Source organism: Peromyscus maniculatus, chromosome 21, assembly GCF_049852395.1.
Source record: "Peromyscus maniculatus bairdii isolate BWxNUB_F1_BW_parent chromosome 21, HU_Pman_BW_mat_3.1, whole genome shotgun sequence".
In the NCBI taxonomy this organism is placed as follows: Eukaryota; Metazoa; Chordata; class Mammalia; order Rodentia; family Cricetidae; genus Peromyscus; species Peromyscus maniculatus.
The window spans coordinates 54591403-54645266 of NC_134872.1; the positions used below are offsets into that span (position 1 = coordinate 54591403).

General features: G+C 39.4%; 2 protein-coding genes across 2 annotated transcripts in view; both read right to left on the reverse strand.

Annotated features, from left to right (window-relative positions):
- Window positions 1-2075, reverse strand: part of LOC102902827 (cytochrome P450 2K6-like) — an 18235-nt gene extending 16160 nt beyond the window's left edge. The window contains exon 1 of the mRNA XM_042265947.2: window positions 1682-2075. Coding sequence (XP_042121881.2) covers window positions 1682-1867 — 186 coding nt within the window. The 5' untranslated portion in view covers window positions 1868-2075. The remainder of the gene's footprint in view (window positions 1-1681) is intronic.
- Window positions 2076-17673: 15598 nt separating this feature from the next.
- Rhag (Rh associated glycoprotein) lies at window positions 17674-46418 on the reverse strand. Its single transcript, XM_042265859.2, has 10 exons — window positions 42689-46418; window positions 29261-29444; window positions 28903-29053; window positions 26334-26481; window positions 25954-26120; window positions 24085-24222; window positions 23146-23267; window positions 22076-22149; window positions 21661-21734; window positions 17674-18573 (listed from the first exon to the last, which is right to left on the reverse strand). The coding sequence occupies exons 1-10, from the start codon at window positions 42849-42851 to the stop codon at window positions 18499-18501; spliced, it is 1296 nt and encodes a 431-aa protein (XP_042121793.2). The 5' UTR covers window positions 42852-46418; the 3' UTR covers window positions 17674-18498.
- Between the last annotated feature and the right edge of the window lie 7446 nt (window positions 46419-53864).

Below are 53864 nucleotides of genomic sequence, written 5' to 3' on the forward strand. Positions count from 1 at the left end.
TGGTGATGCTCAGCAATGGCACACCAGCTGAGAATCTGTGGTCTTAACCCAACTGAACTTTGGTGAAGACTGAGATGACAATTTGGAATACTCCTTTATATAGGAAACTTGACTTATTTACAATTGCAACAGGGATCGAAGGATGGCTCAATGATTCAGAAAATTAGCACAATTAGAATTATCACTTCAGAAATTGAAATTAAAATGGGAATTTGAGAACAGAGTGTCTTATTTGAGAACTGCTTTACATAGGATAGATTAGCTCATGTCAGAAAAACAATTTAAGGATTAGTTTAATAAAAAAGAGTATAGGGGCCGGGCGGTGGTGGCGCACGCCTTTAATCCCAGCACTCGGGAGGCAGAGGCAGGTGGATCTCTGTGAGTTCGAGGCCAGCCTGGTCTACCAAGTGAGTTCCAGGAAAGGCGCAAAGCTACACAGAGAAACCCTGTCTCGAAAAACCAAAAAAAAAAAAAAAAAAAAGAGTATAGGTTATGGAAGAGCATTGAAATCTCTCTTTTTTTGTAGGTAGAAATCATTCAGAACAACGGCATATCTGTGGAAATGAGAAAGAAAATGAAAGAATATGTTGTAAAGAATTTAGGCTGGTTAATACATAAGCAAAGGACAGGAATCATGTAGAAATAAAGGTGAGGAACACATAATTAGATGAAGGGATTTGTTGAAGAAAGATTACATTCTTATGAGAAACTAACCTGATTTTGGATTGTAGGAGAAGGGGCCACAAAGTTGTTTTAAGTATTGATTTTGTTTCTAGAAAGTGAATTTCTGTGAAGTATATTCGTATGTAAAATGGAGATTTAAAATGCCATTTTATTTCCCCCAGGTTAGTTAGGAGGAGCATGTTAAATCCCCATGTTGATTTATTAAATAAAAAAAGAATACAACAAATTTTAAAGTGTTTTTTACTTTTGTGCTGATTGAGGTAAAATTATAATCTCTTAAGATTTTAAAATTAAAACGTTACAAATTCTATGAGAACTCAACCCAGAAACACTTCAGAATTTAAAGTTTAAACTTTATAGTTGATTTTCCAGCTCCAAGAGTTTACACTAGCTGTCCTTGTAACCAATAACTATAGAATTATGAAGTGAAAAACTGGAGGAATTTAGTCTAGTTCTTGCACCAGCTCTGTAAGCTGGAAGACAGTGACACAAAGGGGGCAGAATCTCAACTCATTCATCAAATTAATAGGAGACCTGGATCTAAACTGTTGGGTCTGTAATACAGATTCCCATCTTATTTATGATAGAGTTTTGAGTAGTTAAAGTTTGCAGAGAAACAAATAATCAAAACTTAGATGTTTTGTAGTAGGTCATGTATGAAAAAAATCTAGATCAAAACATTTGATGTGAAGATAATATGCCATAAATACTTCAGAATAAAATTGCCACTTAACTCTTTGAATCATGTTGGCTCATCTACACACACACACACACACACACACACACACACAATTTCAATGTACATATGCATTTTTAAGCAGCTCTGCTAATTTTGAAATCTGATGACCTCAAAACATATATATGAACTATTGTTAGTACATGTAAGCTATTAAACATCTCAGTTCAAGAATGATGTAGCAACACACACACACACACACACACACACACACACACACACACACATAAGTGAGTGATCATGTATGCCTTTATGTCTTACCTCTAGCATGGTTTGATATGGCCTCTTGAGGTTGAGGATGTGTATATTTCCAATAACTGGCCAAGGTTTGGGTCCTGGAGGAGACTGTAGTTTGGATGATTTAGCCTTAAAGACTTTAATATTTAAAATAAAAATGAGTATGAGTCCCAGAAGTGCAAGTATAGCAGAAGAATCAAGCCCACTCATTATCTTAAGCTGATATAATTACTGAAGAATTAGAGATCTTCCCAATTATAATCAGATAGACTCAACACTTCTGATACTAATCAAAGACTTCAAGGTGTCGCTAAGTTTGCTATGGCCCCCGTCTTTCACCTATTTTATAATTAAGCCGAGATAAACCCTGTTCTGCATCCTTGCCCTGTTTTGATCTTTTACCTTTCCTCTTTAACCTTCCAGTTCAACTTGTTCTGTCCAATAAAACCTGGAAAGATTTTCTTTTCATGTAATACTGGGATTAATCTTATTTTTCCCGATAGATAATACACACTTAATCCCGAACACAAAGTCCACACTTCCACAGTGAGATCAATTGCATTGTTTGGTAAGTAGAGTGCAGCATGATCTCTGAATGGGTGGATAGATGTGAAAGCCACACTGAGAGCTTCAGGTTTCTTAGACTGTTATGTGATCTTATGTGTCCTTCCCTTTAATGCCCTGGACAGGGCACTTATTTGAAGCTTAGTAAGCAACGAGCACAGACTCTCGTTCAGGTCTTCAGTAATCTCTTCTAGAAAATATTTGAGAAGGAAATGGAGGAAAGTAATGGTGTGTGGGTATACTCAATCTATATTATACAATGACACAGAACTTTTAAAGAGTATTGTTAAATATCTTATTAGTGTGTTGTAATTCTAATATTTGGCAATACTTTGATGATACATACATAGAATACAATTTGATCTTATTCTTCCCAATTGCCCCCTCTTTTACTTCTTCCCACCTCCTACTGGTCCCCTCCTCTTTCTAAATAGTCCCCCCTTTACTTCATGTCTTTTAAAAAAATTCTGATTCTGTATACGAAAGAAAGCATGTATGATTTCCTTCAAGTCTTGTTTATTTTGATTAACATTATGACATTTTATTCCATTCACATAATAATTTTATTCTTTGTATCTAAATAATACTTTATGCAGATTGCATTTCTTCCTTCCTTTCTTCCTTCTTTCCTTCCCCCTGCCATCTCTCCTCTCTCTTTTTCCTCTCAATCTCTCTTCTGCTCTTCACCCCCTCTCTGTCTGTTTGCTTTTGCACTTTATTTATCGTGTGTGTGTGTGTGTGTGTGTGTGTACACTGTGTGAAGGTCAGAGTACTGCTAGTGGCAGGTGATTTCCTCCTGTATGTGGATCCTGGGGTCATCAGGTTTGGCAGTAGACCCTTTTACCTCCTGAATCCTCTCAGTGACAGCCATTCCATGTTTTCTTTATCTCTTTACATATTTGTGGTGCCTAGAGTGATTTCACAACTCAGTTATTATGAATAAGGACAACAAACGTGGGATGAATGGTAACTATTACATTCTGACATTGGCTTCTTTAGGTGTGCATCCAGGGGTGGGTAGCTGTATCATATGATCTTGCTATAGAGCCCACACTGGACTTAAGCTGGCAACCTTCCTGTCTCAGCCTCTGGAGTGCGGGGATTACAGGTGTGCACTACTTGTCTGTTTGCATAAACTTTATTGAGCCTTTACTTCTCAGCTGACACAGAAAAACATGATAACAGCGCAGCATATAAGTAATTGAATCACTTGATGGATACTGAGTATGTAGCCCCTGGTGTACATTGAGGTTCCAGTATCCTTTTCCTTTCACTGACCAGTTCTCTGGTTTGTGTCTTCATTCTTTCCTGAAGAGTTCCCTGTCTTGTTGTTACCTCATTTGTCAGCTTTCTTTGCGCTTTTAACCCAAGACAAGCTCTCTCTAGTTCAGTTGCTCAAGAAAGAAATGCACATTTTTTTTCCTTTCTGCATCAGAACTGTGAAAAGGAAATTGGTTAACAGGTTGCAGTGACTAAATTTCTGCACATTGTTTCCTTGATGGCATTTCCCCTCATTTGCTCACTTGACACCGCCATGGTTCATGTTGAGTTTACCATTTTGTCTTTGTATCAAACCAAAATTCTTCAAAGTGAGTATGTTTCCTTTTCTCTTCCTTCCTTCCTTCCTTCCTTCCTTCCTTCCTTCCTTCCTTCCTTCCTTCCTTCCTTCCTTCCTTCCTTCCTTCCTTCCTTCCTTCCTTCCTTCCTTCCTCCCTCCCTCCCTCCCTCCCTCCCTCCCTCCCTCCCTCCCTTCCTTCCTTCCTTTCTTTTGAGACAGAGTTTCTTTGTGTAGTTTTGGTGCCTGTCCTGGATCTTGGATTTTGCTCTGTAGACCAGGTAGGCCTCGAACTCACAGAGATCCGCCTGGCTCTGCCTCCTGAGTGCTGGGATTAAAGGCGTGTGCCGCCGCTGCCGCTGCCGCCGCCGCTGCTGCCGCCGCGGCCACCACCCGATTCCTTTTTACTTTTCATTTTATTTATTTTTTGTTTTTGAGGATTTCACTTTGTGTCCCTCGCTGGCCTGGAACTCTCTGTAGACCAGGTTGGCCTGGAACTCACAGAAATCTTCCTGTCTCTGCCTCTTGAGTTCTAAGCACCGTAACTAAAGACATGTACCACCAACACTTGCTTTCCTTCTGAGAGACTAGGATGTTGGTACATACCAGGCAGAAAATACCTTTGTTACTGGTCTCTGGCAAAATTCTGGAGCACCATAGCCATAACAATTTTGGCGGTAGACTGCATATCACAATGTTACACTTTAGTTGCTATACTAGTTCACAGCTGTGAGTGTGATGACACTAAGTCTTATATATCCTCCTAGCAGATCACTGAACCTGGTTGTGTTCTCAGGAGTACCTGGGAAACAAATGCTGAGGATGTGTGCTGGCAGCCTTAGGGCAGGCGAAGAAGAAAGATGAGGGGGCGGGGGTGGGGGGGAAGGAATGTTGTGATGAAATTTTTGTTTTGATACTTCTCATATGTAGCCAAGGCAGAACTTGAACTTACTATGTAGCCCAGGCTGGTCTCAAACACATGATCCTTCTTGCCTCAGCCTTCCAAGTGCAGGAATCACAGACCATGTGCCATCATATATGGCTAAAGCTTAGAGATTTGTAATGTAAATATTCTATACTTTTACCTACCTAGGGCTATTCATAAAATAGACACTAGTATGCTTAAAGTGGGATAGTAACAACTGCTTTAAGCTGTTCTTGTCTACATTGATACTGTAAGTACTTCTGGCTTATATTTAAACCGGGGTCCATTTTCCTTTAAAAATGTGTGCGTCATTATTTCCATACTGTTACATTCTGTGTCATGGGAGTTTAGCAAACCTTTTGTTCATCACATTCTCAATACAAGACTTCACCTGTTAGATAGTAAAGTAGGTGTTCATAAAACACAGGATCCTTACTCTCCACCCCCCAACCCTATTAAAACAACAGATCATTGTTTTGAAGAAGTCTACAGCTTTTATAAATATGCCATACAAGAGTGGTGTTGAGATTTTGAACATCACCCAGACAACTTGTCAAAATCCTTATTTGTATTTCCTCTCAAATTTCTTTTAACATCTAGTCATTTTCCTTGTATGATTTCTTGTGTATTATGTGTATATATTCATTATCATGTTACCACTATTAATATCCCTGGTAGTTTTGTGTTTTTATTTCCTATTAATGCCTCACGATGTAAAAATAAACTAATTTCAACTAAAACTAAAAAGACATGCACCACTGTGCACAGCTACTTTCCATTTTAATGTTTAATGCCTCCACCCACAGTGCTTAGCACAGGACTCAGCTCTTAATGAATATTTATCGAATTAGTAGTTAGATTAAAATTGAATGAATGATTGATGCATTTCACACTTTTTGAAGAGTCAATCTTAGTAACACTGAATTGAGAGGAATCATGTGACTACATAAAACAAATTCTGCCATTGTATGGGTGAAGACAGTGAGCACAAAGAGATCAAGAGACTTGCTAAAAATATGGTTAGCTATTTATTTTAGCACGGCTGCAAAACCATGGTTTAGTGGTAGGATACTAAATATTTCTAACACATAGCTGCAAGTCCCTCTAATTGGGAAGACTTTGGACTGCTAGATCTCAGTCTCAGATAACCTCATTTGTCAAGCAGTGATGAAAATCTCGACCAAGTCTTGAACATTTGGACAGTTTAAAGGAGGCAGCTATAGCCACAAAACAAAGAATAGCGCTTCTTTGTACAGAATATACTTTGTACAGACAATACTGTTATTTATTGTGGCCATACTATAATTATTCAATGTTACACTTGAGGAAATGGAAGCTTTAAGGAGTTGAGTAATCTGATCAAGGTCAGTGAGAGGATTCAAGTTCACCTGATTTGAATGCTCCAGATATCTATGTCACTTCGCTAGATCCCACTCCTAATGATGAACACATCTGGCTCACATCTGGTCATGATTAATGTAGCACCTGGAGACTGATTGTGACAAATAACAAAGAAACATGGCCATAACTGTTTCTTATTGTTACTCTGAATGCGTAGGCTAATTGCTGTATATTATCGGTATTATTTCCTGGCATATATGTATGTCAGTTAAGGAAGCTAGGTGTTTCGTGTTTTGACTATTATTACCCCTCCAAAAAGAGGAATGAAATCTCTGACCATAACTTTGTATGTATTCCCAAGCCTCCGAGTCAGAGAGGGTAAATGTTATCTGCCAAGAACTGGCATATAAAATGTCAGGGACTGGTAGGAAGAAACATAGGGACATCTTGTCCATGTCTCCATGGATTCTTCCTCCATGTGTGACTGGATCCTAACCTTGTAACTTCAGCCACACTGAAATCCATAAGAGGTAGTCACAAGACGTGGTCAAGCATGGAGTCATGGGAGGTCACAGAACTGCCTGGACATAAACTGGTGGACTGAAAAGTTTCAGGGCTAAATATGGTGACTTAAGTAAAGTTGTCCAATTGTTGTTTTCATATTTTTTTCTTTAAAAAAAGTATGCAAGTGATCCCAAAGTTCTTTTTGCACTTCCCTTTTATGCTTTAAAATGATGTCATACTGCTATGGAGGTCGTTTTGATTATTATTTATGTCTACTCACTGCCACCTCTCAAACTCTATTTGTTTTCTGTATCATGAGGTATGTCCAAAAGTTTTTCTTCCATGAGCTCCAAATATTATACTTTGGTAATGTTTTTTTTTTGGATGTAGAAAAGGTCTGATGCAGCAGAAAGACTAAATTGTGACTTTTGACAGACTTGAATTTGAATTCAAATTCTGCTTTTTCTTAGGTCACTTGTAAGAAAATACTCAACCTGTCTGTGGCTCAATTATATAATATGTTTTGTCCTCAATCATAGTTATCAAAACTGAAATATATAAAAATAATGTCATTTACTGGCCAGTTGTCAGCCTATGTTAAGGTCTGGAAGTGTTCTATAGTTTCAGGGCATTGAGTAAACAAGTTCCCAACTTAAAACATCTTTGACTCTGCATTGATTCTTAAAACAGCATTGAATCTGCATCTTGGTAGGTTGTACATTACATGTTAATTCAAATGTGCTTTAATTATTATTTTTTATTTTTTGCTTTAATTATTATTAATCGCTCTCTTTCACTATATCTAAGACTCTATAAGTCATAGAATTCTTACTTTTTCACTTAATGAACTCCTTCTGTAAATTTCCTATATTATTTGTCTTACTGTGATTTTTTTAGCTAACTTAGAGACATGTACATGGTAGGCAAGCACTTTGAACTGAACTGTATCTGAGGCAGGCTATCTGTAGGGGACTAGGATGTCAAATATTGTTAAGACTGGCAAGTGTAATTAAAGTTTGGGTTTTCCAGTAATTTTTAAATGTGAAGAATATACCCTGTTACTCACAAAGGTCAATTATCAATAAGCTGGACTTCTGTGTATGTTTGTTTAGCCTTGATGAAATACCTACAAGTGTAAACATTTTCTTTCTTGTGAATTTTAACCTAATTTCATTAATATAAGTACACTGCATAGTCTATATAAGCTCGACATTCAACAGCATCTATCAAATTAAAAACAGATTAATATAGTAAAGCGAGATTTTAATTATAGTGATTATTATAAAGAAAAGAGAGGGATTATTGCTGCAACAAGAGGAGGGACAATTGAAATAGGAAGAATGCTTTGACTAATGGTGTACAGATGTTAAGTAACCAGGGCAGAAAGAGTTGGGTGTACAGGATAAACCAGTAGAAAGATTGAAAAGTGGGTCAGAATGTTTGTTTGCTACCATGTGCCAGAATATTCTCTGGAGAGGTTTTATGTTGGAGCCACATGAGGAGGAGCCACAGTTTGGAGGAAGGACAGGGGGATTATTCTGATCAATGACTTAGCAGTTCAGCTATTCATTTGTGTGGAGGGAAATTTGGGGTTATGTGACTGGCCTTGTCATAGGTCAGCAAAGGGCCATCTGTGAGGATTATATAAGTCACAAAGGGAAAGATATAAAACAAAAAGAAGCCATTATCTGGAACACAAAGGGTGAAGTGTTCTCCTTTATCCTCACTGTTCTCATGTGGCAATCTGTAAAATTGAGATTCAAATCCCTGCTATCTAACCTGGGGTATGTGAGAAGCATGTTAAAAAAACAAACAAACAATAAAAAGTAAGTAAGGAATGAAGATCCACGTGTAGGTGGGTGTTTATTTACTAATCTTGTGTACTGACTGGAATAGTCTATCTTCTGTCATCTAAAACTTTATAAAAGAGGCGTTATTTGAAGGCAATGCCTTGTTTCACACCCTTTAAAACCTTTAAAGGTGGTAAAGAAATCTGACTAGAAATCTGAATTAGATGCCTTTTAGGCTTGTGTGATTACTGTCTTAGCGAAGAGTTTCTAATGCTGTGACAAAACATCATGACCAAAAGCAACCTGGGGAGGACAGGGTTTATTTCAGCTTACAACTCTCAGGTCCAGCGCCATCACTGAGGAAAGCGGATCTCCAAGGCAGGAGCTCCAAGCAGGAGCTGGAGCAGAGTCTGTAGTGGAATGCTGCTTACTGGCTCGATATTCCTATAGCTTACTCAGCCTGCTTTCTTAAAAGATCTAGGACCACCTACCACAGTGGGCTGGACTTTTCAACATCAATAATTAATGAAGACAATACTCCACAGACTTGCCTGCAGGCCAAGATTATAGAGTCATTTTCTCAATTAAGATGCCTTCTTTCAAGATATGTGTAGGTTTGTATAATGCCATAAATCATTGATAAGAGTAAGTCCTGTTTGACTGACTCCATGAAGTCCAAATAACTGTGAGCCTGTGCCTGGGTTTCTTTTGGCTTTATCCTGAGAACATACACCCCTGTCCAAGTATTATTTAATTTGTGTCCTTTTGCAGTAACAAAATATGGCTGCCAATACATTATCTTTTCCACACTGTGTGTCTTTCTAACAACTTAATTGAATGTTAGAATGATCTGGACGACCCTTAAACTTAGTATTTTCTGGTTCATGCAACATAGCAGTTCTTATTCTTCTTAACTACACTAATAGAATGTAAGCATTGTATTGAGTTTTGAATTTTGTACAATTCATTTTGATCATACTCACCATCCCCCAACTCTTCTAAGAACTATTCTAAGATCTACTCCCCCATTTCCTTCCCACCCAACTTTGACACAAAAATCTTAAGTAATCATTATTTAAGAATGCATAATGCCAGCAGTCTATTGTGGGGGTATCTTTGTGGATTTCTGTGGGCTTCTCTAGCACTTTGCTTCTTCCTATTCTCATGTGGTCTTCATTTACCATGGTCTCCTATTCCTTGTTCTCCCTCTCTGTTCTTGATCCAGCTGGGATCTCCCGTTCCCCCAAGCTCCTCTGAATGGGTGAGACAGTTGATTGGCTTGGTCTGTTTGGGAGGCATCCAGGCAGTGGGACCGGGTCCTGGGCTCATTGCATGAGTTGGCTGTTTGAAACCTGGGGCTTATGCAGGGTTGTTTGGCTCAGTCTGGGAGGAGGGGACTGGACCTGCCTGGACTGAGTCTACCAGGTTGATCTCAGTTCTTAGGGGAGGCTTTGCCCTGGAGGAGGTGGGAATGGGGGGTGGGCTGTGGGGAAGGGGAGGGGGGAAGGAGGGGGGAGAACAAGGGAATCTGTGGCTGATATGCAGAACTGAATGGTATTATAAAATAAAATAAAAGGAAAAAAACTATAATGTTCAAAGAAAAAAAAAAGAATGCATAATGATGCCTGAAGTTCCCTTCTTTCCTTCCTTCCTTCCTTCCTTCCTTCCTTCCTTCCTTCCTTCCTTCCTTCCTTCCTTCCTTCCTTCCTTCCTTCCTTTCTTCCTTCTTTCCTTTCTTTCTTTCTTGCTCTCTGTATCTCTCTTTCTTTCTCTCCTTCCTTCCTTCTTTCCTCTCTGTACACAGGACCTTTTGAAGACATTGGAGAGTCTGTTTGGAATGTCAAAATCTACAAACTAAAAATTTCTATACCAGCTACTCTAATTCAAGATAGCAATTTTCACATCCACTCTGAAGGGAACAGATATACACAAACTTTTTCCATAATGCGAATGCAAGAGAAAATATCCCATGGTGATGTCACCACCTTCTATTCTTCTGCCCCAAACCGAGGTTGTTTAGCTTTCTTCACCCCTTTTCGTTTCTTCTTCTTCTTCTTTTTTTTTTTTTTTTTTTTGGTGGTGCACAACTTTATTATTTTTTTAAATTTATTTTACAATACTATTCAGTTCTACATAATAGCCACAGATTCCCTTGTTCTCTCCCTTCCTGCCCCCCTCCCCTTCCCCCCAGCCCACCCCCCATTCCCACCTCCTCCAGATCAAGGTCTGCCCCCTGGACTGGGATCGACCTGATAGACTCAGTCCAGGCAGGTCCAGTCCCCTCCTCCCAGATTGAGCCAAGCGTCCCTGCATAAGTCCCAGGTTTCAAACAGCCAACTCACGCAATGAGCCCAGGACCTGGACCACTGCCTAGATGCCTCCCAAACAGATCAAGGCAATCGACTGTCTCACCTATTCAGAGGGCCTGATCCAGTTGGGGGCCCCTCAGCCTTTGGCTCATAGTTCATGTGTTTCCATTCATTTTTTTTTTAAGTTCTTTCTTTCTCTCTCTTTCTTTCTTTCTTTCTTTCTTTCTTTCTTTCTTTCTTTCTTTCTTTCTTTTTTTTTTTTTTTTTGGTTTTTCGAGACAGGGTTTCTCTGTGTAGCTTTGCACCTTTCCTGGAACTAACTTTGGAGACCAGGCTGGCCTCGAACTCACAGAGATCTGCCTGCCTCTGCCTCCCGAGTGCTGGGGTTAAAGGCGTGCGCCACCACCGCCCAGCTCATTTACATATCCAACAATTGGGCAGGGGGGATATAGGCACAAGCCTGGTGTTGTGTGTGTGCCAAAGCCTGCCTAAGTGTAAAGTGGTATTCACACAGGGGAAGCCTGAATGCAGATGGTGAGGATCCATCTTTACTGAGAATGAGGCAGTATTAGTGATGAACGATCTGTCTTGATCAAATAATTATAATCAGAACAGTAGGAGTCATGTTTATATTGAAGATATGAGCTTCATTATAGAAAACACTAGAATGAGTTCTACAGTGCTGGACTTAATTGAGACATATTTTCATGAACTTACAGTTTTTAATAGTATTAGTTCTGTTGTGACATATGCCTTAGTAAAAACCATTGTGTCATGGAAAAAAATCACACAAGACAATGAAGAGTTTATGGAAGAACAAAATTGGAACACAAAACTCAAATATTTCATCAGGGACACACACACACACACACACACACACACACACACACACACTCAAACATCCAAGATAGAGACCTAATAAAGGTGGTCATATAATTTATAAATAATATGAATATCAGATTCAACAATTAGAAAATGTAGACCTTTACCTTACAAAGGGCCTAAAAATTTTTTTTTGCCTAAGTAAGCATCAGAAAGATTGCAACTTTGGAGTCATTTTGAGGTTGATGTCACAAAACACCTGACAAATGCCATTCAAAGAAGGAAGGCCTAATTTGGTTCATGGTTTGGGAGGATATAGCCTGGCATAGAACTGCAAGCTTGGGGGTGGGAATGTGAGGTCATATTGTGCCAGCATTCTGGAAGCAGAGGGATGAATGCTGGTGCTCACTTTGTGTCCTTATTTCCCCTTTGTGTTGTAGGCACTTAGGCCATTGAATGGTGCTGCTCACATTCTGGGTGGGGTTCCTGCAAGCAAATCTTCTCTGAAAGTACCATATCAGATAAGCCTAGAAATGTGTCTCCCAGGCGATTCTAAATCAAGTCAAGCTAACAATGAAGATGAACCATCACAAAGGGTGGCTTGAAGCTAAGAGGTGAGCATCAGATGAGGTACGTGTAGATAGATGCTTCTCTCCCACACACCAGTTCTCAAATAACCACTCAGAGGCTTAATATTACTTATAAATGCTCAGGTTTATTACTAACGAGCTCTTACACTAAAATTAACTCATAATTCTTATCTGTGTTTAGCCACACAGCTTGGAACATTCTCTCAGTACAGCATTCTCATTTTATTTTCTCTGCATCTGGTTAGTGACTTCTGACTCCACTCTTCCTCTTCCCTGCATTCTTAGTTTGGTCGTCAGCCTATACTTCTTGCCTGGCTACTGGCCAATCAGCATTTTATTAAACCAATTCGAGTGACAGATCTTTATAGTGTACAAGAGGATTATTTCACAGCAGGTACATGCAAAATGAATTGAATCAGGGGGTAGAACTTAAGGATGTGTGTGTAAAAATGTATATATACATAATACATGTTTATATTTTATGTGCCATCTTGTTTGGCTAGATGCAGTTTTCTGTGTTCAGCTTCCTTCCTTCCTTCCTTCCTTCCTTCCTTCCTTCCTTCCTTCCTTCCTTCCTTCCTTCCTTCCTTCCTTTCTCTCTCTCTCTTTCTTTCTTTCTTTCTTCCTTTCTGTTTGTGTGTGTGTGTGTGTGTGTGTGTGTGTGTGTGTGTGTGTGTGTTTCAGACATAGTCTCTTTATATATAGCCCTGGCTGTCCTGCAATTCACTATGTAGACAAGGCTGGCCTCAAACTCACAGAGATTTGCCTGCCCCTGTCCCTAGTGCTGGGATTAAAGGTGTACACTACCACAACCAGCTGTTTTTCTTTCTTTTTAAGAAGCTGTCTAACCTGCATTCATGTACATTACATGGTTACATACCACACTGTCACAGAAGATATAAGCAGTGCTAACAGTTGCCATGAGCAAATCAAAAATCTCTCTTCCACAGACCTCTTTTTACAGGAGTCCATTGCCCTTCCAGATGCAACATTTGCCACTCTCTGATTGACTTTCTATGCATTTGCTTATATATAGAAATACATAAATACATTTGTATAGATACATCATTGATTTTAATGTAAATACTATTACGTGATTTAAAAAATTAGTTCTTTGAGAGTTTTGTGCACCACTTTAAAAAAACAAAATCTAATATGTGTAAACACACATTTTGTTATACTTTTCCCCCTTAACTTGTCAATTACACCCGGAGAAATTCACAGTTTTGAAGCAAATGTTGTCATAGCTGCCATTTTCTGTGTGAATATTTAGATAGTCTGAGCTAGTTGTAGCTGAAAACATAGGAATATAGGTTCACATGTCTACATCCTCTATTTCTGACAACAGAATAGGACCAGGAAGAACAAACACCACAATGACAATGAGCACATACACCTTTACATCCCCGGAGGTAAGTGCCACTTGAAGAACTGTTAAAGAAATGGCTGATTCCAGAGCTCACCTGGGCAAAACACGAGACAAGCACATAAAGGAAAGATGTAGAAAGTGTCATGAACAGGTGTATATTGGTCAATCAGGGATAATTTCATCTTCATAACAATTTTTATTATGTTTTGTTAAGAACTGGTAAGAGATGGGAAAAGGTTTGGAAAGATGGCTCAGAGGTTAAGAGCACTGACTGCTGCTCTTCCAGAGGTTCTGAGTTCAATTCCTCATAACCACATGATGGCTCACAACCATATATAATGAGGTCTGGTGCCCTCTTCTGGCATGCAGGCATACATGCAACTAGAATACTGTATACATAATACATAAATCTTAAAAAAAAAAAAAAAGAGCTGGGAATGATTGCACAGGTCTTTAATCTCAGTACTAGGGAGGCAGAGGCAGGTAGATCTCTGTGAGTTTGAGGCCAGCCTAGTCTGTAAAGTGAGTTCATGGTCAGCCAGGGCTGTTACATAGAGAAACCATGCCTTTAAAAACAAACAAACTAAAGCAAGCAAGCAAGCAAGCAAGCAAGCAAGCAAGCAAGCAAGCAGACAAGCAGACAAGCAACAAGCAGACAAGCAAGCAAGTGTAAGTCTGTATGGGTATCCATTAACATGTGACCACACTGAGCGACTTGCAAGAGAAGAGGCAGTGACACAGGGACCGTGAGCATTTCCCATTACCTCCCCACAAAGTAATAATTACAAAGACAAAGCAAGAAACTGTTGACTTACTGTGAATGTATGCATGCATGTTTGTGTAGATGCTAGTGTGGGAATGGGTACATGTGCACAAGTGTGTACACATCTGTTGAGGCCAGAGCTCAAGACTGGGTAACATTCCTCAAGCAGCATCCTCTTTTTTTTTTTTTTTTTTTTTTTTTTTTTTTTAAGATTTATTTATTTATTATGTATACAGTGTTCTGTCTGCATATTTGCCTGCAGGCCAGAAGAGGGCACCAGATCTCATTACAGATGGTTGTGAGCCACCATGTGGTTGCTGGGAATTGAACTCAGGAACCCTGGAAGAGCAGCCAGTGCCCTTAACTGCTGAGTCATCTCTCCAGCCCCTCTTTGTGTTTTTTTTTTTTTTTTTTTATGTGATCTCTCATTAGCCTTGAGCTCAGCAAGCAAGTTAGGCTGGCTGTCCAGTGAGATCTAGGATCTACCCACCTCTGTCTCCCAGCACTGAGATTACAAGAGTGTGCTATTATCACACATGGCTTAGGGGGATAGAACTCATGTCTTTGTGCTTGTGTGACAAGTATTTTACTATGTTACCTGACCAATCTTCTCCAAACAAGAAACTTTAAGGTAGAGAGAGAAAAAAAATCAACTTCATTAGTGTTCAAAGAACAACCATTAATGATGAAACAAGTTCAAAGCCTGTTCCATCCAAGAGGATGCAATTCAGTGCAGAATCTCACCTTTGCAATATTGGCATTAATGTTGCACAGCATGAAGGGAAGTTTTGGGGAAACACCAGATAAATCCAAACTGGAGACACTGTAAGTGGCCTGTAGTTTTCAAAAGTTTCAAGATCACGAAAATCAGAAAAATACGGAAGGAACTGTTAGATGTTGAAGGACTGAAAAACTGGATACCCGGGGGAGGTGAAACAGCTTAGTGAATAAAGCCATTTGTTGGACAAGCCTGGGAACCTCAGTTCAACCCTCGATTTCACATAAAGGTGGAGAGAGACTCCACAAAACTGCCCCCTGCCCTCCATAAGTGTGCTGTGGCACATGTGCACACCCACATCATATACTACATGCACAATAATGATTACTTGGGATCCATCACGGGAGTGAGATGCAGCTCCTCAGTTGCGTTTTTTGGGTGGTAGTGAGAATTTTGATGGTTTGTGAGGCTCGGGAAGGCTAGTCAGGAACATTTATTCAGACTTGCCTTCTATAGGACTCATACAGTCTTTTGCTATTGAAGATCACAGAGATCTTTTTCTTCAGCTGGTAATCCAGAAGACTTGTACCCCGAGACTGGGCAGATGTCTGACTTATTAGGAAGAGAGTTCTTTTGTTCTTCACATTGTTTTGTGGTTGTAGTTGTTTGAGCAAGGGGTTTGCTTTGTAGCTCAAGCTGGCTGAGAACTCATGATCTTCCCACCTTGTCTCTTGAGTGCTGGGATTGTAAGCATGTGCTACCATTTCAGGTTGCCTCCCTAACTGCCATTCAAGGTACCTCAGTAGTGTGAACTTGACCTCCAGGACATAGCTACATCAATAAACTCTGCCTAAAGCAGGTCCCCCACCACACACCAGGGAAGATAATTAAAATAGGCTAATGTTTATTCTGAATAAAACTAATTGGAACAAAGTAGAAGTTTTGAGAAAGCCCCCAACCCCAGCTAATTCAGCAGCTCTTTCTTATCTTCTGCAAAACCCAGCTTAAAGGCTATGGAAACAAGGGCTGGAGAACACTGATGATATCTAAAATTTCACAAATGTGTTTGAAATTGCGTCTAATAATAATGGGTCAGTCCTTCAGATTTAGTCAAGAAGAAAGAATAACATCTTCGATCACTTAAAGATCTATTTAAGTGATCGGTTTCCTGAAACTGATCACTTAAATAGATCTTGAAATTTTATTCAAATCCATGTACTGGCACAATAGATTTGATATATTGAATTTTGTTTTGGAGTTGACATGAAAGTGATGTTACTTAAGTATTAAAAACAAAACAAAACAGGGTTTAGACTTCAAACAAGTTAAAAAACCACTACTACAAATAAACATCATTAAAGTAATTAAATTTTCAGTATACCACATACACACTTGTGCATAACCAGACTACCTTCACATAAAATTTTGTTGGCCCTACAAAAATGGACATACTTGGGGTAGATGAAGTGAATAAATATGATGAAGATGGGGAAGGAAAAGACTGGGAGAGTAGACTTTCTATGTGAATGTCAAGATAAACTCAGAGCAGGGTTACAAAACAGCAAAACTGAATTTACTTGAGTTTTGAGTAGGGAACACACATTTTCAGATTAAAATAATTTCCTAACTTTCAGAGAAAATAGATTTAAAAGACGTGTACCACAACTTTGATCTCATTTATTAATATGGTAAAGGTCCCCCCCCCCCCCCCCCCGACAAGGTGAGAAAACAATCATTTGTTTCCATGTATTACCCATGCAATCCCATCAAAGACTCAGAAAGTGATGGAACTTAGCTTGTACTGTGCTTTTTCTAGGGTCCAGCTTCACCCCCCACCCCCGTAAACTTTATAATGATAAAGAAAAACTAAACAAATACTAATAAAGTAGTAAGTATGAAAGGGATTCACTACAGTAACCTTAAATAAATTTGCTAAAGACTACACTTTGTTATTTGTTCACAATAAAAATACTCTGTCCATCAAAAGAAAGGTAATGAACTACTGTGAATAAGAGAATGTTAACTCAGAGTTTAAACAAAGAAAATTCTAGTGTTCTAAGAGCTGTATTGAAAATAGGTAGGTGAGAGTGTTCACAAGCCAGACATGGATGCTGTCACAACACGCTTTTAGAGAAGTCAAATCAGCTCTTTTATAATTTAGTGTTCCCAGACTCTTCATGACTTTCCTTATGATCTGTAGAGGTTGAAGAAACCTTGAATGCCACGGTAATAAAGATTTTTTTTTGTGAAGGTCATCAGAGTGGGGTACAGTAGATTTTGTTTATATGACACCTTTGAAAAGCCTGTTTGAAAGAAAGCCTGGTGCAAGAAGTCACCTACATAACACACAATGTATTTATGACATAGAATCATTTTCACCTGAAATAAAATATTAACTAATTCACCTTTGTCTGTAGCTTTTAAGAGCTAGCCCTTGATTGTGGCAGGGCTCACAGCCTTTTGGCACCTAGGTGCTTCCTGTTAAGATTTCAAGACTGGGGGATTAAAAAAAAAAGGCAAAAGATCCCAACACGGAAAAAACGTTACTTGATTTTTATAAAAATGGTTTAATGTGACTATGCCAGCCACCATTTCTAAACTCAGTGCTTTAAAAGTTATACTATGCAAAGGTCACTTGATTCTTATAGTGAATATTTAAGTCATATATTTGAATTAGGTATGCATTAAGTATGAGGTGTGTGTATATGTACTCATTATGAAAATGGATTTCAATCATCATATAAAAGCAAGCTAGAGACAAATACCTTATTTAATAACAATATTTAATTATTCAAAATTTTATACAGATAGCTTTTAAGTGCTTACTACAAATAATAACCATAAAAAGGAATTAAGAATAAGAACACACAGCAACAGTGTCATATTACTATGACTGTTTTTAGGATTTAAAAAGGCTCTAACTAGAACATTAGTATTACGCTTTATTTACAAGAACTTCATTTTCCTAGTATCGATTCTTTAATATGTCATTTTATTGACTTCAGCTTTATACTTTTTGGAACTGAAGACATGGTATGTACATTAAGAAGCTAAAGGGATGGTGATGGAACACATGTAATAAAATGAGCCATATCTAACTGGGGGAGGAAAGGGACCCAGCTGGAGCGGGGGAGTAATCATGAGGAGTGCAGCAGGTAATGGAATAAACAAGAGCAAAATAATGACACACGTGCATAAAGATGCAGTGATGAAAACTATTATTGTACGCTAACCTAAAATGTGGATGAAGGCTTACACGATTAAGGAGTGTTAGTTTCTATGTAAATCTATCTCTTTTGCATAATATCAAGAATGCAAATATTTCCTATGCAACTAGCCACGTGCAAAGTCATTCTTAGAGTCCGGGATAGAACCCAATTGATGGTCCGTTTTATGGGCAATTTCCTGTCAATTGAGAAATCATTTGAACATCAAGGAATAATGCCCAATATAAAGGCATGTCTACACTGGCCATTTGGAGCCTGGAATGTATCTATTGCTGGCCCTGTGTCTCTGGATACTACATTTTGTTTGTTTCAGCTTGACTCTTCTTGATAATAATGCAGAGGACGCAGAGTTTCAGAACGGTGTTTAGACTTCATGCTCCAAGTGATTGTGATTCACGTGTTGAAAGAAGAGATGGTCAAGTTCTCTGAACTTGGGAACCTTGAAAAGCAAAATCGATAGTATGACACTTCATGGCTCTTTCACTGACCTGTCTAAAGTTAGTACTAAAGCAAAGGTGTTTTCTGTAATTATTATCTAAACTTAGAATAAAAATTATTTGAATTAAAGAAAAATATACAAGCAAATAATTTATCTCACCAGCTTTGACTGCATTCCCTGTTTCCTGACCCAGTTTCCCTAACAATCTGTTGAAGCACTTATCCCACTCAGAGAGTTCAGGAAATGGTTTGGGAAAAAGCAACCATGGAGTCAAAAGGCAGAATGTGGGGCTGGAAAGAAGTTGGAGTTTGCTACTTATAGGACCTTTGGATGTGTGCTCTCTAAAAGCTGTCAGCCTTACACATTACATTTGCTTTTTCCTACTTGTACATTGAATATAATACGTCATGCTATTGACCAGTCTTTTTAATAAAAAAATCTTTAAAAAAATTGTTATAAAGAACATAAGTGGTATTTGCTGGTTAAACTCTATGCTTGTTTAGTTTCTACTTTGGAAAGTATCTTCCCTTTTGATGTGTATTATTTTTCACCTGCTTACCTTAATTTATGCATATATGTGTGCCCACACACGTTTATGTGTATCGTATACATGCAGGCACCCTGGAGGTCAGAAGAGGGGGATGCCTGGGAACTGGAGGTGGCTGTGAGGCAGCTGACGTGGGCGCTGGAAACTGAACTCAGGTGTTCTGCAAGAGCGTTAGTTAAACTCAATAGCTGAGCGTCTCTTGAGCCCTTAACTTTTTTATTTTTCCTGGCTAGGTGCACTGCCTTTCTTCCTATCTGTGAGTAGAGAGTTCATGTAGTTTTAGCACACATATGCTACACAAGTGTTGGGTTGTAAACAAAGCTGTCCTCAGTGGTGTTGAGACGAGTGAATGGAACTCACTTCTTCCTAGGCACTGGAGAGGTACTAAGCACTGTTTCACATGGTGAAAAAGCTGCTAAAATTTCTGTTAATGATAAATATTTTAAGGTTATTTTATAAGAATTTCTGGTGTTTACTTTTCTGTAAGTAAGCAAATACACTAGGGATAATGAATATGAGTCTTAATTGGCAGCTTTTAGGCATTATTATTATTATTATTATTATTATTATTATTCATAGTGTTCTGCCTGTATGTTTGCCTGCAAGGCCAGCAGAGGGCACCAGATCTTATTACCGATGGTTGAGAGCCGTCATATGGTTGCTGGCTTTCTTAACCATTGAGCCATCTCTCCAGCCTTTTGGGACTCTCTCTTAACTGGCTAGCTCCCTTAATCAAAAAGACTATCAAACTAACAGGCAACTGGTCTACACTTAGTTTTTCTGATGTTATTAATGAACCTAATTTCTCATGCACCAGCTTTCTCATGCATGCTACAAGGTGCCTTGAAAAAAACTACAGAAAGGTTGCTGTGTGGCCCCAGCCAGGGTTCTTAGAACCAGTTTGCACCAGGTATTTTGCTACCAAAAGGCACAATAATTTCCTGGTGATTCTGTGCCCACTTCCATGCTGGCCAGAGGGGAAGCCTTTCCTCTGGTGCTGGCAGAAGGAATTGTATGGCTGGTGTTAAAAGGTAAAGGCTATGGTTTGTCCAAAACTCACGCCTCAGTGAGTGTGACTGTTGCTGGAGACAAGGCTGCGATTGAACGAAAACGGGGCTGTAATTGGTTCAATTACCCCTTCTCAGGCTGTGTATGTGTTGTGCTGCTCAGCCTTACCCAGGGAACCCGCTGAGAGACAGCGCTGCGTTGCCTTTCCCGACATTGTATATCAGACCAACAAACAGCTTCTCTTGATCGTTCCTTCTTGCAGTTAGTTCAGTGCAAGCTGAACTAATATGAAAGTGGCCGCCGAGCCGGCAGAGGGCACCGACAGCCAAAGAGCAGAGGAGCCATGGCACATGGAGGATCTCTCTCTCTCTCTCTCTCTCTCTCTCTCTCTCTCTCTCTCTCTCTCTCTCTCTCTCTCTCTCTCTCTCTCTCTCTCTCTCTCTCTCTCTCTCTCTCTTGAGACAAGGTCTCTCTCTCCACAGCCCTGGCTGTCCTGGAACTCACTATGTAGACTAGGCTGGCCTTGAGAGATCCACCCGCCTCTGACTTCTGAGTGCCTGGGTTAGAGACATGTGCCCTCACAGCTGGCATGGCCCCGAGAATTTAACAGCTGGCACTCCAAGCGGTGTAAGAAGCTGCTGGGAGGCTGGAGATGCAGCAGTGGACCCAGCAGCAGATCCAGAAGTGAACCCGGGAGAAGAGTGGGATTGGTAGTGCTAACCTCTACATGGACCTCAACCCCCTAGAGATGTCTGGATTCTGCCAAGTGACTGGTTCTGAGCACCCAGCTTCCAAGATGCTATTTTGTGTCTGGTGTCTGCTTTCCAAAGCAGCTTTGTTTCCAGAATGACCCTAGCAGGTACCAGAAACAAAATGCCAGAGGATGACACTCTGGGTACTCACTCCAGTGGCAGCCAAGTTGTTGAGAGAGTGTGCCAGCTGAAGAAGGAGTTGGATAGTTCAAAAACAGCCATGGTAGAAGAAGGTGGCCACCAGAAGGAGAGAGAGAGAGAGAGAGAGAGAGAGAGAGAGAGAGAGAGAGAGAGAGAGAGAGAGAGAGAGATATGACCAAAAAACAGAGCTAAGACTAAAGAAGAAGAAAAGGCTATGAGGAGCCAGAGAAGGGGATCTAAAATCTCTGGTTACCGTAAGAGTTAAAAACAAACAAACAAACAAACAAACAAACAAACAAACAACCACGATCAAGTCTCCTGGGCCAAGGGTCTCAGAACCCAGTGGACTGGCCACTGCCAAGGGTGGGTGATTAATCCCAATAAAGGTCCCAAGACTCTAGCCCCACGTAAGGCCGAGAGCACTGGAGGACACTACTTGCCATTGTTTCTGCCTAGCGGCTGTCGCTGACTGCAGGTGCTACCAACCAGAGCAAAGAGCAGAAATTGCTAGAGACCAGCATTTGAAGAGCTCCTCCTTGCCTATCCATAATTTTGATCTGGAAGAGCGAAAGAGTCCTTGACCATCTGAACTGTGACAGTACCATCCTTTGTATTCTCTTTTTGAATTCTATACGTTACCTTCCAATAAACAGAATCATCGTAGCAGTCCTCATCAGGGGGCTGATCACAGCTACATAACTTCATAAGTAGACCTGTGAGGGCAGAGGGAACACAAATACTGATAAGGGCAGGCTACTTCCTTACTAAATGTTAAAACACTGTTATGAAAATATCTGCTTTAGCTAACATAGCTCATTGCCAGAACCTTAGCCCAGTTTGGGATGTGGCCAATGAACTGTGTCTTAATCATCTCTCCGAGAAGTAAATGAGTGACCAGGCATTGGTAAGAGTTTACATGGCTATTATCCCTAGTTTTTCGAGATCATTTTACAATGATCTGGAAGTCTTAATCTTTCCGTGTTAATCTCCTAAGTAGCCATGGCTAAAAGCATGTACCGAGAAACCCAGCTCAATGTTCACTTTCGAAGCAGACCTGTAATCAAGCCTCCAACAACTGCTGAGCCAACGGAGGAACCCAGTGCTGCCGCCTGCATAGCCACCACAGACCTAGGGAAAGCAAATATGTAGCGTCAGTTATGCCTCTTTTCTTTCCCCTTTAAAACACTCGGTCATTCATTTGTTATGGTTAATAAAGCATTCTTCAGAAAGCGTAGGACTTTCAAAAAATTGATCCTTGATTTGATTCACTCACTAAATATCTATTGAATATCAGTTCCTGAACCTCTCAACCTCTCTTCCACACAGGCTAGGGGGGATAATGTCTAAAACAACATGGCTACCATTTCCTCACCACTTTAAATAAAACATTGTAGTGAAATTAGGTTCATCAATAACATCAGAAAAACTAAGTGTGGCCTATGTGTTAGGGAGAAGGCAATGAGGACATTGGAGAATACACTTGTAATGCCAGAGGCAGTCACTTTGAAATAAAGATAATAAAATATCACTGGTTTGGGGAGAAGTCTCAGTGAGTAAGGAAGCTTGCTGCCAAGCCCTATGACCTGAGCTGGATCCCTGGCTCCACATGGAGGAAGGGAAGAATCGATTCCTGCAAGCTGTATTCTGACTTTCACATGCATACTATGACATGTGTGTGTTCACCTGCACACACACACACACACACACACACACACACACACACACACACACAGTAAATAAATAAATGTAAAACTTTAGAGAGGACATTATATGTTGGGGGTAGAAGCATGTGATAAATGGCTTTGAAATGTGTAAGGCTGCTAACTAAACGGCAGCTGAACTTTGTATGTAGTTGTATCATTAGCACAGTGCTTCTCTCAGAGAAGGCAGGCAATGGAGTTTATGAAAGATTAAGGGAGCAAGTCTGTGAAAGGAGGCAACTGGAAAAGATTCATTAATGGTATTCTCTCATTTATGTCTTTTGGAGCCTGTAATGTTAACAACAACAACAACAACAACAACAACAACAACAGCAGAGTCCCACCCTCATCACTGTGTATTTTCACCAACGCAATTACAAAGCACAGGACCAGAGGCAAGAAACACCCTTTGGTTTTTACTCACAAATTAGACTTTTCCCAGTATACGACCCCAATGCTGACAAGGCCTCCCAACACACCAGGTAAGCCGTGCAGGTTATGGACTCCACATGTATCTCTGATCATCAGTTTATTAGCTAACAGTGGCTGAGGTTGTAAAAGAGAGAAAGGTCATTATCTTGTAAGGCACACAGAGGTCCACACTGAAGCAAAGAGCTGTGTAGAAGAATATATTCATAAATCCTTATCATGTACATATAAAACACAGTGTGGTATTACACATTACAAATACATGATTAAGATGTTGCTATAGTGAGCCAAATTATTGGCTCCATCATGTCCACATTTACTCTATATTCATTCGTTAGCATGAATTCAAAACACAGTGTATTAAAAACCTACAGTCCACATACATATTAAACTTCAAAGTTTTTCCCCCTATAGGTCTGCTCTCTGCTGCCCTGAATTCTTCTACCTCATCTCTCCATTTGCGCCTCTACTCAGAAGAGGCAATTTTATCTAAGGCTCAGTTTTCCTTTGATATCAAAATGCACCCATGTCAAACACTTTAAATACATTTGTGATAAAACAGTCATTAGTGGCTGGATTGGGAGGAAGTGACTTCACCTTCTCACCTTCTAATAAAATCTCAGATGCCCTCATTAGAATACAAAGTCCACAAATAAACAAACAACAAAAATAAAATATTCTCGGGAACTTCTCAAAAGGAATTAACATAACCCATGCTAAATTACTAATAATGAGTACCAGATTCTCCCCTGCCACACAGACATCAGGAAAGAGGAGAGTCAGTGAATGGCTGCAATGTGAGTGGTATTTCTGAAAAGAAGACAAATGGCCTCCAGTGAAAGGTATATAGGGAAGGAAACGCCACTGATCCCACATGAGAAGACAGTGAGTGATACAGATGTAGGCTTTGCTTCACTGCATCTATCATACATACACTAAGGAACTTGTATCCAAGCACCGAGATGATGCCTGCAACGCTTCCAATGGTCATAGCAGCGTAGGGGGGGATTTTCATGTCCGCACATGTGCCCACAGCGACACCTCCTGCCAGAGTGGCGTTCTGAACATGAACCTGAGTGGAGGCAGAACCATGAGTCAGGAGTGGGGAATGAGGCAATGTCAAAAAGTCAGGAGGGAGGCAGAGTCCAGTGGACCTGCGTTAGCCATTAGTGGAAAGACGTGCTTGTACACACACACACACACACACACACACACACACACACCATTTTCCCTTTCTCTCTCTCTCTCTCTCTCTCTCTCTCTCTTTCTCTCTCTCTCCCTTCCTTCCTTCCTTCCTTCCTTCCTTCCTTCCTTCCTTCTTCCTTCTTTTTTTTTTTTTTTTTTTTTTTTTTTTTTTTTTTTTTGAGACACAATCTGGCCAGAAATGTCAGAGGCTGGAGAAAGAGAACTAGTTTCAGTTTGCCAGAATTCTCAGAAGTCACAATCTGTCTGGTCTACCCAAAGAGTAGGCTGTCTTGTCATTTTTAAAAGTAAACCTGTTGAGTATGATCTTTTAAAAAATGTATTTGCAGTTGTCTCTTACGACACAAATTGTAAAGAGCTGAAATGTATGGTCTCAACCTTGCTTTGAATATGCACTACAGGAGTTTCAGAGATGGCTTAGTATTTCAGGGCACTGGCTGTTCTACAAGAGGACCCTGGTTCAATTCCCATAACCCACAAAGTGGCTAACAAAATGTCTGTAACTCCAGTTACAGGGGATCCAATGTTCTCCTCTGGTCTCCATGGGCACTGTGTGCATGTGGCACACAGATATGCTTTCAGGCAAGACATCCATAAACATGAAATAAAACACATAAATCATGTATACATAAATACAGTACAGCATTCATTTCCTCCATGCATTGGAAAAGAAGAGTGCTTGATCTGAGTTTTTAATTTTTATTTTTTCCTGTATGACCATTTCTCTAACTCCCAGGCAGAAACTCAAGGCAAACTGGGTTGAACTTAAAAAAAAAAAAAAAAGATGTTATGTTACTTTTTGGGCACATAGAAGTTGCAAAAATTACTTCAGAGAATTTCTAGATGTCCCTTGTCTGTATCCCTCCCGCATCAGCATCTCACACATACAGTAAAATAAAATGATCATTACTTCAATACTATTAAGGATCTCATTTAGATTTTTATTAGTATCCAAATTGTCATTTTCCTTTTCTAGAGTTATATTTGGGATTATTGTTTATGTTTTTAAAATCTTCCTTAAAAAACATTCATGTCTACAGTGAAATATAATCATAACTACATCTCGCTTTCCTCCCCCAGCTCCCCTGTATTCTCCTAACATGCACCCTCCCTACTTCACATTTTTTCGATATCCCACAAAGTACAGTTGGTGCTGCTCAAATATTCGAGGGTGTGGGGCCATCCTCCAGAGGAATGAACTTTATCAGTGACTACACAGCATAGTTATCACCTTTGAACACTTGCAGTTGCAAAATAGAACCAACACCCACCATCCTACTCCCCTGTCCTACTCTTTGACAAGTCAAGTATTGAGGGAAACTTTCTATGGAGTTAAGAGCAGTTAGTTTTAATATGAAAGAAAAAAAAAGCCTTTTATGTTTGAGTTTTACATGACTGCATACCCTACAAACTGCAAATTCCTTGACTTCAACTTAGCAGATTAGATAGTAAGTGAATGAATGAAAATTATTTTCAAAACATTCTTTGAAGTCTGCTATTTTGTGGTTTGTCCTGGTAGCCCAGCTCTGATGCCTAATTTATTATCCAAGCAACTGTTGATACTTAATGAGGCTTCCATTGGTTTAATATTGACACTTACCATATCCAGCCTTCCTCGGCGTTCAACAAGGCTGGACAAGGCATAGGCTACGATCACACAGGCAACAAGGGACAAGTATGTGTTGATAATGGCCCTATACTGCTTCTCTCCAGGTTCAGCAATGGCTGAATTAAAGCTGGGCCAAAATATCCAAAGGAAAAGTGTTCCTGTAAATCATAAATGGTATTAGTTTTTATTAGAGAAGATCAGGTTAGAGGGTGCTTTGCTCTGGAAATTGATGTCTGTGATTTTAGCCTTCATCATCATCAGCCAGGAGAACAGGGAACACTGACCCACCAAAAAACAAAGTGATCACCCAAAGAGGCCTTCTGAGCATCTTTGGGTACAGACAAGAATCAGGTTAAGTTCATTCTACTCACCAATCATGGCAAATAAGTCAGAGTGATACACAGACTCCTCGTTTTTGTGTTCCCCGCGGAGGCCAGGGCGATATAAGACGCCTGCTACAGCTAAGCCGAAATAGGCCCCAAAAGCATGGATTGTCATGGATGCCCCAGTGTCAGAGGCCTGCGGGGACAAAGTGAAATTTGCATACATGGAGGTGAAAATGGGTCTCCTTACAGGCAGAAGGACAATGAAATAATTGCTTAGGGGGAGATGTAAAAGAAAAGATAAAATGAGGAAGTAAAATAAGAAAAAAAAGTATGGCAAGCTCTTGAGACATGCAAAGGTGAAGTACTTCTTGGGATGTGGTGCTAAAAAATTACTGAACATCCATGAACTTTAGGTTTTACGAAACTGTAATATAGTATCCACTTAATAGAATTGTGTTGGTGCTTAGGTTAAACCATATTCCTAAAGAGCCAGGAATTTACTGGGCATGTAGTATGTGCTAGGCTATTTCAGGTTTAAGAGACATTCAATGAACTACGATATATTGCACCTGACACAATATAAAAATGATCCACATTTATTTGGCTTTGTAGCTAAAATTCATTTAACTATAACTCAGACTTGAACCTTAAAAAGGCCAGTCCTCACCACATGGTTCTACATTTTGTTATATACTACATGAAGACCAGCTGAATTCCAATACTGACTTGAAGAGAGGCATTTTGTTCCCTTTTTAGGATCTGATATGAATTTAATCCAGTATTCTCTATTTTATGCTTCTAGAGGAAAAATTCAGAGTGCTAAGCCAGGAGCAAATTCTTATGCAAACTAAGGTAGGAAAATGTCACAAATTTATTTAAGATTTTCAAAGTGGTGCAAGTAGAAGAATCTCCTGGTTTGCTCCATATTTGACTAGACAAATATCCAGTGCCCTTAAAGAGCAACTTCATCCACTTGAGTTCAGTCATCACTGTAGCACATATATGTCTTCAACTTTCAGCCTTGCTGAACACTTCCATATAAAAACCTTTCTTCTCTTTACCATATATTTCCAGGAGAGAGATAGGTGACCATTAGTTATGTTTGAACTTTACAAACACTATGTAAGTCTGTGTCCCTCCATAGAGGCTCACATATTTGTAGCAAAAGAACCCTTCCCATTTCCTTCTCAGAATCTATCAAATTAGTCTTCGCTTAAGCAATACATGGAGCATGCAGGGCCTCTCTCTGTTAATCTCATCTTCTTACTACCGTGGTAGCTACACCAGTGTCTGGCCAACTATGCTCATCTGTTGTAACTCAAGCTCCTCCTGTAGCTGTCCCCTACCAACGAGGCCCTGTTCTTGAGCTTCCTTTGGCATTAAGTGCATGTCCCTTCCTTAGTGATTTGTAAAACGCTAACAAACTAGTGTTGCTATCACTTCCTCAGAGAACGCCTTCCTTGCTTTTCAATCTATTCTCAATAGCTTTCTCATAACCCCCATTTCCTACTATGTATTTTCTATGTCTTTGAGTAAGTGGGCATGTTATAATTTAGGTATGCAATGTCTCCCAAAGGCTCATGTGTGGGGAGGGGAGGCTTGGTCCCTAGTGAAGTGGTGTTCAGAGTTGTGGCTTTGGGGAAGTGATTGTAATATGAAGGAGATTTGGTATCTTCAATGGATGTATTGACTGAAGGGTCTATAATTGAGTAGGCAGTTTGGACTTGGTGAAAACTGTAGGAAGCATGTTATTAGGAGAATGATTTTATCCCTAGTCTCTTCCTCATTGCTTCCTACCCACCAGGAAGTGTGCTCTTTCATGCCAGTGCATACCACCAATGTGAGGATCTGCCTCCCTATGGGCCCAGAAGCAATGGAGCCAAGGGGCTATTGATTCCGAGCACACGAACCAAAGTGTATCTTTCTTCCCTTAAGTTTCTCACACAATTTGTCACGAACAGAAAATCAGCATAGAATGAATGTATAATTATTTGTTTTTTTTTGTCTAACCCACTATACTTTAAGCTTTGCAAGAACAGAAACCTTAACTAATTTTATTTTTTTTGGTAAATCACCAATACTTAGAAAGTTAAAATATTAGCTCTTGAATCAAATGTTCAATACAAGTATAAACAAATGAAAATGTACACCAATGTAGTCAGAAGTAGCCTATTTATTATCTTTGAGGGAATCAGTAACATTTTCATGGAGAAGAAAAAAATTGAGCCTATATAAGGGTTTATATGGTGTTATTTACATAGTCATTTAAATATAAGTGGGAATTAAATTATTGATATGCAACACAGTGTAATAAAATGAGTGACAGAGTTAGGAAAATGTGGCTTAAATTCAGACTCAGACTCGGGTGAATCACTTAGCATCTGTGATCATTTGACTGTGGATTAATAGTAACAACAATGACGCCTACCTTCCATGGTTTTGTAAAGATGAAATAACATGTTACTCACCCCACCCCATTTTACAATAAGAAATCCAGAAAGAGTGGTTATTATTTTTTTTTAACTATTTCTTCTGGTGGCCCTCCTGTAGAGATTTGCCCTTACTTAGAGTGGTAGCCAGCACCGATAGTCAGAGCACAGTAGCTCACCCTTACCTTAAATATTTCAGTAACCAGATATTCATTGCCAGCAAAGACAGCAATTTCTAGAACTGTCATGATCAACATTTGGACGGGGCTTGTCTTTCCGAGGACAGCGCCAAAAGAAATCAGAACCGTGGCTGTACTGAAGTCTGCATTTATCATACTGAGGGTGAAAGAAAGAATAAGTTGAATAAAGAACAAATTTTAGACTGAAATAGTGCAGTAAATTGTAGCTTTGAATGGGGCACTAATCCCACAAAATCATGAGACTTTTGCCTTCAGATTTAATTGTCTCTCGATTTAGGAGTTAAGATTTCAACATGTGAACTTGAAGGCAAGAGCACAAGCAGTCACATTCAAAGATACTCACGTTTTGATTCCAATGTGAAATTTTTTCCCTTTGTTGTGAAGGAGTTCCTGTGCAACTGTACCACACTGAAGGCCCAGAGCAGCAAGAAAAAGATTGAAACCAACACCACTGAAGCCATATTTCTTCAGGAAGGTCATGAGGAAACCAAACCCAACAAATATCATGACATGCACATCTTGGAATACTGAAAAAAGAGAAGGGGGGGGGGGGAAGAAAAAGCTTTGAATAAAAGAGCCCAAAGGGTCCTGTTATAATAGTTAGAAAATGCTGTCACCTTTGCATAAAACTGCAAAAGGAGATCACTGTCTTGGTGTTTTTTTTTTTTTTTTTTTTTGACAACTCCACACAAGCTTGAGTTATCTGGGAAGAGGAACCTCTATAGCGAAAATGTCTCCATCAGACTGAGTCAAGTCTGTAGGGTATTATCCTGATTAATGATCAATGTGGAAGGACCATCTCACTGTAGGTGATGCCACCCCTGAGTAGGTAGTCCTGGATGGTATAGAAAGCAGGCTAAACAAACCACGGAGAGTAAGCCAGTTGGTAGCCATCTCCCAATGGCCTTGGCTCCAGTTCCTGCCTTCAGGATTCTGCCTTGAGTTCCTGCCATGACTTCCCTCAGTGATGACCTCTGAGATGAAATAAACCCTTTCCTGCTATTTCTTGACTCAAGGGGTTAGGGTGAAGATCCTCTGTTTCCATGAACTTGAAGTAATGACTCCAGATATAAGAAACAAAGTAGTAAAAGTCTGACGAAAAAAATATATTTGAATGAGCTAGTCTCCATTTTTCAAATTTATATAATAGCATGCATTTTTGGCATTTTCAGCCAAACAAGAAAATAACTTTGTAGCTTTTTTTAAGTCCTCTCAAAGCACTGATTCAACATGCAGGCTTTTTCCTCTTGAGGAACAAATACTTGACTTGTCTGGAATTTAGGGTTTAGCCCTCCCAGTTCTATTGTGTGGCTGCATGATGTTCCACAGGTTATGTAATGCCTGGGAACTCCAGTGTTTTGTCTCCTAGGTTGAAAGACCCTAATTTACAGGCTTATTTCCAGTGGGATGACTTGTTTTCAGAAGACTCATACAGTTCAAATGAATCATGATCAAATATAAGATAGCCAACATCCAGATTTTGTCCTCAAGAAGCTTATAAGTGGAAAACATAACATTTGAATGAACCATATAAAATCATTTTTAGCAATGGAATTAATATTGCTATAGGATTTTTTGTAGACTTTTTGTTAAATATTGCTTTGTTTGGGTATTTTTTTTTTTGTCTTACTGATTTGCTTGTATATTATCATTTCTGATTTTGTGTTTTTGTGGTGTGTGTGTGTGTGTGTGTGTGTGTGTGTGTGTGTGTGTGTGTTTCTTGTGTTTTTTTTTTTGGGGGGGGTTATTTATTGTTTGCCTGTTAGTTTGTTTTCTAAAGAGAAAAAAGGAAAGGGAATGGAGTTGCATGAGAGAGTAGTTGGGGAGAACCTGGGAGGAGTTGGGAGAGAGGAAAGTGTGACCAGAATCTATTGTACAATTTTTTTTTCAAATAAAAGAAGAAATGACTTTGATAATGTTAGGAGTATTGGCAAATTTTTACGATTCAATTTTATATATACAAAATAAACCAATTAGATAAAGTCAAAAACATGCAAAAGCAGAAAGAGAAAGTGAAATGTTTAAGTGATGGATGGGCATGAAACATTTCAGCCAAGATTCAAACAGAAATAGGCACACAGAGAAGATGTGTCTAGAAATCATGTCTCAGAGAAAGCTGACATTAGAGACCAATTAACTTACAAAAAAAAAAAAAAACAAAACCGATAGAGCCAATATTTGAATCCAGGTCTGAGTTTTCCCATTGCTTCGTTGTTTGAGCAAGGTAGCAGTGTCAAGATACCCAAAGCAGAACATTGGCTTTTTAGGAGTGCAGAGATTCCTCACTGGATGTGTCTCTTTTCCTTCATTCTACAAACAAACTCAGAGACTGAGTGTGGGAGAGCCCGGTCGCCATGCAGGCTTGCCTACTCTGTTGAGGTTGCTAAGTGGCGTCAGATTCCCTTTAGAAAGGCTTTTATCTCCCATTTCCCCTGGCTCCTTCGACAGCAGCCTCACATTCTGCATTCACTCTGGAAAATGCTCTAATCTTGTTGGAAGTCACAGCCCTTTCCCAGAGCAGTGTCCCTAAAGACTTATTCAGGAGGACATTCTTTCTTCTTGGGAGGGAGCAGACTACCTGATGCTGTGTGAGCCCTGTTTTCGAGCCTGCTGTGGGATTAGCCAAGGCCCTTTTCTTCCCAAATTTGTCTCCTGTTGGTTACTGATCTTTTCTGTACTGACCTCACTCTGTACTTAGGAGCACCAGAACCTGGATAAGATAATTACTGCTAGACAGCTCTCAATGAGTATCACTCTGTGAAACATTTGAAATATAAGCGAGTATGTATATGCATTTTTTAAAAGTTGTCTTACCACCAGTTAACTCCTCTTTATATTTGATCATAGACTCCATTGGAGGGCAATTAGAAAAACAAAGTAAAACCAACCAAACAAACAAATAAAAAACTTGCATGACTCTTCCTAACAATGACTTTGCCAGATCATTCTGGAACTATGTTACCTCCTCTTTTAAGGAGGGTTTCCAAATGGTCTTCTAGTCCTGCACTTTATTTATTATAGTTTGGTTTGTGATTAGGGGCGCAAAGCTCAGTTAGATTACTTGTTTGGAATTGTAGTGCTAGAATGAACCAATCCAGGTTTATTTATTTAAATGGTTCATCGGTAATTGCAATGTGAATACAACGTATCTAAGCCATATCAGAACTCCCTTCTTTATGTGATTCTTTTTCCTCCTCCTTTTTAAATAACCCATTGAGTCCCACTGTTGTAGGGCATTGCCCTCTGGACCATGGACAACGCACTGTGGGTCACAAACAAGAAGAAAACTGACTCTTCCTCTCCTATATACCATCAACTGTGGGTAGCTCCTCAGCTGGAGGTGGGGGACCCTGGGTCCCCTCCCTTTTATGCTGTAGTGTTGACTGGCTTAATTTTATGTAGGTCTGTGCAGGAAGCCTTAGTCACTGTGAGTTCAAAACTGCAAATGTCATGTCCTGAAGACATTGTTTTGAAGCAATCTTCTCTCCTTTCTGGCTCTTACAATCTTTCAATCCCTTCTTAGGTGATGTTCCCTCTTGGGGAAGAAGGCATGTGATAAAGATGTCCTGTTTGGATACTTTACTGGTGTTTTAACTCAGCATTCAATGTTTTTCAACATCTTTTATGTTTTTTTTTTTCTTAGCGTTCTTTTATTCCCTTCTGTAATCTATTAGCTTTAAAGTGTTCAGTAACCAACTCATTTAATATTTTATCCAATTTTTAATGTCTCCCGTTGGTAAGAATTATCCTGCAGGTTCTATTTCCATTCCCTTCTATGGTAAACTAGACATTTTATGTGTGGCAAGGGATTTCACGTTTGGCCTCCAATTTGTGTTATTACTACTTTCTGCCACAAGAGGGCAAAAACACCTCGTCTGATACTGAAATTGCTAAAGCACTAATGGGATCTGAAGACTGTTGGCAGTACTTGTTTGATAGGTCCAGATCAAAGCAGGTTAGGTGGTTAGGATTGCATTTAAGAGCTTGCGAATGGAAACTTAGTTTTATGCAGCAAGGTTCTGCCTTTAAAACAATAAAGTGAGCACTCTGTGGCGGCGAACGGGGGTGCGATTTATTTAGGGATTTGCAGGTTGGGGAGATCATTTTTCAACACGTTTTAAGAGTTTCCTAGATGTTTCTCAATCAGTGGCTCTCTGCATAGGTCTGATTTTACGCTGAAAGAGCACTGGTCAGTATTTGGCGGCATATTCGGTTGTAACGATCTAACAGGGTGCAGTGAGGTACAGTGAGGACAGAGACTGGGACCACTGCTAATCATGCTAGGAGCACAGGACAGACCCCACCACAAGGAGTTTTCTAGCTCAGAATTCTAGATTGTGCTACTGTTGCGAAACCCTCATCTGAGTCAAATCAGATAAAGGGTGGGGGTGCTGTAAAACTTTCTTATTTAAAGCGCGCGCGGGGGGGGGCACTGAGCAACTGAACAAACTGATTCAAATCCCTCCCCAATTCCCATTTAATAAAAATAATGTTTTAGTTTACAAAATAATATATATGTACATATATATATATATATATTACTGTAATTTGATTCGTAGTCACCCCTACTACCCTCCATCCCTCGCCCCCACTCTCTCCTATACAAATCATCTTCCTTCGGCCTTTAAAAAAGGCCCAGATTTCCCCTCGCTTTCCTCCCCCACCGATTCCTATAACCTGAGACCAAAACACAGTGTTTTGCTTTTAATTTTAAATATTCTCCAGAAACTGGACAACAGAAAATAGAGAAGCTGAAAGCTTCTTTGGCCTACAGTTCCATATTGATGTTTATCATGGAAGGAAGTCAGGACAGGAACCCAAACATGGCAGGAACCTGGAGGCAGGAGCTGATGCAGAGGCCATGGAAGAGTGTTGCTTACTGGCCTGTGGTGATTTATTATGTACCCTAATAAAGCTTGCCCAAGGATCAGAGGACAGAGCCAGCCACTAGATTAGACATAGAGGCCAGACAGTGATGGCACACGCCTTTAAGCCCAGTTCTGGGAAGCACATGTGCCTTTAATTCCAAGAAGTGACTGGGATTGAGAAAAGTATAGAAAGCATGAGGAAATAGGAACTGAAGCAGTTCAGCTGAGACCCTTTCGGGTGAGGACTCAGAGGATTTCAATCAGAGGATTCGTCGAGTTGGTGAAGTCATAGGTGGTGGCTATGGCTTGCTCTGCTTCTCTGGTCTTTCAGCCTTCACCCTGATATCTGGCTCTGGTTTTTTTTTTTTTTAATTTTTTTTTTATTATTATAAGACCATCTAAGATTTGAACAACACTGGCCTGCTCCCTGTGGCTCGCCCAGCCTGCTGTCTTATAGAACCCAGGACCACCAGCCCAGAGATGGCCGTATCCAAAATGGGCTAGCTGGGCCCTCCCCAATCAATCACTAATTATGAAAATGCCTTACAGCTGGATCTTACGGAAGCATTTTCTCAGTTGAAGGTCTTTCCTTTCAGATAACTCTAGTTTGTGTGTGAAGTTGACATAAGATCAATCAGCACAGATGCTAATAGCTCATGTTACATTTGAATTTCTTACTAGCTGAGTGCCTTTCACATTCAATAAATTTCCCTAAGCCCAGGTTTCCTAATCTGTAAAATGGGAGTAATCTCAATTTATAAGACTCTGTATGGGTCTGGTTTTGGCTTTTGCTTATCTCCTGATGTCTCCAGTACTTGAGACACATCCCATGTTAAATACTGAATGAGCAAGTTAAACTTATGAGTGCATAGGACAATAAGCCTTTATACTTTAACACTGATCTGTATTAAGAAGATAGTACTCCAGGGTCATCCTTAAAGGAGGCTAGAATATTCAAATATTTTCAAATAATGAAGTCTGCTTCTTAGTTCTGATAGATGTACTGTTGGAGATTTAATGAGTCAATTCCAGTAGCTGCACTCCCCTCCCTCATTGTTTCTGTGACTTTAAGCTGACAGTGATTTTTTTCATGGGTGTCTCCAGCAACTGCTTCAAGCTCTGTTACATTGTTCAGAATAAAGGGAAATAAGACATTTCATCACATTTTCATGGAGTAAACTTCTTATCCCATGGAGAACCTATTTTCACCCCTTAGAAGTTGGTTGACCCCGGGGCTGGAGAAGATAGCACAATTGACAATGTGCATTCTCTACAAGCACAGAGACTCAAGCTTGCTTCCCCAGAACCCACATCAAAAGCTGGATGGAGCAGAATGTGCTGATAAACCCAGTTCTGGAATGGAAGAGACAGGAGATTCTTGGGGGCTCACTGGATAGCCAGCCTCATCAATGATTCAGGGAGAGACCTTCTCTCAGAACATGAGGTGGAAAGAGATAGGGGCAGGAGGAGACAGCCAATGACAATGTTTGCCCCCAACCCTTCCTTCAAGAGGACAAGGACTGATGCTGGTGGAAACCAATATTTTGTTAATGACTTTGTTGGAGACTGTTAGGAGACATAGGAGGTGTGGTCTTGTTGGAGGAGATGTGTTGCTGTGGGTAGCCTTTAAGATTCAAAAGCCCAGCTTTTCTTTCTCTATCATCCTCTGTCTTTGTCTTTGTCTCTCTCTCTTTCTCCCTCTTTCCCTCTACTGCCCTTGGATCAGGATGCAGCTCTCAGCTATTTCTCCAGCACCATGTCTGCCTGCTTGCAGTCATGCTCCCTGCCATGATGATAATGAACTAAACCTCTGAAACTTTTATCAAGGCCCCAATTAAATTAAATGTTTTCTTTTTATAAAAATTGTCTTTATCATGGTGTTTCTTTACAGCAATAAAACACTAAGACATTTGTCAAACCCTGTTAAAGATTTCTGTAAAAAACAAAAAAAAGTCTCATTCCCTTCCCATACCATGCTTTCTGCAGACAGACTTCAGACATACACAACAGACAGACAACAGACAGGCTATGAAAACATAGACAACAGAAAGACAAAGGACACAGTGAGAGAAGTAGAGAATTCAAATTTGGGCTTGCTCTTGGTCTAAAGTTTTCCAAGACTTTAGACCAAACTGTAACCAAATAAAAGCATGCGCGCACACACGCATGCACACACACACACACACACACACACACACACACACACACACACAGAGAAATATGTGGAGTCTGTTATACATTGATCAATTATTCCTGAACATGAGGCCTGCTCCGAGTGGTTAATATACCCAGTACCACTCCATTGAAGCAAACTGATTTTTCTTTTCCCAGCAGGTGTAAATGACTGTTCAGTTGTTAACCTTTTACTCTAGTGATTAGGTTTTCATTAATTCATTCATTTAAAAGATATAACAAAATAAAATATAATAAGATAAAGCAAAAACTATTACATCCAAGTTGGACAAGACAAACCAACAGAAGCAAAAGAGCCCAAGAGATGGCACAAGAATCAGAGACCCACTCATCCACATGCTCGATGAACTCCTCTTTTCTGAGTGAATAGCATTCTTAAAGAATTATCTTCCAATCACCTCCAGATATTACATTTCAAACATCTCAAATATTTAAAAAATATGGTAAAATGAATATATATATATATATATAATTAACCTGAATTTATGTTAGTAATATTCTCTAGATTTGCTTTTTGCTAATTTTACAAGTAGGGGTATATGTCCTTATTCTCAAAATAGTAAGCATTAGTTTTGTGCCTCTCTATTTGTGTCTCTTTAGATCATTTAAATTTTGAGCAGTCATCTCACATGCCTTTTATTGGTGGTTTTATTTAGCTGTTCATGTAGCATACCTCATAACTTGGACACATTTTGGTATAAACCATAATTAAAACCATACTAAGTATTTTATCAGTGATATTATACAGGTGTACACTACTCACTGGATCCACTGTAAGACAGCTTTTTTTTTTTTTTGGTTTTTCGAGACAGGGTTTCTCTGTGTAGCTTTGTGCCTTTCCTGGAGCTCACTTGGTAGCCCAGGCTGGCCTCGAACTCACAGAGATCCACCTGGCTCTGCCTCCCAAGTGCTGGGATTAAAGGCGTGCGCCACCACCGCCCGGCCTATAAGACAGCTTTTTTAATGGTGAGTTAGATCACGTGGTTAAGCATATACTGCCAGACCTTTCTATTATACATGCTCCTTTGTCTTGTAACTAGCAGGAGATCCTGACAATGATTCCTCAAACTATGTGAACAGAGTACTCTCCATCAACTTCTACCCAGTGGCTTCAAAATTCACTCATGGCTTTGGTGGCATATACTAGCATAGTGGTCATGCCCAAATGGTGGTTTTCTATATATCACTCCTTAATACCTTTTAAAATTGCGTTTTTGTTTATCTAATATTTTCTCTCTGTTACTCTGTATCTTTGTCTCTACCTATCTGTCTGTCTATCTATCAATCTATTCTCTATCCCATTGTGTGTGTGTGTGTGTGTGTGTATGTGTGCTATGTACTGTGTACATGCCAAAGCATGCACGTAGATGTCAGAAAATCACTTGTAGGAGTCAGTTTTCTCCTTCTATTCCAGCATGCCCATCAGTGGTCAGGCTTTAGGGCAGGCACCCGCCTGATAGAGCAACTCTCTTGCCCTGTGTCACTTTTTTTATATTTAGGTGGTATTCTCCCTTAAGGCAGTGGCTCTGTCTTCTTCACTGTCTTCCTTTTACAGAAAATTCCACTTTGTTTAATTCAATCCTCTTTCAGTTCCTACTCCATCTTACTACTTCTACCATCCTATTCAGTCTTAATTGGAACAAGTTGGTACCCAGTGAAGAAGCTTTTAGGTTTCTTTGACATGTTCCCATTTGCCTCTGTGCACTTGCTTACCTTATGCTATCATTGCTTCACTTTTTTTTTTTTTAAGATTTATTTATTTATTATGTATACAGAAGAGGGCGCCAGATCTCATGACAGATGGTTGTGAGCCACCATGTGGTTGCTGGGAATTGAACTCAGGACCTCTGGAAGAACAGTCGGTGCTCTTAACCTCTGAGCCATCTCTCCAGCCCCATTGCTTCACTTTTAAATAAACAGTTTCATGAATGAAGCTGGAGGGAGTAAATTATTCTGCAATTAAGATTTGAGGTCTAGCTGTGCCTACTGCTCCCAGCCCTTGCATGAGGATGGAACTGTTCAATTTAAAGGCAGTACTCAAGTTTGGCACCATATTCTTAGGTCATGTATGACCGACTGTGTACATTCATAATAGTTCCAGTAAAAGACAGCAATGAGTAGTTCTCTGGGAATAGTTAATGTTGGATGAATGTTGTTTGTTGCTTGTGTTCTGCTGGTGGAAAAGGAAATGAACCCTCTTGGAATAAATGTAGGAACAAATTACAACATGTTCATTTTAAACATAAATCACAGTTTTATATCTTTTGCTAGTCTGGAAAGTCAGAATAATTTTGAATGCTGTGTAAATCCTTTGGTGCTTCCCAAGGGTGATCCACAGACATCCGAGTGCCTGGGAGACACACTCTGAGAGGCTTGAGATGGTAAAGCTGTTCTTGTGACAATTTTGATGCCATTTTCCCACATACGATGCTCCCTTCTCTCCCTTGTGGGCTTGAGTCGGACCCAGATGGAGGAACAGCATTGGACTGTACCTGGGACTTCAGGACCCTGCGATAAATCTCCCGTGCTGTAGTGAATCTTCCTCCAAAATAAATTCTTTGGCCCTTTGAGCAGACTCCTTGGATTTCTTGTAATAAACTTCATAAACTAATGACTCCCTCATACATGTGATTTTAGTATTTTATGTGAATTGGTATGATGACATGTAAATATTTGTAACACATCCTTGAAATGTGATGGCAGAAGACACAAAGTACTTTTGTGATTGTTTTGATGATTGTTATCTGAAAAGAGACTGTCCTGTGATTTATAACTCTTCCTCAAGTACTTAGCAGGTATGGGTTTTTTTTTTTCTTTCTGGTTTTCTGAGACAGGGTTTCTCTGTGTAGTTTTGGTGCCTGTCCTGGATCTTGCTCTGTAGACCAGGCTGGCCTCGAACTCACAGAGATTAGCCTGGCTCTGCCTCCTGAGTGCTGGGATTAAAGGCATGTGCCACCGCTGTATTTTTATAAGTGAAATGGTAGCTACCATTTCATTGAGTAAGATTGTTTTATTGTCGCTTTGACATAAAACCTTTCAAGTTCCTTGAAAAACTAGAATTCTAAGTAAAAAGTTGGGAATTTGTATCTGTTACTTTAAACTTATTGATTGCCCATGACTGCTCAAGACCTTCCTAGTAAAATTGTTGGTGATACTACTAATGAGCAAATGTTGGAAGGCCCTGCTGATCAGAGGTTGCAGTCTATCATGGCCTGGCAGCTTTCTCCAAGCTCTGCAACATGTACAATTCCCTCCATAGCAAAAGCTTCCTGTTTGCTGCCCAGCCTTATGTGGAGAATGTCTCTAGGCCCAGGATGCCTGATTTATCACAAGGGTGACCCTTGACACAATTACCTGCAAACTCTCTGTCCTTGATGGCAGACGCAGTAATTAGGCAAGTGTTCTAGCCATTTTGATAGGACCCCACTGCCACCTACAAAGGTTTGTGATAGGAGTGTGACACTTAATGCAAATTAGGGTTTGTCCCCAGGCTCCCTAATCCTATATGTTCCTCATACTCTGGAATAAAGTTGAGCTGATTCACTGAAGTCTGTCTCCCAGAGGCCTGTCTCCATTCCTGCTCATGGGCAGCATACAAAGCTTTCCATCCCCTTCTGCCTCTTTCCCATCTCAGAATGATGGCTGACAGGCTGAGAGGGAAAGAGGACCTCCACTAGTAAATAAGTATGTATTTTATAATGAAGTGTGCCCACATTTGTATAATATATGGAGTCAATACATATTTCAAAGGAACAATGCATTAAAATGCAGAACGTTCAAAATGACCCACAGGTACTTAATCCACTAAAAGTGAAAGTAAAGGATTTTAGTGTAGCAAAGCAGAAAAGGATCACCGGTGTGGTTTAAATTTCAATTTGGCAACAAAGCCCTAGCACTTGCAGAGTCTCTAAATGAAGTAACCAACCCTCAAAGGCCCCTGCCATTTAAATTCTAGCTTTCACTACACTGTTTCCAAGCTTGACTTACCAATTTATGTCCCTTGACAAAATGACCAACACTTCTTTATGTGTCTTAGAAGCCCAACATACAGATTATATAGTATTGCAAATTAGCATATCAGAAACATGACATTCAGATGTGTGACACACTTCTGTGGTGTGTTTAGGAATGTGTGCAAAATCAGAGGCTATGTGACATCACACTCTACTACCGAAAAATCCTACCATGCACAAGTCTGGGGAGAAGAAAATACCCCCTCCTCGCTGTGCGCTTTACTAAAAGTGCAAATTGCCACCTTAGCGCATGTATTTGTGAGGAATTCAGATGCTTGCAACACTCTGGCTGAGAGCTGTAGAGGAGCTTAGCAGGTCTTACCTAATTCTGCTTTCTCTGTCTTAAATCCTAGCACTTGTTACAGCACAGCACACCAGGAGAGTACCCAAGTGTTTATTGATTTGACTTGAATATTGTTTCCTAACAATGGACACTGACAATTTGTTTTCTAATGAGTGACATTTATGTACAAGCCCTGTAATGTCAGTTGTTTGAAATTTAGAGAAAACGTGTACCTCAAATCCTGCATTTTCTCAGACCGTTCTGAGTTATTTTAACGAGGGTCATATAGCTATTTGAATTTGTTAGAATCTTGGGATGTGAATCGTCCATAGAGAAAAATAGATTTACAATTGCATGTCAAACAGGAAATGTACAAAGGCTGTCCTCTAAGATAATTTATATAATTTTAGCTAGGCATTTTATTAGCATCTAAAATACACACACACACACACACACACACACACACACACACACACACACACACACACACACACACTCCCCTCTCCCACTGAGACAAACACTTCATGAAGATACAGACTGTGCCCATTTTGTCTGCACATTTGATTCCTAGTTCCTAAAGCCTAGAAAATTCTGTACAAAATCAGAATAATAATAAATATTTTCTTAATGTATTATAATACTAATGGATTTCCCTGTTCTCAACAAATGAGAAGAATGTTATAATTGTTAATATATGTTTTAAAAATAACATTTTTTGATATAACCCCCATATATAAGTACATATTGTATATGTATTAAGGTATATGTGTTACATCATAATGGAAATCAAGTCAATTAATATACCAGTTACCTCTACATAGTTGCAGTTATGTATATGTATATGTATGAGGTGAGATTTAAGATGTAGGGGCTTAGAAAATTGCAAGTGTAAGATACAGTGTTAGCTCTCGCTGGCAGACAGTACACTAAACTGCCAGAAATTAATCATCTGTTATTAAGCAAGGAAATAATTAATGTTTTAAGTTACTTCCTCCACCTTGCCTTTTACTTCATTTTGAACTGAAATTCTGCTTAGAATCTTTGACACCAGGCTTACTGCTTCAGCTTGAGTTGTGGAAATTATTGTATTCCTAAGATCTTGACATAATTTTATTTGAATAACATTAATCTCGGTGAGTATTTTTGGCACCTTGTTTTGTGTATTGTCTTGCACCCCCTTGCTCCCATATGCGGTAGAGCGATGTTCCACTGCAATGGGGTTGCAATTGATTCATCTTTGAATAAATTTTTATAGTGCATTCTTGCTCCTTACAATATTTATTCAGTGAACGGATGACTGAAAAAATACTATGTATATTGGCACAAAAATTTGAAATAATTCCATCTCTTTTATTTATCTCTAAATTGAGAAATATAAAATTTAATCAAGAATACTATCAACTACCTATGAGTATGAGGGCAGCTGAGTTCAGAATGTTGCCTAGGATCCTAACTCTACTCTGGAATTTGAATTTTACAGTTTGTTAAGTCATCCTTGGCCACAATTCATGAATGAGAAAGCTTCTACTATATTCACTTCTGAAAAATACAGGCATGAAAGCATTATTTTAAGAAGTTTACACAGGTGTTATAAACAATAGTAACAATTGCTATTTTAAATGACTTAGAAAATTAAAGTTGCTTGAGCTTCACTTAAAAATGTAGAAATAATGGTATACTTTATCTCTCTTGGAAGATGAGCTAGTAACTGTATCAGGCTCATGATAACCCCTCAGCAAACGGTGCTTACTGTATATTAACTATTTTATAGTCTGCTTTTCAAAACTGGAAGCTCAATTATTCTTTTTCTTCAGTCTCTGTTCTCAGTGAAGGATTCTATTTTTGAATCAACTGTTCACCATTTTCAATTAAAAAAAAAACAAAACAAAGTGTCTTTTTTGATGATCCTACAAAACCTAGAATACATGAATTAAAACTTCTGTAACCTCCTTCATCTGCCTAAACATCCCTTCTTATATCTACGGACCTAAGGTGAATTCCGGCTTCCCTTTCTTCACTCCATTTTGCCTTTATCTCTGTCCGACAGCATTTGCCTTTGACTTTTTTTATTTGAGGGAAGGTAACCAACACCTTCATTTATTACAGAATAAGTAAAGAAACCCAAACAAAAAGAAGATTATTTAGTGTTAAGGATGCAATGAATTAAAAAAGACAGAATGTTAATTTTTAGCTTATTATTCTGACATTTGAATAAACACAGATTCTGTCCAAACACTTTCATTATAAACAGAAGACAAGAATGTCCTAATGGAGACATATAATTCCCACGACAGTCAAAATACTAGACAATTCTAAGAGTACCTCAAAAATGTATAATGTTATAGTATTTAAATATTTACATTCTGAGACCCCAAGGAACCCAAAGGAGTATAAGAAATACATTGTTTACTCACAGGGATACAACTGAAAAAATTCGTCCGTCTTTGTTGATGTTGTAGCATTGACTTGCTGGGTTGTCTCATATTCAACAAAAAATACAAATAAAACAATTATAACAACTTCTAGAAATATGGCCCAAAAAGAGAATTTGCACCTCATGACTGCGGTAAAGCACATAGTTGCAGTGAGGGCTTCACAGGCTGTGTTGAGTTGATAAGAGCAGAGGACTGCTCTGTGTGTGGAATTAGGTTGCACATTCAGAGCTCAGATCACTCCAGAGACAACACATACACACACACACACACACACACACACACACACACACACACACACACACACACAAGAGGCAAGACTAGTTAAAATGCTCCACCCACTGGAAACATATTAAGTTCTGTAATATAATTATTTTGAATGTTGAGGAGTATATTACATAGATTGGGAGAGGCTATTGTTCTATACAATGTACAATGCAGGAAATCAAGTGATATACTGTATGTGTGTCTAGAACTGTGTTTAACCTAAATTGATAGACAGTTCTTTGGTGCTTATTATGTGCTAAATACTCTCCCAGGATCCATAAAAGATATAAACTTAAACAAAATATAGAATGGGCTTACCGATTTCCCAGTTTCCTTTAAGAAATTGGGAATTTACGTGAGAATGCAGAAATATAAGCAAGTGATTGTATGAAAATAAATACAGAACAAAAGAATAGTTACATGATATATTTTAAAATGACCAGAAGAGTTCAAAATTCTCATCCCATTCAGTGAGTGATAGACAAGACTTGCAAATACTTAGTGTCTCAACTGGATTAATATATATAGCATATAACAATTGTACACGCATTGAGTTACCATCATATACCCTATAAAGCATAAAACAAAAAATTAAAGAATGTAAAGGCTACTGTTACATTTAATAAGTAATATGTCTATGGTTAGCAAAATATTTGGAGAATATATATTCTATCAAAGCATAATTTTACTTCTAATATACTTTATCTTAAGCTAAGATCATTGTCTTGTAAATCAGAATTGGTATGGAAACTCAATAGTAAATGGGCCTTTTCTGTAAAACACAGATGGGACAGAATACATCTTAGAAAAACATGGCATATTTGGCATACAGGAATTTGCTAAGCAAACTTGGAAAATACTGGGATTGGGATGGAAGAATGGGGTAGCTTGGATTAAAACTGCCTTGTTGATTGGCTGTGTAATCAAGGGCCCTGCATCCAACATTGAGAATGCTGGGTTTTGTTTAGTATCTTGTTGGCCACAAGAAATATATAGTGCAATAAGAACCAAGTTTGCTGGATGATAATTTTTCTTTACCCTTTACACTGGGTTTTAGTTACTGTTTTATTGCTGTGAAGAGACATTATAACCAAGGCTAATCTTATGAAATAAAGCATTTAATTGGGGCTTGCTTACAGTTGCAGAGGGTTAATTCATTATCATCATGACAGGGAGTAGACGGGCATGATGATGGAGCATTAGCTGAGACACATACTGAGCCTGGCGTGGGATTTTGATATCTCAAAGCTGACCCCAGTGACACACCTCCTTAACAAAGCTACACCTATCCCAACAAGGCTATGCCTCCTAATTCTTCCCAAATAGTTCCACTAACTGGGGACCTAGCATTAAAGATATGAGCCTTTGTGGGCCATTCTCATTCAAACCATAACACACTAATTTGCACAAATGTCAACACAGAAGATACTAAATATGTATTAGAATGTATATTTTCATCTTATGATAGGAGGGAATGTACTTAATCAGAGAAATAGCTGATCTATTATCTTCATAAATCAGTAAGTTGATAAGTAATTCAAAACTACCATGTGGATGGGAGACTTTTCCTCCTACTTGTGATTGTTCTCCTAGTGTAATAGATCTTTTTTGAGAATATAGGGATAACCATTAAATAAAATTACTGTCTGTTAACCCCATTTCAAAAGTTTCTATGGAAAATATGGAGGAAAGTACAAATGTCTGATAGATCATTCATGTCTGCATCAGTACAATTGCTTGTTTTTTTTACAGAGCATAGTTTGGGGCTGCTGGAAGATGGTTCAATGGATAAAGCATTTGCTTTTCAAGTATGTGAACCTGAGCTCAGTCTTCAGCATCCACATGAAAAGTGGTACATGAAGGCATGCACCTACAATCCCAGCACTAGTGAAGAGGAGGTAGGTGAGTCTCTGAGGCTTGTTCATCAACCAGTAAGCAAATACCAATCACTAAATTCAGTGATTTAAAACATTAGTCAGAGATTGATGAAAAATGACAGTTGAAGTCCATTTCTGGCATGCCCTAGCACACATGTGCACATATACACGAACAGATACACACACAGAGCCAATACATGTTTGTGCATGTGTATATATCCCTTTAACTGTTTCCATGGTAGAACATGAGATCTCAGGACTAAATTACTTTTGAAAATTTGTGAATGTCCAACTTGAAGACATGGAAAATATCTATTTACCTTTTACATTACAGAAATCGCAACAGAACTGTGTCACGTGTCTGATTATGAGAATATATGTTCACCCCACACTTTGATTTCTGATTTTGTGATGACCTTAAGAGTGTTCATGAGATCCTAGTGAGTAATAAACCTGAAGTATTTATGCTAACAAACCATGCAATTGCTTTTGTAAACCAAGTAACAAATTATACATCATAAGGATGTATAGATATCACATATATAAATATAGTGTGGTTCTAAACTATATAACAAAATGTAAAAATTGTGTTAAATAATCCGACACCCATCATGATGTTCATCCTCATCTAGTAAGAGTTCAGAACAGTGGGAACCAGGCCTTTTACCTGCACAGTGCTGTGAAGGATTTGTCTCCAGTGGTTTACCTGGAGGAGTTCCAGCTTGCTGCCCTTGCTCTGTATGCTGTACATTAAAATAAACTCTGTCATGAGCCATCTGTAGGAATCCCCTCACTCATATTATACACATGACCTTTTCTTTAATTGATAAAAGGTCCTCACAGTATTACTTCTTACCACTCAGGTCATTCTTCAGCACTCAGGTTTCAAAATATTACTTATTCAACAAAATCCTTATTCTGGTATTTTTTCCTTTTTCTTCTTTTACTTATTTATTTAACAGTTTTTCATTTATTTTACATACCAACCACAGTTTCCTCTCCCTTCTCTCCTCCCATTCCGCCCCCTAATTCCCGTCTACCCCTTCCCATCCACTCCTCCTATCTCCATTCAGAAAGTGGCAGGTCTTTCATGGGCTTCAGCAGAGTATGGCATAACAAGTTGAGGTAGGATGTTGTAGAATATTATTTTAAGGTGTGTTACTTTTGTTTATGTTGCATTTGTTTAACTCTGTGAAGCTGTGTTACTTTACTGTCTAAAACACCTGATGGGCTAATAAAGAACTGAATGGCCAATGGCGAGGCAGGAGAAAGGATGGGCGGGGCTGGCAGTCAGAGAGAATGTATAGAAGAAAAAATCTGGGAGAAAGAGAAGTAGCCAGAAGGAGGAGGACTTCCGGGGCCAGCCACCCAACTACACAGCAAGTCATGGAGTAAGAGTATGGTTTACAGAAGTAAGAGAACAGGAAAAGCCCAGAGGTAAAAGATAGAGAGGGTAATTTAAAGTTGGGAAAAGCTGGCAAGAAACAAGCTTTTCTGATGAGAATTAATTCTCATAATTAAGAATAAGCCTCTGTGAGTAATTTATTTGGGAGCTGGGTGGCAGGGCCCCTCAAAAGAGTAAAACAAACAAACAACAGTAGGACTATGCTCCTCCCCCTGCATCAAGGTTGGGTAAGGTAATCCAGCATGGGGAACAGGTTCCCCAAAGCCAGCTAAGCCCCAGAGACAGATCATGATCAAAATGCTAAGAGCCTTGTAAACAGACCAAGCTACGCAACCGTGACACACATGCAGCGAGCCTAGGTCGGTCCCATGCAGGGTCCCTAACTGTTGGTCCAGAGTCTATGAGCTCCCACAAGCTCAGGTCAGCTGTCTCTGTGGGTTCTCACATGATAACCATGACCTCTTGGCTCTTACAATCCCTTCTCCCTTTCTGCAGGAGGACTCCCAGAGGTCTGCCCAGTGCTTGGCTGTGGATCTCCGCATCTGCTTCCACCAGTTACTGGATATAGGCTCTCTGATGACAATTAGGTGGTCACCAATCTCATTACAGTAGGTGGTCAATTCAGGCACCCTCTTCACTATAGCTAGGGGTCTTAGCTGGGGTCATCCTTGTGGATTCCTGGGAATTTCCCTGCTACCAGAATGCTCACTAACCTCCAAATGCCTCCCCTCCCCATGAAGATTTCTCTTTCATTACTCTCTCCCTCCCCTTCTGGTGCCCAGCCTGCTCAACCAGCTCCCTTAAGTTCCCATCCTCCCATCTCCCCTCCACTCCCTCCCCGAGTTTACCTAGGAGATCTCTTATACTTCCCCATTGCAGAGAAATCAATGCATCCCTCCTTGGGCCCTCTTTGTTATTTAGACTCTCTGGAGCTGTGGATTTTAGGAGGGTTATCCTCTTTATTCCTAATATCCACTTATGAGTGAGTAGATACCATGTTTGTCTTTGTGGGTCTGGGTTACCTCACTCAGAATGATTTTTTTTTCTAGTTTCATAGATTTGCCTGCAAATTCATAAGGTCATTTTTTTTTTTTACAGCTGAGTAATACTCCATTGTCTATATGTACCATATTTTCTTTATCCATTCTTCAGTTGAGGGGCATCTAGGTTGTTTCCAGGTTCTGGCTATTATGAATACTGCTGCTATGAACATAGTTGAGCAAGTGTCCTTGTAGTATGATTGAGCATCCTTTGGTATATGCTGAAAATTGGTATACCTGGGTCTTGAGGTAGATTGATTCTCATTTTTCTGAGAAATGGCCATATTGATTTCCAAAGTGTCTGTACAAGTTTGCACCCCACCATCAGTGGAGAAGTGTCCCCTTACTCCACGTCCTCTCTAACATAAGCTGTCATCAGTGTTTTTGATCTTAGCCATTCTGACAGGTGTAAGATGGTATCTCAGAGTCATTTTGACTTGCATTTCCCTGATGACTAAGGATGTTGAACAATTCTTTAAGTCTATTTCGGCCATTTGAGATTCTGCTATTGAAAATTCTTCTGTTTAGGTCTGTACCATATTTTTTAATTGGATCATTTGGTATTTTGATGTCTAGTTTCTTGAGTTCTTTATATATTTCAGATATCAGTCCTCTGTCAGATGTGGGGTTGGTGAAGATCTTTTCCCATTCTGTAGGGTGCTGTTTTTTCTTATTGACAGTGCCCTTTGCCTTACAAAAGCTTCTCAGTTTCAAGAGGTCCCATTTATTAATTGTTGCTCTCCGTGTTTGTGCTACTGGTGTTATATTTAGGAAGTGGTTTCCTGTGCCAATGTGTTCAAAGGCTACTTCCTGCTTTCTCTTCTATCAGGTTCAGTGTAACTGGTTTTATATTGAGGTCTTTGATCCACTTGGACTTGAGTTTTGTGCATGGCAACAGATATGGATCTATTTGCATTCTTCTACAATACTGACATCTAGTTATGACAGTACCATTTGTTGAAGATGGTTTCTTTGTTTAATTTTTACTTCTTTGTCAAAAATCAGGTGTTCATAGGTGTATGAATTTATGTCAGGGTCTTTGATTTGATTCCATGGATCCATGTGTCTATTGGAGAGATGGCTCAAAGGTTATAAGCACTGACTGCTCTTTCTGAGGGCCTTGATTCAATTGCTGTAGTATTCTAAGCTAGGTTTGTATAGTTATTTTTTAAATATTACCTCATTTCTGAGATATCTTGCAAGAAAAGAGACTTATCTTGGCCCATAGCTTCAGAAATAAAAAAAAAAACATTTATGTGTCTGAGTGTTTTGGCTACATATATGTTTGTCTACCACATGTGTGCCCAGTGACAAAGAAGACCAGAAGAGGGTCGTCTCTCCTGAAACTGGAGTTATAGAGGCTGTGAACAGCCATGTGGGTGCAGAGAACTGAACTTGGAAGAGCAGCTAGTGCTCAGAACCACTGAGTCCTCTCTCTAGCCTAAGTTTTGGAGATTTTAGTTAAAGACTGGGTAGACCTACTTACTGCATGGTGGGGGAAACTGATTATCTTGTAGCCAAAAGCAAATCCCAGAAAGGAACTCACATAGCACTGTGAGGGTGAGCTGCCTCCAAAAGGAACCACGGTTCCCATAGAATGAAGCTTTTATTGCCTTCAAGTGCTGTCACTCTAGGGGAAAAAGCCTTTTTAATACATGTGGCTTTTCAGATTATGGTATTTTCTGTATGTCCTATGTTTACATAAAAATTTTAAAGGTCTTTTGTTGTTGTTTTTTTTTTAAACACAGAGACTCACAACTGAACAATGTGCAGAGTGAGAGAGACTTCGTTGCACTGGGTCCTAAATGGGATATCTTCACCAAACATCTCCTTTTGAAGCTCAGGGATCTATGTGGAAGAGAAGGCAGAGGTGTAAGCACCAGAGGTATTGGAATAGTCGGCCAACCAAAGAAAAGACTCTATGATGGTTCCCATTTCTGTGAGCTTTTTGTTCTGTTTTTTTTTTTTCAGTTTTATTGGTTTATTGTTTGTTTGTTTTGATTTTCACTTTCTTTTGGAGAGAGATGAAGAGGTAGAGAGAGATACAGGTAGATGACAAGGAACATGAACTTGGGTGGGTAGGGAGGTGGGGATAATCTGTGAGGTGTTGGGGAATGGGAAATGTGATCAAAATATATCGTATTTTTTTTTTCAAAATAAAAACTATAAGAAAGATACTGGAAAAACAAACAAACAAAATTAAAAAAAAAACAAACACACAAACAAACACCAAACTGGCCTTTTTTTTTCGAGACAGGGTTTCGAAAAGTAGCTTTGCTCCTTTCTTGGATCTCACTCTGTAGACCAGGCTGGCCTTGAACTCACAAAGATCTGCCTGCCTCTGCCTCCCAAGTGCTGGGATTAAAGGCATGTGCCACCAATGCCCAGCTTCTAGGGACAAGATTCTGTCTCTTTTGCATTCTTCATGTCTGATATCAATACTGTACCTAACAGTATAAAAATGGATCAATATCAAGATGAACTGAATTAGGGGTGGACTTGAAGAAAAAAGAAGGGATTAGAAAGCAGTCCAAACCCGGGCACTGGTGGTACACACCTTTAATCCCAGCACTTGGAAGCAGAGGCACGTGGATCTCTGTGAGTTTGAGGCCAGCCTAGGCTACAGAGTGAGTTCCAGGAAAGGCACAAAGCTGCAGAGAGAAACCCTGTCTCGAAAAAAAAGAGAAAAAAAAAAAAAAAAAAAAAAAAAGGAAAAAAGGAAGCAGTCCAAATGGCGTGAAGAAAGGAGATAGGGATAGACTGATCATAATGAATTCAACATTAGAATATTAGATTATCGATTGTAGCATTTCAGCAGTAACTTGAATATTGTAGACTCTGTCACTGTTCCAACAGTAAGGGCTTGTCATCATAATCTTCACGCCTGGACCAAACTGCTTACTCAACTCGAGTAAGGGTCCTTGGAAGGACCTGAGATCTGACTGGAGGCTAACAGGACAGTGTGGGTCTGGAGATACTGACGACCTTTTACAAAAATCTCTCTCTGAAGATGTGAAGGGAGCAAGGTGGAGGACTGGGGTGTTTTTCTGCATCCCATCTTCTGAAACACAAAATTGTTCTCTTCGGGTGCTTTTTAATACATGAGGTAAAGCTGCCAATTTTCATTAGTAAGTAGGCTAGTCCCCAGCTAGGGGAAGACTAGCCTTCACCTGCTATGTGGCTTTAGGAAAATGAAAGAATTACTTCATCTCAATTAATGAAAGTATGGGAACTGTATTAATGGTGGCTGTTGGAAGTTTAACTATCCTAAATTAAATGAAAGGATAAAGGGGGAGGAGAAGCTAGAGAAAGAGAAGGTGGTAGAGATGGAGGGCAGGCACAGACACTTGCTTCTGGGTTCCAGAGATACCCACCTGATTAGAGGCCAGGCAGTTGGCTCCTGGGTGTATTCATCTTACCCAGAGGGAAGCCATGTACGGCAGAGGAGACCTTGCACAGCTGCTTTTCAAAGATAAGGGAGGGACAGGAGGGCTTCTTGGAAAATGCCAGGTCTTTAATTTTGTTCCCTCTGAAACTTAGTTTCATTCTTCACTGCATTTCTCAATGTACTTCAGCTTGCTGAGCCTAGGCATGGGCATGGGTTAGACATATGATGACCTTACGATTGGGCCATGGGCAACCGATTGCTTGCTAAAGTCTGTTGCCAGCTCAATGATCTACTACCTAACTTCAAAAGCCAATCTTTCTCATTCTAAAACTATCTTTTTTTTTCTGGCTAATTGGATTTGGAGCTTTTCTATGAAGTGTTTCAAGTACTATATCACAGAAACACCAATTAAATGCATAAATGAGTTAAAAATAATCCATAGTACACAAAATAAATATAGATATCTACTCATTCTACACTTGTGGCAATAGTTTGATATTAATTTTTCTGGTTTCCTGATATGTATTTACACACAAATACATTGTCTCATACATTTGTCTTGTTTTAAAACATTAAAATACAACATTTTTCAATATCCATTATTTTGCTATTTCTTTCCCCAGTCTGATCCTCCTGCCTCAGCCTCTTCAGTAACTAGGATCAGAGGCCTATCTCATGACATCTGGCATCATGTGTATATATGAATAAAACCCAGAAGGCATGGTGGGTAGACACTCTCTCACCATGCTATATCACCTAGGTACAGTGTAACATGTGGAAAGGAGAACAAGTATGGGCAACTTTCCGGTGATGAAGAAGAGCTGGATGCATGTGGTGGGCACATGAACCATGAAGGAGGATATGAAGCTATTTTTTTTTCTAGTTTTAACTCTGTCATGGAGATTTTTTTCCCCTTTGGTGGAAGCTAAGTGTATATCAAATGTATATTTGATAGTGAATATATAAAATCCAATGTGACGTTTCAGCATGGCTAACTGAAGTTCATTGAGATTCACAGACTTTCTGTCTGGTTAAAATCATGACATGATCTTTTTTTTTTTGAAAGTTCTCTAGCACAAAAAAATCCCACAAACAACTAGCAACTTAGACGTCACTGAAGATTTTTATTGAAAGATTATGGCTCAAGGGATAAAAAGTTGCATTGTGAAACTTCATGAATTCAAAACTACGTGGAAGGGTACTTTGGGATATGTGGTATAGAAGAGATCTGAGAATGGTAGCCCTGCATCCAGACAGCAAAGCCCAACTTCAAGCTCCGTGTGGTATGTGGACTTGGGTGTGTCTCAGTTTCTGTCAGTAGAATTTTTCTCTAAAAGTTGGAGGTAAAATTACTTCATACTGTCAAAATTATTTATTGTAAACATCAAAATATTGGTATACATTGAAGTCTTAACAAAATTACAAGATATATGGGGAACAAGTCACTTTAAGCATTAGCTTTACTTTTGTCATTTTTGTCTATGCATAGCCAAGATTATTTTGAAGAAATTTTAAAACAAGCATTTGCTCTCAATATGAGCCATCAGGTTGGGACCCACATCTCCTATCCTTTCTCCACTTGGATTTTGTCTTGGTCAGTTGAATTCTTGGGTTTATAATTTGCAGAATTTAAGGGGAAGCTATGCAAATGTTGCAGTGACATGACATCAGATCCCTTGGTGGAACTTTCCTTCCTGTCTTCGGCCTTTGCTTGGTTCTGTGAGCTTCTGAGTATCCTTCCAAAAAAGTCCGCTTCTTCCTCAGAGATGATGTGGTTTCTGTAGCTAGTGACTGAGGCTCTGATGTCATAGCATCCTCCCTGCATCATTCTTTGACTTATTATTTATCTATAGCATTGTTGAGGACTTCCCATGTACCGACAGAAAGCTACATGAGCTGTTGAATCTCCCTGATACATTTGGAGAGATGCCCAGATTCAGTGCATCTCTTCTCATTTACCTTGAGCAGATGGCCAGAAATTACAGGATCTGACACTGAACTCAGAGGGCTTTTATAAGCCAGAACCATGATATTATATCCACACAGACATTATTTTTGGGGCAAAAAAGAAATTGCAATCACCCACCTCCTTTGGCTCTTACACTCTTCACACCTCTTTTTCAAAATGATCCCTGAACCCTCAGGACATTATATATATACACATACAATGTGTGTGTGTGTGTGTGTGTGTGTGTAGTGTGTGTTCCTAGGGATGAAAATTCTTTAGTTTCTAATTCTCTGAACTTTGGCCAGTTGTGAGTCACTGTATTAATCACCATCTACTTTGAATAGAAACTTCTCAGATGAAGGTTGAATGATAATTCTATTTATGCATTTAACCATAAGCCATTAGGAGCTGGTTTTTTTTTATTATGTTCATTTAGCAGCATAATAGTATAGATACTCCTAGAGCCCAAGACCTGTGAGCATAGGTTTCTAGTCCTACAATGGTACCAAGTATGAATTTCACTTTGTGGAGCAGGATTTAAATCCAATTAGAAAGTACTTGGTTACTTTCATGATGTTCATGCCACTATTATACCAGTGGACATATCTTGAGTGGGTAGATGCTGGGAATGAATATGGAAACAGTTGGGCGAGGGGGCTGAATATGATTAAAACACATTGTATGAAACACAAAAAAAAATAACTAATCAAAAATAAAAATTGCCAGTGGCCATATCAGAGGAGTAGCAGGTAGCAATTGAAGTTTGAGGTGTCAGCCTACCATGAGGCGAATCTCTGATGAGTGAATATTGGATAGGCAAGGCCCTGAGACCACAGACTCCAGGATGTCTTTTGCTTCTGTTGTGCCTTTATATGTTTGCCACTGTCATCTTTCTCTGGTATCTGGTATGGTGGTGTGAATGGGTGTGGGGAGATCCCCACTGCCTGTAATGTGGTGTGTTTACCTCATGGAAATATCCCATTCTACTGGGCATTCATACCTGTGGATTATTATGAAGATGATTTCTTCTTAAACAGTACCATCTAATTTTTAACAATGTTGTTAGTTTAAATAAAGTTTTGGTACTTAAAAATAAATACAAGGAAGAGTTTGCAGCTAGACCCTATGAGTTTTACCTAAGGAGCTGGGTAGATCACAGTTCAAAGTTAATGATTAAGGAAAATAATTGAGTCCCAGGAGCCAGGCTTTTAATCTTAATGTTGAAAGATGCAT

Coding starts and splice junctions, on each gene's coding strand:
- Rhag (XM_042265859.2), bottom strand. CDS start 42,851: ATGTGCTTTACCGCAGTCATGAGGTGCAAATTCTCTTTTTGGGCCATA. Junction 29,054..29,260: donor TTTCACATTGGAATCAAAAC/GTGAGTATCTTT, acceptor TTTCACCCTCAG/TATGATAAATGCAGACTTCA. Junction 21,735..22,075: donor TGTTGGAGGCTTGATTACAG/GTCTGCTTCGAA, acceptor CTGCCCTCACAG/GTCTACTTATGAAGTTATGT.